The sequence below is a fragment of the Rhineura floridana genome, chromosome 3 (assembly GCF_030035675.1).
Source record: "Rhineura floridana isolate rRhiFlo1 chromosome 3, rRhiFlo1.hap2, whole genome shotgun sequence".
Classification (NCBI taxonomy): domain Eukaryota; kingdom Metazoa; phylum Chordata; class Lepidosauria; order Squamata; family Rhineuridae; genus Rhineura; species Rhineura floridana.
The window spans coordinates 63391987-63462772 of record NC_084482.1 but is presented as its reverse complement, the minus strand read 5'-3'; the positions used below and the strand labels follow the sequence as shown (position 1 = coordinate 63462772).

At 41.1% G+C, this 70786-nt stretch overlaps 4 protein-coding genes across 7 annotated transcripts in view; 2 read left to right on the top strand and 2 right to left on the bottom strand.

Moving 5' to 3' along the window:
* The window catches only part of MFSD11 (major facilitator superfamily domain containing 11), a 28791-nt gene extending 5020 nt beyond the window's left edge, over positions 1–23771 (bottom strand). Inside the window, exons 1-12 of one of the 2 annotated variants that reach the window (XM_061616330.1) lie at positions 23670–23771; positions 23205–23380; positions 21410–21465; positions 19094–19201; positions 17703–17782; positions 15081–15177; positions 12502–12560; positions 6411–6555; positions 5547–5587; positions 4469–4534; positions 2399–2524; positions 300–474 (exon numbers count right to left, since the gene is read on the bottom strand). In XM_061616330.1, the coding sequence (XP_061472314.1) occupies positions 300–474; positions 2399–2524; positions 4469–4534; positions 5547–5587; positions 6411–6555; positions 12502–12560; positions 15081–15177; positions 17703–17782; positions 19094–19201; positions 21410–21465; positions 23205–23300 (1049 nt within the window). In that variant the 5' untranslated portion in view covers positions 23301–23380; positions 23670–23771. Of the gene's footprint in view, positions 1–299; positions 475–2398; positions 2525–4468; positions 4535–5546; positions 5588–6410; positions 6556–12501; positions 12561–15080; positions 15178–17702; positions 17783–19093; positions 19202–21409; positions 21466–23204; positions 23381–23557 lie in introns of both variants that reach the window. The other variant, XM_061616329.1, reaches the window with a different exon arrangement.
* Positions 23772–30022: 6251 nt separating this feature from the next.
* SRSF2 (serine and arginine rich splicing factor 2) lies at positions 30023–33252 on the top strand. Of its 3 annotated transcripts, XR_009761318.1 has the most exons (4): positions 30024–30595; positions 30998–31308; positions 32276–32388; positions 32834–33252. XR_009761318.1 is itself a non-coding variant. In XM_061616338.1 (3 exons), the coding sequence occupies exons 1-2, from the start codon at positions 30234–30236 to the stop codon at positions 31299–31301; spliced, it is 666 nt and encodes a 221-aa protein (XP_061472322.1). In that variant the 5' UTR covers positions 30023–30233; the 3' UTR covers positions 31302–31308; positions 31606–31694. The 3 variants fall into 3 exon arrangements, 2 of the variants coding, with proteins under 2 accessions (XP_061472322.1, XP_061472321.1); XM_061616338.1 differs by lacking the exons at positions 32276–32388; positions 32834–33252 and adding an exon at positions 31606–31694 and having other exon boundaries at positions 30023–30595; XM_061616337.1 differs by having other exon boundaries at positions 32276–33252.
* Positions 33253–33406: 154 nt separating this feature from the next.
* METTL23 (methyltransferase 23, arginine) lies at positions 33407–43636 on the bottom strand. The gene is made up of 5 exons (XM_061616335.1): positions 43016–43636; positions 41659–41763; positions 38203–38440; positions 34230–34314; positions 33407–33981 (listed from the first exon to the last, which is right to left on the bottom strand). The coding sequence occupies exons 1-5, from the start codon at positions 43235–43237 to the stop codon at positions 33807–33809; spliced, it is 825 nt and encodes a 274-aa protein (XP_061472319.1). The 5' UTR covers positions 43238–43636; the 3' UTR covers positions 33407–33806.
* Positions 43637–43651: 15 nt separating this feature from the next.
* JMJD6 (jumonji domain containing 6, arginine demethylase and lysine hydroxylase) lies at positions 43652–64721 on the top strand. Its single transcript, XM_061616331.1, has 7 exons — positions 43652–43980; positions 51314–51702; positions 53429–53715; positions 59921–60056; positions 61057–61195; positions 62298–62425; positions 63819–64721. Exons 1-7 carry the CDS (start codon positions 43852–43854, stop codon positions 63853–63855), a joined length of 1245 nt encoding a protein of 414 aa, XP_061472315.1. The 5' UTR covers positions 43652–43851; the 3' UTR covers positions 63856–64721.
* The last annotated feature ends 6065 nt before the right edge of the window (positions 64722–70786 follow it).

Genomic DNA, 70786 nt, shown 5'->3' with positions numbered 1-70786 from the left:
TGCTACACAAGGCTACACATGGTTTGACTTATCTTTATGTCCAAACCGAGGCTTGTAGTTTGTCTGGGGAAGAACAAACCTTGGTTTACATCTTATGGCTTGTCTGGAGTGAGATAAACCATGATCCCAAGTTTGGACATAATGCTAAGCCAACCATGGCTTAGCCCCAGGTAACACAGCAGCAGCAGGACCTGAGGAAGAATGCCTCGGCCACAACCTTTGATCCTGGAACTCACATGTTTGCTTGTTCACATTAAGCCATCTATTTGATCGAGAGGAAAAGGAAAAGTAACTTGTACCTTGGTTCCATGAATGCTATATTGTCTGTCCCACGCATGGAGGCAATGGGGGCATCATTTGGCATGTTGTAGAAAATCAGATAGAAAGCTATGAAATGGACCACAATGCCTAACATCACCACTGGGTTCCTGCCAAATTGATTGCTTTTGCTTAGGAGGCCAAAGATTCCTCCACCTGTTACGGAGAATATATTGTTATTGCAAGTTAGAAAAGGAAAAAGTTTAAATCATTTCCAGTAAGTCAAATATTCATAGGGTAAACTAGGGAACAAGATTTTTAAGTTGTGACAGCAAACATAAAAGGAATAGTGTTCCCTTGTCTGTGCTACATCAAGGAGGAGGGAGCAGGCAAGCTAGCAGAGTGCAGTTCTGGCTTGAGGAGTGGGCACTTAGGATTACTGCCATTAAATAAGAACCTGTCATTTGGAACAGCTCAGTGGAAACATGTCCTGTGAGAACATATCTCACCAGTTTTAAAAGAATTCCACTGGATGCCAGTTCATTTCCAAACAAAATTCACAAAGAGGAGAGAGAGGGTGTTTTTAATTGGGGCATCCCACCTGTGGAACTCCTTCCCCAGAGAGACCCACCTGGTGCCTACTCTGCCATCCTTTATTTATTAAATGTCCCTCCTGAAGGCACACAGGGCAGCAAACACCAAAAGTTAAAACAATACAATTAAAAATAAAATAAATATATATATAAAACCAACTGAAAACATTAAGAACATCTAAAAACAGGCAAAATATTTAATTCTTGCAGGGCCTTTGAGGGATTTTAAATCTCTGTCTGCTGTTTTAATTAGCATTTCATTCTGCTTGCTTTTGTGTTGCTTGTATTTTATGGAATGGGCCCAGAGAAAAGTATGTGGAAGGGGGCTGGTGGAAATTGACTTACTCGCCCCTGCCTCCCCTCAGTAGCCCCACCACCACCCTGAAAAGTTTTGTTGGATCAAAAGTAAATTTGACATTTCATTCCCACTCTATAATGCTCAAGTTCTTCTGCGGGCTGTTATACTCTACAGCACTGGTGGCCAGCCTTTTTAGGAAAGTGTGTAATAAGGCCAAGGGATGACAGAGTGCCACTATAGTAAATTCTACAGCTCATATACAGCACCTATGCCTTGTAGTGGTGGTTTTGCCTCGAGTCCAGCAAGTTAGAAAGCAGGCACCATTGCAGCAAGGGAGAAGCAAACCTTCACCAAATGATTGACTATGGCACAGCATCAAGCTAACACTCCATCCTCTCTCTCCCACAGTGCACCTCTGCCTGTTCTGCAACTGGAAACTGTGGCCCAGCTCTCATAAGAGCAAATAAGGGGGTAAAATGTGTTGCCACTATACCACTTGAAACCTCAAGGCGGAGAGCTCACTTGACTGAATGCTCCTCCACATCTCCACCCTAATATAATAATAAAAAAAACTCTGTACATAAAACACTAGCATATCAGAGAAAGGGATACATTAGAATCCTTCCCTCTGAAATCTAGTTTTCAATGTGCAGGGTTGTTGTTAGTCCCCACCCCATCCCACCCTTAGAACAGCATTCATTCATGTGAATATCTACAGTCTAAAGTGGTACAGTTCAAGTACTAATTTACTGCTGTTTCTGAGAACTAGGGCAAATTATGTCACAAACGTTGCTATCTGCAGGGGCTCCAACAGACAGAAAGGTGATCTGCTTTTTATACTGAACAGCTGCTTGTCTTGACTGTCTGAAGTCGTATACTGCAGACTTTTCATGCTCTATAGTGGGCAAAACCCTGCTGCTTCTCTATTATCACTAAATATTACCTTGCTAGCCCATGTCTTAGTTACTTTCGAGGGTAAACAAACGGATGTAGCTGTTGATATTAAATGAATTTCATCACAATCTAAAACAGGTCCATCTTATTTCTTGGTTGTGTTATCTTAGTGGTAGAGCACATACTTTGCACGCAAAACACCCCTGGTTCAGTCCCCAGCAGCATCTCCAGGCAGGGCTGGAAAAAGACTCCTGCCTGAAACCCTGGACAGCCGCTGCCGGTCAGTGAACCACACTCCTAGATGGAACAGTGGTCTAATAAGGCATCAGGCAGCTTCCTTTGTTCAATGACTCACCTAATATTTCTCCAATGCCAATAAAAATTCCAGAAAGTCCAATGAGACTTTTTTCTTCGGTACCAAATTTATTTACAGCACCTATACAGGTCCCATACACTCCAGAGAAGAATGTTAATTCCAGACCTACAAAGGAACAACATTATTTCAGACATGGCTATGCAGCTGATTTATGCTTATGTACTGCTCTTTCAACGAGTAGCTTACAATAGGGGAGGCTGTAGAAATAATCAGATTAATCCTAGTACTACATGGAGATCCTCCAAAGTTCTAATTTCAGAGAACCAAAAAAATCATTTAACAGCAAACCACATAGTTCACAGATGAGTTAGGGTAGCAGCTTCCAAATAAGCTCTATGCATATAAAGCCCTTATGCTAGGTGACACCAATTGTGTTATAGCAGCTATCTATACATAAGGGGGTCAGATTGCCCCAGATTAGTGTATTGAGAATAAAATAGGCCCCACAAAAAGAGCTTGGTCATCTCTTGTAAATGATGTAGCATCCTGATAGTTGCTGAACAGCTGCTATGTACGAGGCCATAGGTAGTGGCATTTCCACTATATGCTATTGCCCAAAAAACACAGCTCTTAAAATAACTTTCCTCAATGTTCTTTCATAAATATACAACACTAGTGACATCAGCCCAACCAAGCTGAATAAAAACAAATAGTTTTTCAAATGAAGAGGTTAGGTTTCTCCCAATGAAGGAGAGAGTTCCTATTACAGCTGCATTACAGTCTGCAAATGAAATTGCAAAATGGACCTCCCAATTGATATCAGTAGACTGAACAATACCCATGTCTCTTTTAAGAAAACTTTTCATAAATGTACACTGCAATGCAAGCCACGTTGACCAGCAATGCCACTGTGCACTCTAATTATTTGGAGGAAGTAGCAAGAAGGCTAAGAATGTCTGTAGGATCCAAATAGATCAACGCTCAAGGTACTCAGGTACCATTGGCATTGATATCAAGTCTTAAGAACGATTGCACAAGGTTCAGGTATGAACAAGTTACCTCTGGTGTTAATATCAAGCCTAGGCCAAGTGGTAGCTTTAGAAACAGCTCCCAAGAAGTATACCTGAAACATTTTACCTCACAGCTATTTGGTTCTGTATACTGACACCTGAAAGGGCCATGTGTACCATATGCCTTGAATTCCTTTGAGGAAAAGTGGGATATAAACAGAATGAAACATCTTCAGGTGAGGCTAAATTAGACATTTAAGCACACAGCCACTTGGGAGCCTGGTATGGCCCCAAACTTCCACCCACCCATGGGACTGTAATTGCCTACAGACAAAAAAAAAGCAACAATACATCTTGATGCAGGAACTACAGACTGACCTCCATTTCAAAAGCAAAAATACTGAGATGTGGTGATGAAGCCAACTAGGGTCCACAAAAAAATACATTAATTTTTTTATATATCGACAAAAACAATTGTTAGAGTTCTGAAAATCTCCGTTCTTATTTTAAAGCCAAAACAAAAAACAAAAAACTATATCCTTTATATCTGAAGGGAAAATTTTAAAAAGCATGATTGCAGCCTAAGAAACTTCAGATAATTTCAGCTACAGCCACCAGATGGCAATCCACAACACAAGCACTCTGTTCCCAGTAAAGAGATATAGGAAGAGGACTGCCTAAAATGGCAAAAAAATGAAAATATGCAGAAAAAGACACCTAAAGATTCTGGGAAGGAATGTCTTAAAGCGGGGAGGAAGGATCACAATCCAAAAAGTGTCTACAAATGTGTACAAGGGAATCATCCAAGCAGCCAGGGCTTTTGCCCAAAACAGTTCCAGCTACCAAAATAAGCAGTCGTTCATTATCAAAAGCAGATTTCTTTTTGGCTGCTGAGAAATCCTCAACTCTATGCATGGTTCCCCCCAGGGCTATGGGATCACAATATGGAATGTTGAGTGCTGGAATGAGAGCAGAAACTCAAACCAATAAAAGCTTTGGGAGATATTTGTGTAGATGACAGGACAAATGAGCAAGGAGAAAGTCAGTCCGGACCAAAGAAAAGGTACTGCTCACACTGAGGCCAGTGTTTCAGTGTTACCTGTATAGGCTGTTGTGATGCTAAGCAGCAGAATCTCTTTTGTGCCACACAGCTTGACAGATCTTTCTGTAAAGAAGCCACAATTAACACACACACACACACAGAGAGAGAGAGAAAGAGAGAGAGAGAGAATCCTCACTGAATGCTGGATTGAAGCATGGGGGGGGATGGGCTGAGATACATTATCCTGGCACCCAGTCATAATGAGCTCTGTATTAGTATTCACAATTGCATAAGGAACACAGAATTGTAGTGCTTAAGAAGACAAAAGGGTGGTATATTCCATCCTTGTGAACCTAGGCAATAGTCCAGTGGTAGAGCATGAAGAAGGCGCCAGGTTCAATCTCTGGCATCTCCAGGTAGGGATGGGAGAAACTCCTGTCTGAATCCTGGAAAGCCAGTGCCACTCTGTGTAGACAATGCCGAGCTAACTGGATCAATGGTCTGCCTCAGGAAAAGGCAGCTTCTTAGGCAAGGCCCCTTAAAAAGCGTCTCTTCCCACCTACTTCATATCTGAAACATGCCATATCACAGAGAGCATAGCAATCCTGCTGCTAATATTAAAATGTAAATGTACTGCCTTCAAGTCAATTCCGACTTATGGCGACCCTATGAGTAGGGTTTTCATGAGGCTGAGAGGCAGTGACTGGCCCAAGGTCACCCAGTGAGCTTCATGGCTATGTGGGGATTCGAACCCTGGTCTCCCAAGTCGCAGTCCAACACCTTAACCACTACACCACACTGCTAATTTTAGGCAAATCTATATTTCAGTTCCCTGTACCCTATGGAGAACACAACCACTGCTCCCTTAATAAGGAACTAAATGCACTTTTGCCTTGTGCGAGTGTCTCAGACTATTATGCTTCACTATGGTCCTGGAAAATGCAAAGCACTGATGTCTAGATGGTAAGAAGAAGAGACAGTTTGTACAACATAAGCACATAGTTGGAAGAGGGAAATATATTGCCTGTCATTCTTAATAACACCTGAAGGCAAGTTCTTAATATGAAGCATTCACATATGACTATGGCTTAGCATGCCGGAAAATCCAATACTTTTTCCTTGGAATTTTACTTACTAAATGCATCAACAGCCCTTGTCATTTTGCTTTGTTCAGACCTGGTTAAAAAGAAAAAAATATTTAAAAAGAGAAAACAAATAATAAACAGAGAAAATAATTATAATTATTACGCTATAGATCTGAGTAACAACGTTCTTCTTTACACAACGTTGCCATTAGAAATGTTACAGTACCAATATGGGAAATAACATCTCACACAATAAATTGCTCATTTTTGAATATCGCTTATTACTTACTTACTTAATTAATTAATTAAATTTATATACCACCCATCAACAGACCGCAGGGTGGTTTACAGTATAAAAAAGAAACAATATCTTCCAATACTTAACATAATATCCATACCATACAAAAATTAAAGCAATTATAAAGTACAAAATTTTAGATACAACTGTAAAACATCGTGAACCGTATTTCCGAAGCGAATCACTGGGTGGGGAGGAACCACTATACTAGCTTCCCGCCAGGTGGGTCGCTGTTGCTTATTGGCAGAGGGGCAAGGCGGCAGGGAGGTCAGTGTGGTGCAAACGCAGGAGCACCAGATTGGCTCCACAGGTGCATCTGCAGTGCATTGGCTTCCCCGCCCCTCTTCTCCTTCCTGGCAAGCAAGAGCAACCTACATGCTGGAAGCTACCATACCTAGCAAGCCGCTTCTGAATTTGTTGTATTTTATTGATATTATGTTTTGTATGGACATAAATAAATTTATTATCAGAAAAGTACAATGTGACAGTGTCCCTGTGAGGACAGTAAAACCTTCTTTTGTAATACAAATTAGTCATCTTTCTCATACACTTAGGAACAGAAATGGCTTAACAAGCAAAAGACAGATGTAGGAGTAGGACAGCCATAATCACCTACATGTGCTCTACAAGGGTGTCGTCAGTGGCTTCAGCTTCTTCTTCCTCCGAGTGTGATTCTTCTGGAGTTCTAATGAGAAAAAACAGAACGGTGCCAACAAGACTAATCACTGTCAGAGCGATGAAGACAGTCCTACGGTCGTTCTCTGGGGAAGAAAAGAAGTATGTTACACCTTCACAAACAATCAATTACACATCCATTCAAACTACATTTAGGACATTTGAGCTGAAGCAAAACACAGCATCTAAAAGAAAGTTTACACTCACATATATGAGTCAAATTTGAATAACCTCTCCACCAACGAAACTCAAATTGTATAACCAAAGTTAACTATACAGCAGGGTTGGGAAACTTTTTTCAGTCCAAGGGCCACATGCCCTTCTGGGTAACCTTCTGGGGGCCACATGCTGGTGGTGGGAGGGGCCAGAGGCAAAAGTGCACAGAACAATTAATGTGAATTTTACCTTTATACTATAGGTTAGTTTCTACAAACCCACATCCCTCTCTATCCTCCATCAAGACAAGCAAGAGCATTATCAGAGTCCAAGAACTTATTCCAGCCAGGAAAAAAACACTCAAGGACAGGCCAAAGCAGGGCTAGTAAGGGGTGTGGCATGGGGAAAGGGGGTATAGCTGAGAAGGCAGTATGCCCTAAGGATAACAAAGGGCCCTGGAGGGCCGTATTGGGCCCCTGGGCCTGAAGTTCCTTATTCCTGCAATGCAATATTCACATGATAAATTTCCTACTTTGGTTACAAAATTTGTGTTCTGGAAGAAATCAGAATGGCTTTACTGAAACACACACAAAGAACAAAAAAACAAAACAAAAAAAAGGAGATTCAGAGCTGGATAAATATTTTGTGGTTACGGATCGTTCCTAAATGTGTACTTGGTTCTTGTACAAATGATGTGACATAATCAGACATTTTAATGGAGTATGCATAAACATAGTTGCAGACAATCCTAAAGGCACTATAAACCAGGGGTAGTGAATCCCAGTTTGGGGAGCTATTCTGGCTCCCTTACCTAACCTTTCTGGCCCCCAAGCACCACAAATGTTGACAGCAGGGGCAAAATACATAAAGCAGTGGTGAGGTGGGTGGGTAAAGTGTGCTGATGGGGATGCAAATCACTCTTCCCGGGTCAGCAGATTGATCATTTGGTGAGCAGAGGAGGTGATAACCGCCCTCTCATCTAAGTTGCATGTATCAGCTGATGAGGGGGCTGTAGGCCTGTGTGCATGTGTATGCAAGAGTATCCATGACAGAGTGGGGGGTAGGTACACCTGTAGCTGGCATGTGGCCCAGGAGGGTTGACCAAGCGTGAATGCAGCTCTTGGGCCAAAAAATTCAACCAACACAGCTCATAGTCACTTTTGTACTTTTGAAGCTTTCTGGTGCACACATTAAACAGACCTTCTATGATGTAGCTCGAGGGCAACCAGTGTGGTGCCCTGCAGATGTTGTTGGACTACAACTCCCATCCACCCCTAACCATTGGGCATGTTGGCAAGGATCTTGGGAGCTGGAATCCAACATCTGGAGGGAATCACACTGGCTACCCCTGATGTAGCTGAATCTGTGATCACTTACACTCCCCACACATTTTCATCAGTCTGCTCCTAATTTAAGCTGATTTAACCATCTTAAATAATAGCCACATACAGCATATCATTTAAATTATTCACCATCTACTTTTCTGTTTACTTTCTACAAATCTAAATAGAGTAACTGTTGAGCGATAAATCATATATCCAAATGGAGTAACCTCCTTGACATCTCAGAAGTACGCGTAATCCCTCCATGCACAATCCCTTCAGAACAAACCGTTTTGTTTTGCAGCTCATGCAAAATTCAATTTATTACAAAGGCTTCCCTTCCCATATCTAAATTAATTAGCCAGAAGAATATGCATAAAGAAGAGATTATGTTTCAGAGGGCAAGCAATAGCCTGCTGGACCTTTGGACTCCTAGAATTTTGCCCTAGAGATATCCAAAGAAGTTGTTTTATGTTTCTCCAGTGATAAACATAGGCCTATCAGAGGAGAAAAATCACTATTAAACACACACACACATTCAATTAACCCAAATATAAATTATTTTATGATACTGAATATCTACATAGCTGACAATATAGAAACTACCTCATGATTACTTCAGTGTATATTTGCCCTGGTCTGGCACTCTACACACTGGGTCTCATGGCCAAACTGGATGTGATGCTTGTCATGTGCGTTTGCTTTACACAGTTGGCTTTTTTAAAAGAAAGAGCTACTGTGAGGGGGGGGTTGAGCTGGGATTGTGGTGTGGGGAGAGAGGGCTTTAAGTTTTTGCCCCCACTGCAACGTTGTTCAGAATCTGAACCTGCCCTCCATCCTTGCTAATTGCAATTAGGGTAGCAATATGCCCTACTTTACAGAAAACAGTCCGCTACCTGAAGGGCTGTCCAAGTCTGGTTTAAAAGATAAAGAACCGTAAGAAGGAAGAACAAAGACCTTGAAATTGACCATCAGCACACAGTATCTGGACAGGAGATTTAGCAGACAAATAGATCACCTGGTCACAGTCTTCCCTGCTATAGAAATATTATGTATTTCTATTTAATACAGTGCTTATTTCTAAATTTGCATTTAAGCATATAAATTAGCATATGCAAAATTTATGCAAATCTTGCCTTTGTTTCTCCTCCTTTTTTCAGTGATGCATATTTGCAACCCTATAATCACAATACGAGGAAAGCTTCTACTGGCGCCAATAGACGCATTCTTCCCATTGCAAATACCAAGCAAAGGTAGGGGTGTCCAACTCTGATCATGTGTTGTCACTTTTTTATTTTTGTGAGCTGCTTTGGTTCTTTTTTTAATATAAAGTTTGTGTAGAAATGTTTTAAACAGATAATATGAAGTAAGGATAGAAGAAATGTTACACATTAAGAATAAACACAAAACCAGGCATATACACATGTGCCTGTTTTGAATCGTTCTTTTTATTCTGTGATTGCATTTATTTGTGTTTTAATCATGTGCTTTATTCTGAAACTTTGTGAACAACCCTGGGAACATGCATCAAGGTGGTGCAAAACTGCAAAAAAAAAAAAAGCAAATATGCATAACTAAAATGTCAGATGTTAAGAATATATTTCAATCTGGAATGTATCACTCATGTAGTGATGTGGATCATTAATGCAAAGAGAGAGATTTCAAAATCAAAAGGTGCATTCTAGGTAATAAAACTTTCACATCTGACGTCACAGACAAAAGGAATGTAAAACATTATTAAAGCCTCTGCTATAGAAATCAGCTTTAACTTAGTTGTGGAATCTGGGAGCCAGGGCAAGAGGGGGGTTAGGAAGACAGTACATTTTGAAGAGAGGTTTGAACAGGGCCGGCTCCAGGTTTCCTGGGGCCCTTGGGGGCAGGATACCAGTAGGCCCCTTGTCTCCTTCCTTTCCTCCTGAAACCATACTCCTCGTCACTCTTGGCCCCACCTTTTCCTATCCTATCTTTTCCTATCTGCTCATGCCTTCTTCCATGTCCTCAAATATTTGTATTCTTTCTTTTTTCTCACCTTATTCTACATCCTTTCATCTACTGGTATTGCCTTTTTTACTCCTTCTCACCTTCCTTTTCATTTTGCTCACTTTCTTCCACCTCGTGTCACTTCTCTGTCATTTAATTCACCTCTCTATGACTCTTGCCCCCTCCTAATGTCAACTTGCCTGAAATGAAAAAGGAACAGGCAAACTGGGGAAGATTCATCACCCTCAGAACAGTTGCTCTTTGCTGGATGAAGTCTGAAGAAACTCCCCAGATTTTCCCATGCTGAAGCAACTTATAGTTGTAGGTCCAAAACAAGAAATGTTTTCTCTTTCAGTTTTCAAAAACTTGCCAATTTACAATTCTTTTTTTTTTAAGCCATAAGCCATTTTCACTCCAAATCATGGAATGTTAAAGTTGCAGTCCTGTGCACACTTACATGAGAGTAAGTTCCACCAAAACAAACTGACCTTGTTTTTGAGGAGACATGCATAGGATTTGCTTATATTAAGGTTAACTGAAATTCTCCTTATGGGGAACTGACTCTCCTCTCCCTTTCCTGCAGTTTTGCTCTTTTTCTGTAACCTTCTATGGAAGCCTTTCTTTTCCTCTCTCACAACCACCTGTCTATCTGCCCTCTCCTTGTGTCAACTTGCCTGATATAATGTACAGAAAATAAATCTGAAAAAGTTTCAGTACCCTCAGAACATAACATAGACAACAGTTGTTTGCTGCTGTCCTAAACCCACTTTATTTGGAGTAAGTCCCATTTAATTGAATGTCTGTTCCTTCTAAGCAAGCATTATGGGCAGACAGTGGGAAGATAAGTGACCTAGGCTGCAATCCAATACATGGGAGGAAGGGCGGGATATAAATCAAATAATAAATAAATGTCCACTCAGAAGTAAGCTCCATTGGGTTCAATGGGACTTACTCCCAGGTAAGTGTGTATTGGACTGTAGCCATACTGAGTGCGTGAGCAGGCAGACAGGCTAGTCAGCGTGCAAGCAAGCATTACAATGCAACCCTAACTGCATCTACTTAGAAATCCTACAGAATTCAAGGGTATGTACTCCCAGGTAAATAGAATTAGGATTGCACTCTTACTCCTGAATAAACAAAGACTCTAGTTGAAAAGCTGCTATAAGCCTATGCTCTCAGTGAGACTACTCTTGAGTAAACCTAAGCACACATTTATCTACAAATAAAGCCCCTGGTTGAACCAGGAGACCTACTCCCAAAGAAAAACTACAAAGGTTCAGGCTGTGGAGTAGCCATGATTCTACCAGGGTACATTTAGGAGTAAGTATCATGACTGAATATTGGTGAGATTCACTTCCCAGTGAACTGCACAGAGAATTGGACTGTAAGGAACAAGAGTTCAACCCTTATACACCTGCTTTAAACAGGAAGTTTTTTAAAAAGAGGGAGAAGGAAAGCCCCATCACGGCAGAGCCCAAGAAGCTTTACTCTCTGAGTAAACCTGCTCAGGCTGTACAGCTGCAGCAATGGAAACCCAATTCATGCTGTTAACCTGGGCTGGGTAAAGAAAGAACAAATCCACTGGACTACGTTAGGGGAAGCGCACAAAAAATATGTATATGAGAGAAGAAAGAGAGGGGAGGAAATACTGTAAAGAAGAAAACATGTTCTACTATATGGGACAAAAGGAAAAGGAAAAAAGCCTCTCCCCTTAAGACATATGGAGGGGGGGGAGTAGAATACAAGTGTGTACACAAATCCCTGCGGAGCTGGAGTGTTGGGAAGGAGGGGAGATATGGAAACTGCCAGGGCCATGCCCTGATGGCAAGTATGCTGCTGAGAACAGTGAGAGCCCCTGGCCGCTGCCAGGCTGGGAACAGAACCCTGCCCCCCAAAGACCTGGGCCATCTATGCAGCAACACTGTCATAAGCTTTGTCAACCTGGGTGAGTGGGCAAGCAAGCGAATGAATGTGGGGGAGGCCCTGCTGAGCTGGGCATCAGGGCGTAGAAGGGGGAAGAGCTGAGCCAGCTCTGAGGGGAAAGAAGGAGGTGGCGGAGAAAGGAGGAGAAGCACCGGTGTGGCAGGGTTGGGCCCAGGCTGGTGATGGGCCTGTGTGCTCCTGGGCCCTTGGCCAGTGCCCCACCTGGCTGCTCGCTAGCGCTAGGCCTGGGTTTGAAAGATAAATATTGAGATTGTGGAGTGAGGTAAAAATCAAAAGATGGGTCAAGGCAAGATCAAGAAGACAAGAAGCTAAGCATCACCCAAATATTTTCAAACTGCCTTTTCCCCCCCAAAATGGTTTGAAGTTTGAAGGCATGCATGAGAATGAGAGGCAGATGTACACATGGAACAAAAGCCACAAATACAGTGAACAGAAGAAAATCTCTGTAGTGTGTACAATTATGCTACTACACACAAAATTAAAAATAGCATCTGAGGACTTTTAAAAAGCTATTTAAAATGAGCTGTGGGTATCTCCATTGTTTTTTTATTTCTGTTTGTCACCTCACCAACATAGCAATTTCCTCTTCTTATTCACAACCATGCAATCTTAAAAAAGGTAAAGACCAACCTGATATTTGTGTTTTTCCTTGCCAGGCAAAGTATATATAGAGATTTCCAAAAAACAAGCTGTGAATAGAAGAAAGCACATTATTGGTAAATAGAAAAATCAGAAAAAATTAAACAGCAATTTACTTGATGCTATTATAAGATAAAATTGCAAATCCTAGCAAATTGTAAATAAACCCAAGGATTTCCTTGTAAAGGTTAAATATGTTGGCTTTCCAGGAAAATTCCAATATATCCAGACAAAAGAAAAAATATAACAATGAGCTCATTCTCTGAAGGGCTACATGCCTTTCTCCCGTTACATCCATGGAAAAACGTAACATTAAGTTAAAGCATGGGTACATCTTGGCTGGGTAAGACCCCAACAAGTTGCTTTCAAGACTGATGATACCGGAAGAGTATATCTAAATCACACACAAAAAATGAGAACACGCTCTGCTCACATCATTGTTGCTCTTCTTCTTCTAGATCTCCAAGTTAGTTCCAGATGGCTGTTTGTTTCAACATTCAATTTAAAGTGCTGATATTGACCTATAAAGCCCTGAACAGCTTCAGACCAGGTTCCCTCAGAAACCACCTGCGCCCGTATGAACCTGCCTGACCTTTAAGATCAACCTCACAGGCCCTGCTGTCTGTGCTGCTCCTATGCAAGATCAGGCAGGGAGGGATGACAGACAGGACCTTCTCAGTGTTGACACCGTGATGCATAACCCCCTCCTGGTTGGGATTCACTGTGCTCCTTCTTTTTCCACTTTTAGGCACTTGGTAAAGATCTTTTTATTCCAGCATACTTTTAATCTGTGATCTGCAGTTTTATCATGTTTAAGTTGCTAACTGCTCAGTGCTTTAGCCCTTCTACCTTTTTGATGTTTGAACTGCTGCTATTTTACCGGGGGGGGGGGTATATGTATTGTTTTATCCTATCTCAGTGGATTTTTAAAATATCTTTATTATAAGCCACTTTATTAAAAGAAATAGACATCAGTACTAAACTAGATTAAGCCCCCACACTGGATCACTTTCAAGATATGTGAAGGAATGCAAACAGTGCAATCCAAACCACCTTTGGGCCAGGCTGGGATGGGGGTTGGATTGTGCAGAGTCCGTCTCTGTTCAAGGAGTAACGCCAGTGTCAGCTCCGCATTCCAATTTGGAGTTGATCGCTGCACCAGCTCCAGGCTGGCACAGCCATTTGCCTCCCCCCCGCCACTTCCATTCTAGCCAGCATGAGCAGCAGGGCTACGGATGTGGTGGGGCCCCCGCTACTCCACTAAGCCACCTTGCTGACCGGCCGGCGTCTGGATTGCAGCCTTACTTATGACATTTTTATACTGCTCTTCTTCCAAGGATCTCAGGATAGCGTACATGTTTCCCTACCCTCACAGCGTCCTCATGGCAATCACACCAGATACGCTTCTCCCTGCAAGAAATGCAGTGGTGAAGCAAACCCCTGCCAAGAGCAGGACTGAAGTCTCAGTTTTCAGCAGAGAGTTCAATCCTGCTGGGCGCTACTTTGCCAAATGTTCCTTGCAGGGAATGCACTGGCAAAGCAGACCCCTCCCCAACAGGCCCCACCCACCCGTCAAAGTTGGTCCACAATGGTGGGGGAGATAAAGGTCTGGCCCATGGGCCAAAAAGGTTCCCCACCCCTGCTCTAGCCACTACATCACAGTAGCATTAAACATTATCATTCTACAGGCTTGTTGACATTTTTGGACAGATTTAAATCTGGGGTCTGCTCATTAAAATAACAACAGCAGCAACAACCAGGAGGTGATGTCACAACCAAAGCAAAGCTGGCATGCCCTCCCAGAGGGAAGTATGAAGGGGGTGTCTAAAGATCCATTTGCCCTAAGATGAACAGGAAACTGCCTCCGCTCAGTAAGGCAGGGAAGCTTACATGAACCAGAAGGGAGATGGTTCTTTTCATCTTCCAGGGTGTCAGAAGCGATAACTAACTATGATATGTATGTGTAAGTGTGACGGCAGGTGAACCTTTTTGTGGGCTGGTGTCACAGAAGACTAACCTGGAAAGATGGAATAAAGTTTGTATAAAAAGACTGATCACAGAAGCCAAACAGCATACTTTGCAGCCTTCCCTGAATTTCTGACCACTTGCCTTAAGACACCAGGGCAGTTGTAAGTTCATGGGAAATTCTGAGTGCTTGCCCCCAGGAGCAAGGCAGATCATTTCCCATGACACTGAAGTGAAGCTGACTCAGGACAGCCTTACAGCAAAGCATTCCTCCAATATAAAAGACAGTTTGTATAAGAAACACTTTGGAGCATAGAACCCGTTTTTCCAGCCAGCACATAACCATTGTAAGCATCAAGGAAGACACTATCAACCCAAAACCCCCGTTTTGTTGGAAGAAAATAGGTGACCACAGGATTGCAACCTTACTACAAGTTTCTGTCTCAATTTACTATGGACATTTCAAAAGAGTCAGAATTCATAATGCAGACTATTTGGTGTTAAAACACAAGTGCAGCATTCTTTAAGACGAGTGTCATCCTTATGTCAAAAAAGCTAAGAAGTATTGGGTAGATATAAGCAAAGCAGATAATTTTGTTCCTCACCTGGATTGCAGTAATGCCCAGAAGATGCCACTGTTTCTCCCAATTGTGTGTTCGTTGGAATTTATTGTCAGACAGTTTCCTTGAGCAGTCCATAGGACTGAAATTTAAATCAGAACACAGGTGAAGAAGGAAAGAAAGTCATCTAGGATTTGCTCACATTTGATATGTATGTACGTTTGAGTACACAGGGATAGTTAATTCATATAAATACTTTTAAGACACATGTTAGTACCACTTCACAAATTTTTAGGTGTACACCTAATACATTTTTAAGTGTACTAATAAAAGTGTCAAGTGTAAATGTAACAAAGATGTGTATACATTTCATACATAAGTCACAAAGCTAGAATTAGCAGGAACTCCTTGTTTAGTTTGTTGCCAAGTGTGAATCAACATTTTATCCCCCAGCTTCAAAATGTGAAAATAATCACACATTCACAAGGACCAACAATTCATGAATATCGAATAACATAAAACAAATTAGTTTCATTACTAGAAGGTGTCCTAGGCATTGTTTCACATGCTACAGTTGCAGCCAACCTGTGCAGCACTAAGGTTCACTTTGCAATTTATTTCAGGCCACAGGCAACAAGAAATCTTGTTAATCATATATACTTTACAAGATGCATAAAATATGAATTTCAGAGTGGATGCTATTTCAGCTACAGTCATATTTGTGATCTGAACTCAATGCATCTCCAAATGATAAAGCAGAAAGACTAATGCTGCCTAGTTTGGGCAAGGTGGTCCTAAGTAAATCTCACTAAATTCAACAGGACTTATCAGGACTTTTCTGATAACGTGCTTAAGATTGCAACCTAAGGGAAAATAGAGTTATTATTACTATTAATTCCTGCAGGAGCTTTTCACATGAACCAGATCCATGCCTGATTGTATTTTGTGTAAATCTTGTTTGACAATTCCTAACTTGAGTTGTAAATGCAACAAATGTATCCTCACCTGTTTAAAGCCAAACCAGGCATGATGCTAAACATGTCACTAGCTCTTAGGCCTTTTGAACCTTAATTGCTAATAGCAGTCACGGGGGGGTCCCCAATTTTTGTTGAGAACATGGTGCACAAGGAGAAGGAGTTTAGCCCTTTCTTTCTCCATTGCAGTCGTAAAAATTTCCACACACACACTTGCTGTGAGCAATTCAAAAAGACAGACACAACTGACACATTTAGCATCACATCTCATTTGGCCTTTAGGCTTCCTGCTAAGTTGGAACACCAACTCAAAGAGTTTCAAAAGTAAATTTGTAATTTGGGAGGTGGGGCAGCTGAAAAAAACTAAAAATGTAGTAGGAAACTTACCTAAATTATTTGCTCTGGGCATCTTGGCCTCAATCTCAGGGTCCCACAAAGACCCTAAGTCCAATGTATACATTTCTAGAACTTTCTGATACAAAATGGAGAACAGCATACTGAATAGCCTCATTTGCCCATATTGTTAAACCATAGTTTAATGCTACATGGATGCACCTCCATGAGCCAAAGTGAAACACTGAACTCACATACTCCCCCCTCATCTCTCCTGCACAGTTCAGAGGAGGATTTCTGCCAAGTTTAGTTTCACTTTTAAGAACTCTGGCTTAATGTTACATATATAAACCCAGGACCCTGGTTTAGAAACAAACTCAAGTCAGTTTCAGAACAAGCCAACTTCAAACCATGTATTATGAAGCTGGCTTATTTAACTAATTATTGGCTGTTTTAAAGCAGAATCCTTGGTTCATATGCAACACTAAGCTGAGATTATTTGAAAGCAAAACTAAAGTCAGTTGCATGGAAAGGGGAAGAAGAAGCATGCAAGCCAAATGCTTCACTCAGGCTCATGAGGACTCATCCATTTACCACTAAATTATGATTGAACACAGGGGTGGGGAACCTTTTCTGGCCAGCAGTCAGATCTGAATCTCCACACCCCTGGTGAGCCAAATTTGACAGGTGGGTGGGCCATCCACCTGTCAATCACCTGATATCATAGTGACATCAGGTGATGCTGCACTTTGAAGCCCTGATTGTCTGGATGTCAAAGCACAGCATGGGGCTGCTTGAAAGCCCTTTGCAAGCAGCCCCACACTGCTCCTTAAACCACTGAAAAACAGATTTAAGGAGCAGTGTGGGGCTGTTTACAAGCCCTTTTCCTAACAGCCCCAGCTGCTTCTTAAACCTCTGAAAATCAGAGGTTTAAAGAGCAGTGCGGAGTTGTTTGGAAAGGGCCTTTCAAACAGCCCCGCATTGATCTTTGAAACCCACACCCTGCTTTTTGGTGGTTCAAAGAGCAGCACTAGGAGGCAGACACAGTTTCACTGAATGGAAATGGCTCCCCCATCCTTGAGCAAGGTGTGCTCCCACCACCCATCAGCAAATGGGCGGGTGGGAACGTGCCTTGCTCCAGCAAAGGAACCAGTGGGAGCTCACTTTAAGCTCCCAATTATCCCTCTGAAGCCTTGCCCTTACCCACCCCGTACCTGACATCATGTATAACACCAGGTGTAGGGTGGGTGTGCATGGCTTCCCCAAAAGGGCCAGTTTTTCTTCCTCTGCAGTATATCATATCCTCTGTTCCCCACCCCTGACTTAACATTACTTGAGACCATTGAGGGAAAAGGCTTACCAGCAGCTGCTATTCCAAGGAAAACAGAGGCTGTGTAGAAAGTCCAAGTAGAAGGCTCGATAAAAATGGCAATATATATGCTGAAAAGATGACAATTTTAATTTCAGTTTTAAAACGGATGATGCCATGACTGTGATGCATTATATTATATTAAAGTCAATTTCTTACTTCTAATCCAACTGCAAAAAATACTGTAAATCAATATATTTGAAAGTTTTCATATCACTAAAGCACATCATGACACGTTGTTTCAATCATTCAGTCTAACAATTGTTATTTTCCTACACTGTACCGCACTCATCCTCCAAAAAGCTCAGAGTAGAATGTTTAAGTTGCAAGCGGATGACCATGCCCTCCAGCGAGATTCATGGCAGTGCCGGGTGTGATGTTCCTATATTAATGTATATATGGTAAGTGTTGGTTGTTTAGAAGATACATGGTAAGTGGAGTGAAAGAGGAGGGGGAGTGAATGGGCAGTAGAATGCTAGATGATTGGCTGAGTGTTTAAAATGGCTGAACGTATAAAAGGAAGAGTGAGAGTGGAATCTGGGAGGTGATGAAAGTGAGTGGGTTGCTTTGGTGGGTTTTTGAGAGTTGTTTGTCAGGAGAGCATGGAGAAGGAGAGGGGTGGAGTTCGGATTAGTATTGAGTAAAACCATATGCTTATGTGCCTTAAGAAGAAATCTTGTTAATCTTGTTAGCTTTGTTATCTTTAATAAATACTTAATTTGGTTTACCAAAGGCCTGATCCTTGGCTGGGGTTTCACAGACCAGAAGGGAGGGTAAGGTAATGACCAAGGCTGAAGGGGAACTGTAACAAATGGTGGCAGTGGTGAAGAGAATAACAATACCAGTATTCAGAGTCTCTGGGAATACTAGTATTAGGATGTGACTGGTGGTTGCCTAGCAGGGGGATCTGTTGAGATCTGTGCTAGAGCGGGGAGAGAAACAATAAAAAAGGACAGTCCGGACTGGTGGAGTCCCTGGTGGTGCCTAGGGACAGGCAGTAGCCACGCGCAGGTAGGAACCTGACAGGGAGAGCCAGGGAAGGGCGTCACACCGGGGTTCAAAGTTTCCTGTGTCCAGAACCAACACTCTAATCACTATCTCATGTTGTCTCCCTCCTCATCACCACCACCTTCTCATATGACTGAAATCACTGGTTCTTAATCCAACATTAACTACTGACAAAGCATGCTATATTTTAGGGGATGAGGTGGTTTGTATTCTGCAGCAGAAAAGCAACAGCAACAGTTTTTTTTATTCCGCAGTACCTTATGTCCTCTGTTCCTCACCTGCTAATACTGCATATGAGGACAATAAGCCTTCTAAAGGTAGATACGTAAAAGGAAGTTATCAGGAAGGACATCTCAGTAAGTGTTTTTACTTACCTGTAAAATATACCACTGATAAACATGGACAACTGCGGTCCTATGATGGCAACCACTGAAGGTGAGATAAGATTTGATGCCGAAAACACCCCATAAATAACAGCCATGCTGCAGAAAGCAACACTAATGATTAATAAATATGTAATATATCATTTAGTGTTGATTTTAAAGTACATCATTTGTCATTTCACAATTTTTAAATGCATTAACTATTTAACAGGCTCTTAAGGTTAACCTAGATATGATGTGAAGCACATGACTGGCCATTGTGTGTGGCTTATTAAATATAAGCCACAGGAGTGGGAGGGGGTAATTCAAATCAGAACTGTGATGGCAACAAAGAGTTAAATAACCTCCTCACATGCCACACTCTATATATGTACTTACCCTGGCCCCCATGGCTGTCATTTAGTAAAATAAAAACATGGAAGAGCCAATCATATATATGACATTATGTCTAGTTTGGCCATTGGGCTCCTGCTGGGGGGACGGGCGGGAAATATATCAAATAATAAATAAATAAATAAATAGCCTTCCTCATTTGCACCTATTAATTAATATGCAGCACTGCATGCATTCATAGATTTGCAGTGTAAAAGGAAATCTGCTTTAAACCACAGAATTTGGCATGAATAGAACCTGGGCTTTCTTTTCATCATTTTTTGCTAGTTCCCCTGATTGCTGGGGGGGAAAACATGCTACAAGGAAAAGTTTCAGAAAACAGAGAGGGCATTCTGTTTGTAATGGAATGACTCGGGACCAGACTAGACATGACACCAGAGATGCCTGAAAGCATCTTCTTTGGTTTGCTTTTTAGCTAAAAGCAGCCATGGTAGTGGGGAGGAGTTGGACCCCACAGCACAAGAGGAGAGGAGGACATGTATATTTTCCCCTCCTTGGCTAACAGTGGGCCTTGAGGGCGATTTGCACTGGGAAATCAGATCCAAATCAGTTGTTAGGTGCCTTTCAAAAAAGAAAAAGAGAAAAAAGGGCACCCGAGGAGTAGCATTAACACATCTCCTGTGTCAAATCTAGTTTGGCCTTTAGTTGTCAAAGGGTGCCCTGTGAATATTATTCCTTTCCCTCTGGCCCTTCTAACCATCTCCATTGCCCTTCTTTTCCATTGCCACATGAGGTTTATCAAATTATTACAAATTCTTGGGAGAAACCCTCAAATACGCACATTTACATAATCTGGGGTTAGTGTATTTTAGCAGAGTTACCTCACATTGTGACATGAAAATAATAAGGAATGTTTCATTTTTTATCTTGTACTGAAATATAGTCAGCACGTAATAACTTCTTATCCCAGGTACTAATCCTTATTTTTCAGCATGTTTACAACACATCCTTTGGAAAGGACCTTCAGCTTTGGAACAGACAGCTTACTTCTGTGTGATAATGTCTGCGTTTGCTTCACAGGATGTCACAAATTTATTTAAACAACCCCTTAGGAGTCAAATGGTGAAAAGGAACTCAAATAGGAGAGAAGACTGATTTAGATTCCAGTTTGCTTTATCACCCCCATGAGGAAGGCATGCACATAAAGATAAATGGGGCAACTTGAAGGGCTTTCTATTCTTTGGCACTTGGGTGCAAGGCTAGATTTTCCAAGCACCAAAATGCTGCTGCATTGCTTTACACATGGGGACTGGCATTCCAGCGTGGCCTTGAAATACCTATATCTGAAACTGAGCTACTTGGGGCCTCCAAAACCGGAGGAGGAAACTAGTTTATGAACACATATTGAATGGATTTTTTTTTTAAATGCTCAACAGTCTCTTAAATATGGCTGGTTCATTTTGAAGATCCACAAAAGTACTGTATATGCATTCTTTGGCTACTGTGTTATCCCTGTCAAGAATTGCCTCATTCATTTTAGTGGGTAATTGTATATACTATACAGTCTGCAGCCTGGTTCACACACACATACAGCCTGTACTGCTAGGGACTTAACCATGTTTTAAAAGTGAATGTGTTAATGAACTGAACAAAAATTGTGGCTGCATTGCTCCTCCCCCGCTCTTCCTGCTTCCAGGAGCTAACAGTGGTTTCTGAATCTGGCTTATTCAAACCATAGTTTAAAGAAACCACAGTTCACCAAGTTTGGATGTCACAGGGAACTGTGGATAATTTATAACTGGAAATGGAAGCTTTCAGTCTCCTCCTCTGGTGCACAAAAGGGGAGGGAAGGGAGCTCGTGAGCTTGAGACCTGCTATCCCATAGGGACGAGTGATAGCTTTCCATAATGTATGAACTCAGCACAGACTGCAACTCAAAAGCAACAAAAAGAGAAGAATATCAGCATAAAGTACCTTGTATAGCCACTGCCATGGAAATCAGTATGATTTAAATTTGTGATAACAGTTTGCTGTATGGAAAGAAGTTTTTAAAAAATTATTGATATGGAATATTCTCTAGAGATTCTTTAGATTTTTTTGAAAGGTAAAAACTTGAGACACATAACAGAAGTGAAATCAAAATGAATACAGATTAACAATTAAAACAGGATAGTTCACACTAATTAAACTTTAAAGCAACCCCTTGAATTAGGCAGTTACTATTGTTATACTCCTTTCACAGAGGCATACACATTTTACATTTAAAGCACATGGCTTCCTCGTAGAACTGTAATTTGTTAAGGGTACTGAGAACAGTTTCCGGGATTATTTGGGGGAAACCATGTGTTTTAAATATATGGTGTATATTCAGTCTCATTCAGCATGTGAGCACAGGAGTTCATAATCATTAATGATACTACAGAGAGAGCAGCAATGCAGAGGAAAGTCCACAGCCTGAATAAATTAGACAGTTTTACATAATAGTTTTGTGACCTCCCTGTTTTACTCTCCCCATCTCCTGAAGGCAAAACAACACATTGCTTTAACAAAACCAATGTTCTCAGATCCACATTTGCAAAAGTAACACAAATGAGATGGCAGTAGAGCATCTATAGAGGGATCTTGTGGATGGGAAGTGTCCCTGATTCCATATCATCCATGGGGATCTAGGAAGACAATAGGAACCCTGTCTGTCCCTCTTGTGCTGATCAAATTGCCAGGAAATCCCATATTGGGTAGGTCGGGCGATAACAAATAATGGGACCTGGCACCATCCAAATGTTGGTGGACCCCAATTCCCATCAGCCCTAGTCAACATGGCCAGTGGTCAGGGATGATGAGAACTGTAGTCCAACAACTTCTAGAGGGTCACAGGTTACCCATCATGGCTGTACTGGAACTGATAGAAAAAAAGGTGAAAATATTGGCAGGTAAGGACACAATTCTATGGTGCCTGAAAAGGTATCCTAGAGCCATAGGATTTTGTAGGATGTCCCTCTCTTGAAGAGAGGGGGAGGGCCAGCCTCCAAGGGATGCATCTACTCACAGAACCCACCCCCTGGATGCCACTGAAAAATCCACAGCCATGGCTTCTCCCTGTTGGTGCTTAGGAAGGAGTGTTGGGGTAGATTCAAAGCCTTCCCATTCCCCTGAAACAGCCTTTGCAAAGGGATGGGGGGGTAATATATCAATGCTGTTTTCTCTCCCGGTGTCAGTAACCAAGGAGAGGGCAAATCATAATAAAAAACCTCTACAGAATTATTTTTAACAATGCCGCCAGCACAAGCTGGTGGTTTCTCCCTCTTGAATTCTTCCTCCTCCCCCATAAGGATTACTCTGCCTCAGCATTAAATTTTGAAAGATAATCAGAATGCAAAACAGGGAAATGATAAAATAAAAAAGTTTTCCAAAACTAAAACTGAAAACAAAATCAGTTATCTCTTTTCATGTTGTTCAGTACAATCTTTTTTTTTTACTTGAAATGACAGTGAGATTTACTACACTTGGAGCTTATTTCCCAGTACACATTTAGGAATCTACCCTTAACCACTTTCTGTGTTAGCATTTATGTCACTATCTGTAAAAGTAGTCGACTGCTTCAGAGACAGTTCTGAAACAAGAGAAAAAGTAAGAAATAAAATAACAGTACCAATTTACATGTGCTTGCAGCCCCAAAGCAATACAACCACTGAGACTGAAGCACCATGAAGAAAGAAAACAAATGCATGCAGGGGAAAGAAGAGAGGGGTATGCTCATATTTGCACTTACCGCAATATTTCCACATGTTTGGAAAGCAGTGAACATAAACATAAAGGCCGTTCCTAAAACAACTATGTTCAATTGCCGTTTTGTTTCAGAATTCATTTTGTGTTTTCTCAGGTTGCTGTCAGACTGAATCTGAGAGGTGGGGGAGTCTACCCTTTATGCTTCCTTTTTTAAAGTTTCTGTCAAGACAACACAAAGATCACAATAAACATACCGTTAAAACTGATTATGGCACTAACAGCTGTTTTCTGACAAATCAATGGAAGTTGTGTGCAACTGAAACCCCAAACACAATAATAGCAAGGGGGAAAAAACACCAAGCAATAGGAGTGAAAAATCAGAGAGATTCTCTCTACCTTTTTACACACAGAATAACAGCAGACTCTCCCAAAAGATGAAACATTCTGCCCCAGTTGATCTTCTCAGCTGATCACTGAGTCAGTTTTTGACCAAAAGACATAAAATCACCTGATGACAAAAGGAACTTCTGCACAGAGAGCATTTCCATTCTCGCTAGACAGGAAGTAAAGATCAGTACAGACGTCAGGTCAGCTGATCAAAGGGAAGAAAGCCCTTAAGAATTCTGGGAGATGTAGTTCTAAAATTCCCCTACTAAAACCAGGAAGGAAAAGCATACTGCCAGTACTACTAGGGACTTGTTTCAGTTGTCGAAATGATACCTTTAAAAATAAAGTATTTACTCCCCTTATAAACATACATTTCTGCTTCACAGATCTATATAATCTCAATAATGGTAAAAAGATGTTTTAAGAAAACAGGATTGCAAGTACATCCAATAGCTAAGTAGTATTTATAGATGGGCGATTTGGCATACACATTATGTGTCATGTTACTTTCCCCATAATGGAACATGAAGTATTCACACATAAGAACCTGTATTTATTCCCTTCTACAACGGCATTTTTTCATCACACACTTCTTAACACTTTCCCACACAGTTTTTGGTCGGAAAGCAGCACAACAGGCTGGGTGATGACAATGAATTCTGGTTCAGTGGTAGCTTCAGAATGGTGGCAAGATATTGCTGGTGCATAAGGGAGGCATCTTAAAATAATGCTATTTTTAATTCATTGCCACTATTAGAGACCATCACTATTTCATAGTGCAAAATGACCACCCCCTTATATTTCATAGTTTCGTCTTTCAAGCTGAACATTATTTTCATTCAGAGTGCACTACTATTGTACAGAAGACAGATATGGTGCAGCCCATGCTCAGAGGACTTCCAGTATAGATTAGGTTGTATTAATGACAATAACTTCTGTAGAACAAATTTACAAAGGTTTACACTCCATAATATCACTTATTTCTGAAATGGTGAGCTTGCAGTTCTATTCACTGTTCATGCTCGCTGACACACCAGTTGTAATCTCCAGTCCCCTTAGTTCAGGGTAGTCCTACTGACTATAGTGCAAATTGGCTACTCCAGAGTAAGTTGTATCTGCTGTGTGGTCAACTTTGTGAAATCGTGACACAGCTAAAATCCACAGAAAACTTTAATATTAGGTTCAACTAAGACAAGTATGCAGCCACACTTGTATTATTTCAGAATATATAACTTAAATACTTTGCAAGAGGAGGAGATTGAGATGGTAAATTTCCTTTTAGGGACATAGCCACGCATGCCATTTGAGGCAGGTAATCTCTAGGGTATGTTTCTGTTGCTCATGGGTTCATGGGAAGTAAGGTAGTAATAGTAGTAAAAACCAGCCACCTGTATAGAAGAAAGCAAGTTTCTACTCCCACCTATCACATGAAAGAGTTGCCAGGTTTCTCATTAATGAGACTCTTCAAGCCAGCTTCACAATTTGCCAGAGATGGGATGAAGTAGAACCAGCATGGCTTCTGCAAGGGTAAGTCCTGTCTCACTAATCTAGTTCTTTGAGAGTGTTAACAGGCATATTGATAGAGCTGGTCCGGTTGACATAGTGTACTTCCACTTTCAAAAAGCTTTTGACAAGATACCTCACCAGACTCCTGAGTAAGCTTAGCAGTCATGGAAAAAGAGGAGAGTGGTTAAGTAGCAGGAACCAGAGAGTAGAAATAAATGGGCAATTCTCCCAATTGGAGGACTGCAGAAAGTGGAGTCCCACAAGGATTGGTATTGGGACCTGTGCGTTTTAACTTGTTGATAAATGATCTGGCATTAGAGATGAGCAGTGAGGTGGCCAAGTTTGCTGATGATACTAAATTGTTTAGGGTTGTTAAAAAAAGGGGGGGGGGTTGCAAAGAGCTCCAAAAGAGCTAAACTGACAAATAGGCAGTAAAACAGCAAATGCAATTCAGTGTAAACAAGTGTAAAGTTATGCATATTGGACAAAAAAATCTTAATTTCATATATACGCTGATGGGGTCTGAACTGGTGACCGACCAGGAACAAGACCTTGGGGTCATAGTGGATAGCTCAAGGAAGATGTCAACCCAGTGTGTGGCAACTATGAAAAAGGCTAATTCCATCCGAGGGATCATTAAGAAAGTGTTAGAACCAATTAAACCAGAACTATCACTAGAACAGCCTTTCCCAACCAGTGTGCCTCCAGATGTTGTTGGACCACAACTCCCATCAGCCTCAGCCAGCATTGCCAATGGCTGAGGCTGATGGGAGTTGTGGTTCAACATCTGGAGGCACACTGGTTGGGAAAGGCTGCACTAGAAGCTGAAATGATGCAACTGAGGTTATCATACGTTGGACACATAATGAGAAGATATGATTCACTAGAAAAGACAGTTATGGCCACCAACCTGGATGGATTTAAAAGAATATTCATGGAGGAAAAGGCTATCAGTGGCTACTAGCTGTGATGACTATGCTCTGCCTCCATAGGCAGAGGCAGTATGCTTCCAAATACCAGTTGCTGGAAATTGCAGGTGGGGAGAATGCTCTTTGCATTCAGGTCCTGCTTGCGGGCTTCCCATAGAGGCAATGGTTGGCCACTGCGAGAACAGGATGCTGGACTAAATGGGCGATTGCCCTGATCCAGTAGGCTCTTATGTTCTTTTGTTACAGAATTTTCCTGACCCTCCCCTCCCCACCCCACCCCACCCCACCCTACCCCACCCGGCCCCCCGCCAGGCTCCAATACTTCTTAGGCCATCAAATTACTGCTCCTGGCTTACAAAAAGGTTCTGATTTAATTTCAAAGGCAACTGAGGCATTTGTTTTAACTAGGGAAGCAGGGAAGAAAAGAGATATAGGAGATATTGTAGTTATTTGCCCACACCCGAGGCTGAGGAATTATTTTATTTATTTTATTTACATTATTTATAGCCCATTCTGTATTGAATAGTTTCAGTTCCAGAGCAGGGAACAAAATGAATTACAGCGCAATCCTAATCATGGGCAGCAGCAGAGCATGACAGAGTGGAGTAGCTACAACCGCATCCTCAGCCCTGCTGCTTGTGGCAAATGCACCTCCATGCTATGCTAGCCTGAAGCTTACCTGGGAGCAAGCCCCACTGAAAACAGTAAGACTTACATCTGAATAAACATGCACAAGATTGCACTTTAAGGCAACAGTCCTATCCATTTGCTGCTGAATAAATTCCACAACTCAAGAACTTAGTAAATCCTTAATAAATATATAATTAATGTAAATCAATAAATAAACATGCATGTAATTGGACAATAAATTTAGTCAATTCTTCACATCTTTCCAAATTGTTTGTGCAGCTGTTAAAGAAATGGGATAGGTCCCTCTGTGACTAAGTGCTCCCCACTTACCCAAGCAGCGAGATGTCCAGGGGTAGTGCTATAGGGAGGAAGCAAATAAAAACAGGCCAGCAACATAATTGTCCATCAGTCCTGTGCACCGCTTCTGCTTCTAAACTCCCAGCTTGAAAATCTCAGCTCTTTCAATTAAAACTTTCTACAAACTACCCCTCTCACTAGTTCTGATCAGTGGCACCTTCCTAAGGCAAAGAGAGATTTACAACACAATGCTATGCATGTCTATGCAGAAATAAGTCTCCTTGAATCCAGTGAACTTACTCCCATTTAAGTGTGTACAACCTGCAGTCTTAAAGAACTTTAAGAAACGTAAACTCTCAGCAAAATGATAGCAAAACATTTAATAGAGACAAGCAAAAATCATACCAATATAACCTTGACAATATGGAGCTGGGCAGATGCCAGTTCCATGAGATCACAGGATACATGTGGCAGATTGGATGCTCTAGGTCAGACTATGAAGAGTGGAGTATGTAACACTGTCAGGTATTACAGCAGCCCGGTTCTATGCATGTTTATTCAAAAGTAAGCTCCACTGTGTAGGGAATCTCCTCCCAGAAAAGCGTGCATAAAAATTACTTTTCAAAACATACAGTGTTCCTTATTGTAGAATACCAGCTTCCCATAGACAGCTTTTCCCAACCTTGTGCTCTCCACACTTTCACTACAACTCCCTTCATCCCCAACTATTGCCCATGATGGGAATTGTAGTTCAAAACCTATGGAGGGAGGAAGCTGGGTTGAGGGAAGAGTACTGTGATGTTCCTATATTAATGTATATATGGTAAGTGTTGTTGTTTTAGAAGATACATGGTAAGTGGAGTGAAAGAGGAGGGGGAGTGAATGGGCAGTAGAATGCAAGATGATTGGCTGAGTGTTTAAAATGGCTGAATGTATAAAAGGAGGAATGAGAGTGGAATCAGGGGGGAGAAGAGAACGGAGTGGATTGCTTGGTGGGGTTTAGAGAGTTGTTTACCAGGAGCTAGGTGGAGTTCGGATTAGTATTGAGTAAAACCATATGCTTATGTGCCTTAAGAAGAAATCTTGTTAATCTTGTTAGCTTTGTTATCTGTAATAAATACTTAATTTGGTTTACCAAAGGCCTGATCCTTGGCTGGGGTTTCACAGACCAGAAGGGAGGGTAAGGTAATGACCAAGGCTGAAGGGGAACTGTAACAAATGGTGGCAGCGGTGAAGAGAATAACAATACCAGTATTCAGAGTCTCTGGGAATACTAGTATTGGGACGTTACTGGTGGTTGCCTAGCAGGGGGATCTGTTGAGATCTGTGCTAGAGCAGATAGGTAAACCATAAGAGAGTGCGGTCCGGACTGGTGGAGTCCCTGGTGGTGCCTAGAGACAGGCAGTAACCACGAGCAGGTAGGAACCTGACAGGGAGAGCCAGGGAAGGACGCATCACAAGTACCATAGAACATTGCAAATCTGCATCAGTTCAGAAGCTCCATACATCAGACATCTTGGTTCCAGCATGTCCAAATACCTGTGGATTTGCCAGGAGGAGGATAAAAGTATGATGGGGTCATATGTACTATAGCAATATATCAAGCTGGTAAGCTGCTGGGGGCACAGAGAGGCTGCATGCCTTCTACTTAATATCCTTGAATTCAGACTCCAACTTCCCAAACACACTACTGTATCCTTAATCCATAGTTAAGCAATACTTTTATGGGGACCCACCAAAATGTTACAATATAGTGGCAATCTTTAGAGTTCTCCAGAGCTCTTCATCAACGGATGATGTTACACAAAGCAGTAAGGGTGAGGAACAAGTACAAAAATCAGTCTGGTTGTTGTAGCTGTGAGGTCAGGCAGAGTCAGTTCCAAGATTTCCAGAGGAATAGGCATGTAAACTTCTTGCAGAAGAGGGGGGAAAGCCCGAGTTGTGTAACAGCTCAGAGACTAACAATTTATTATGCCTTTAAGGTTTTGTGGACTATAGTCCACTTGAGGAAACCTCTGCTAGGTGTTACAAGTATAAGGTTACAAACCTAGATTCCAAGACAAGGAAGCAATGGCTGCTCCCCATTTTTGAAAACTCACAAGGCAGATCATCCTTGGTGTAGTTACTCAGACGAACATCCCATAGAGTTCAACAGACCTTACTTGCAAGTTAAACCTGCAGAGATGCTTTGTTCTCAAAGCAAGTAAGCCAATCCTCATACTCCCTTCTCTTGTCTTTTACTTAACATCCAGTCTGTTGAAGGGTGCTATTGGAGATCACTGATTCATAGGATCGCCATAAGTCGCAATCGACTTGAAGGCACATAACAACAACTGTTGAAGGGGTCTGAAAAACATAAAAGCTTGCTTTATGACTTCAAGTTGGTCCTGAATAATGTATAGCCGTACTTGTAGGTTTCAGATTCCCCATCCTTCCGGACGAACACTACTACTATTAGAGTTTTTTTCCTTTCAGTACCTAGGATCTCTTGGTAATCAAGAAAGACTTTCATTAAAAGAGATCGACTACAGCATTCAAGATCTAACTCATCTCGAGAAGCAATGGGCGGAGCAGAAGCTAACCACGCCCCCACGCACTGATTCGCGCCTCTTCGTTGCGGCAGCGGGAAGGAAATCATCACTGCGCCTCACGTCCCTAAACCGTCCTAGGCTCTCGTGCACGCACGTTTTTTCATCTTCCTTCGCCGCCATTTTGAATCCAACTAGTTCCCCTTTTCTAACACACATTCACGTCAGTCACACCATTTAACGCGCTAAAAACACGCCATCTGATCTATACTTTGCTAAATAGAATCTAGTATTTATTTTCACATTTCCTGAAATTGTAAATAACATTACATATCCTCTCTTGGGAACATTTATAATTTCTTCCGGGGTTTCATACTAACGGCCAAGCGTTCAAAGCCTATAATTAATTTATATTCTTTTACTTGCCAGCCGCTGTTAAAAGCTCATTTCTATTACTTCTTTTTTTGGGTTAGGAAACGAAAACAGTTTAATTTGAATCTGCTCAGAGTGGATCGTGGTTGGTCGCTCCAGTTACTTCCGGGTCAACGGCAGCCATTTTGTGGAGCTTAAGTTCCTGGGGAAGGGCGGCGCCTCGCTCATTTGCTCGTGGTTGTGCTTAGAGATGGCGGTGCGCGAGTAAGATCCCGTCCGCGTGCTCAAGCCTTGCACGGCCACAGGTCCGTGATACCTGCAGGCCTAACTAGAAAGTTCTCCCATTGTTCTTTGCGTCTTATTTCATCTCTAGCCGCCGTTCCGCTTCTCCCGCGTCATTCCCTCCTTCCCCCGCCCGCTGCTATGAGTTACGGGCGGCCGCCGCCGGACGTAGAAGGTATGACTTCGCTAAAGGTAGACAACCTGACTTACCGCACCTCCCCAGATACCCTCCGCCGCGTCTTCGAGAAGTACGGCCGCGTGGGGGACGTGTACATCCCCCGAGACCGCTACACCAAAGAGAGCCGCGGCTTTGCCTTCGTGCGTTTCCACGATAAACGCGATGCGGAAGACGCCATGGATGCCATGGACGGAGCCGTGCTCGACGGGCGGGAGTTGCGTGTCCAGATGGCCCGCTACGGCCGACCTCCAGATTCCCACCACAGCCGACGCGGGCCTCCTCCCCGCCGATACGGCAGCGGTGGCTACGGACGTCGTAGTAGAAGGTGAGACTCGCCCAGGATGTGGAAGGAAATAAAACAACACCCCGTGGGTTTGTGATAGGAACCGCCTGATAGCAAATAACGACTTGAGAGTTATTGGTTATCTGCATTTAAAGGAAAGCAACGATAAATGTAGGATGAAAGTCGATCGTGACCAACTTGAGAGAGAAAATGAAAGGCCTTTTTTGGGGGGGGGGACTTAGCATGTATTTCTTTGGGTACGGTCGGCGGGAAAATAACTGACCCACGTGATATTGGAGGGGAAGGGATCGAATGGGCGGCACAGTTTTCCTTTTGGCGTCACAAACGAGATCTCTGGCGGGGAAATAGTATTTGAGTTTTTAGCTATTATTCGACCATCCAATGCCGTTTCTCTCATCTTCTCGACCCTTTTCTCCCGGGCAGCCCTAGAAGAAGGCGTCGCAGCCGATCCCGAAGCAGGAGCCGATCCAGGTCCCGAAGCAGATCGCGCTACAGTCGCTCCAAGTCCAGATCCCGTACACGATCCCGGTCTCGTTCCACCTCCAAGTCCAGGTCTGCCAGGAGATCGAAGTCCAAGTCCTCCTCTCCCTCCAGATCTCGTTCCCGATCGAGATCCCGGTCCAGATCAAGAAGCCCCCCACCTGTTTCAAAGAGGGAATCGAAGTCGAGATCCCGTTCTAAGAGTCCTCCTAAGTCTCCTGAAGAGGAAGGAGCTGTGTCATCTTAAGAAAATGGTAACGTGTCTGGTTATCTACTGTATTTGCATGCTGTATGGTAGCACTTTAGTGGGTATTGGGTCATTCATACAGGATTGTAGAGTAAGTAAATCCTAATGGGGCATGTTCATTTCTCAGGAGGGTATTTTAGTTTATGGCTAATAAAATAAATTGCAAATTTTTACAGAGGATATCTTCGTGTTTTGTTGCAATTAATAGCTTGCTTTTTAATATCTATTGTTTGAGACACAACCTATTTCTGAAATGACTATTTCTTACTGTTCTTATCCAACATCTGCATTTTCCCCTTTAAAGCTGCGGTCTCCTGTTTGCTTAAAGAATATTGGCCAGTATTGCAGATTTTAACTGATTTGGCTGATCCTCCAGGGACCAGTTTCTGTGGGCGTGTATTGGAGCAGGTTTGTCTTTAAATGTTAAAGATACACTATCCTGTTAATGACCAATCAGTCCTGTGTTCACAATGCTCAACAGCATCAAATACTTGCAAAAGTGGAAGATGAAATGTAAGAGTTTATAGAAATCAGTTTCTTCTCTGGTGCGATTGTGGGCTTTTAAGGATATGCTGGGTGGGGAAAATGGATAGTGTGTCTTTAACCTCCCTCAAATTGTTTGGTCCTGTTTTTTCAAAGGAAGTGGGCCTAGAACTGTTAAGTTACAGAACTATTTAAGAATTCTTCAAGGTTTTGAATAAGAACTAATTCCTAATGTGAATCGGGCAGGATTCAAGTTAAGGGTGGTTTGATTATAGCCTGACACTACATAACATGATTAGTGGACATTCAACAGTATCTCCAAAAATCTCCTGATGTCTGTTAATAGCATCCAATGTGATGGTGGGAGGTGGGCATTGCACTTCTCTAAAGCTCTGAGACAAGGCCAGTACTACTAGGAATCTGAGAGCATCCATAAAATATGGAGATATACAAGGGGTATGTTTGCTGAACTATACCTTTTTCAAACCTAGATACATCAAATACATGAGAAACCTACATAAAGGATGCCTTTGGAGAAAAAAGGATCATTTGAATCGCCAGTCCATTGGAGAGACCCCAGCACAACCAACCAGCTGTTGAAAAGGTTATTTTGTAACACTTTGTCTAATTTTTACTTTACTTTTGAGCCTAAAATGGCAGACTTTTACATTTATGTGCCATTTTGTTGCTATTATTCAAATTTCTTGTAATTTAGTGAAGTGAACGACTACAGATTTCATTATTGGCTTGGATATTTGAGGTAAAGATTTCACTTTTGTTCATATAGTGCTGACTTTGCAAATAAAATTGATAACTAACTTGCTTCCTCAAGTTTATCAGCTATAATATGCTGAATAGCTTAATGCTGGCCATGTGCTCAATTTTTGCCTTTATTCTGAAATTTTAAATTCAAATGCATTTGCAAATACTTCAGTTGAAATACTATTTACAAGTCGAACATTAAACTTTACAGCTGACAATTATTTTGAAAGCTTTGTTTTTATCAGACAAAATTCTAATCTCTTCTCTTATGTATTTTTGTGCACTAGGCGCAGTTGTGTAGCAGTTGAGTAATGCTGGTTAGCTGTTAAGGTGGCGTGTTGCAGTGCAGAGTGCTTGGCTGTTTCCTGTTTTCTCCTGATTGCTCCTGTAATGATGCCTTGTCGTGCAGAAACAAATGGCTGTCCAGTTAATTATAATTGCCTGACAACTGCACTTCCAGTCACCCGGGCCTTGCATAAAAATAATGGAGCATACAGTGAGCACATCTAGCTGGTGATATACACACCTTATTTTTTTCCAGAATGGTAAATTAGACCATCTACATATGTGAACTTGCATATAAAAAAAGTAATGTTAAAAGCATTTGATTCATTCCTCTGTAAGTACTGATCTGGAGTATCTCTTAAAACTTTCTGTACTATAACCACTGTGTCTGTAGTTTAATAAAACACTTACTTGGTGTTCAGTTTTTTTTTTTTTTTGAACTCTTATGTCTTGCCTCAAGCTTTATGTGTTAGAGCAGCGGGGACAGATTCCAGAATAAAACTCTATAATTAGAACAATAGCTAATGTGAATTCATCATTTTTATATTTAAAAAGTGCTGTTCCTGTGAAATTGATGAGTTGTTTCCAGAATATTTTCAGGATAAAAGGAACATACACCTCTATGGTACAGATAGATACAGAAGGGGAAATTACCAAAGTCATGGGGAGAGGTGACTTGCGCAGTAGTGGATATATACAGTCAATGTGGGAATGACTGCATTAAAACAATAATAAACATGCTATGTGCATGGACAACTATGCTGGGGGCAATTGCTGTTCAGCTGTTTACTATCTGGGGAAGACAAATACCCTTGGAATTTAAGAGAAACCACCTTGGTGCTACAGGACTATGTTCAACATCTGTTGAATCTAGACTGGCTAATTATACAACTTGCTTGTATATCAAAACAAAACATGTTAGAGGTAAAAACTTTTATTGTAAAACACATTAAAGCATATCTTTTCTCAAAACAGTTAGAAGATTTGAGTTGATTGCTTTTTTGTAGTAATGATCATCATTTCAATAGTGTGTCTGCCTGGCAGAGAGGAGTCTGCCAATTGTTCTTTGTTCGCCTCAAATGATTGTAAGGGTACACAGATGCTTTCCATCTCCCACTTGTGAAGCAATCCTTCAATAGTCCAGTCAGCACTGAAAAGAGACACCAATCAGCACCTGAATCTTTTATCATTCGAGGCTTGTAATTGTCAAAATCCTTTTCTCAGTAACACTTCAAGGTGACAAATTAGAGAAAGCCTTTTATCAAAAATACAAAAGCTGTGAAGTTGTAAAAAGCAACTACATTTTAGGCCAGGATGCATCTGTTGAAGCAGTTTAGTCTATGAAAGTGCTTGAAGCATCAAAGATCAAAATTGGAAATGAATTTGGCATAAGCATACCTTCTAATTTGATAAGTAGTCCAGAACTGAGCATGGGGACTCTTCTCCATTAAATAATGCACTGTACTTAAAACATCTTCAAAATCTATAAAGTAATGCAAACTTTTAGTACGGTACAGTACTACTTTAAAGCACCAGCTTTGCTCTAATGCCAGTCTTCTATAAATTAGCACTAGATAAATCAGCACATGAGACTACCTAAACCTAACCACATCTGGGTTTGATAAGGGCCTGGATAAATGGTATTCTCAGAACCACATGTAAGCTGTCTTGTGTTCCATGATGGAAGAGAGATGGGATATAAATGTAATAAGCTTTTAGAAGGTTTTGGCTTCTATATACTGTATTTCGCTATGGAAATGGACTGCCTTCAAGTTGATCCTGACAGCAATCCTATGAATAGGGATTTCACGGTAAGCAGTATTCAGAGGGGGTTTACCATTGCCTCCCTCTGAAGCTAGTCCTCCCCAGCTGGCTAGGGCCTGCTCAGCTTGCCACAGCTGCACAAGCCAGCCCCTCCCTTGTTCACAACTGCCAGGTAGGGGGCAACTGGGTCCTTGGGAGTATACAGTGGCATAAATGCTGTTATCAGAAATGTATTTAAATAATGATGGTGTCAACTATCCCAAGGCTTATTTATAGTGCTTTGCGCTTCTAAAGCATACAGGGCCTTTTCCCAGTTTTGGGGCTACTTGTATACAAGTTTTGTTGCTTGTGGTCAATTTATTTCAGCCTAGATTATGACAAAAATGTACCAATATAAGGTTAAAAAATAAGCCGAAGGATGTAGCCTGAAAGTTCAGAGCTTGAAACTTTAATAGAAGAGGTGGGGAATGGATAGCCTTCCAGGTGTTGCTGGACTCCCATCATCCCTGATTAGTGGCTGTGCTAGCTGGGGCTGATGAGAATTGGGAGTACAACAAGTTCTGGAGCACCACAGGTAAAGTACAATAATTGAGCTATCCTGTCCCCAGTGACAGGCTGCAGATGTTACACTCCTCTCCATTCAAACACCATTTCACCTTAGAAAAATAAGCAGCTACCTGTGGCATTGGCAATGCAAGAGTTACAGTGTTAGATTTCATTTTTTGAAGAAAACAGGATATTTTTCTGCACATCTTATCACTAGAAGGATGCAATGAATGTACCTGGACTGGCACTGTACAGCAGCAGGTATATGCAGCTCCTAAGATTGTTTTATTTTTACAAAAAATGCAGGGTGAGGAAATTGTGTTGCTTCCTACTATTCGTAGCTGGCACCATCCCCTTATCCTGTGCAATTCTGCAACTTTAACACCAGTAGATGCCCACTTCCTTGTTTGCTCTGAATAGCTCAACTGAATCAACAATTACTACATAGTTTTATAGCCCACTTCACATTCAGAGGTTCTGGAATCACTCCTTGGTTTGGCCTCTTCAGTAAAAAGCTTGACTGGCAAAACTGGAAAGGTTCACTAATAGATAGCCATTCCTAATGAGGGTAAGGAACCTACGGTCTTCTGCGTGATGCTACACTACAACTCTGCATCACAACCATACTGGCTGGGGCTAATGGGATTAGAGTCCAACAACATAAGAGCTTGCTGGATCAGGCCAATGACCCATCTAGTCCAGCATCCTGTTCTCTAAAGTGGCCAGCCAAATGCCCACGGCAACCCACAAGTCGGACCTGAATGCAAAGAACACTCTCCCTTCCTGGGGTTTCCAGCAACACGTATTTGGAAGCATAATGCCTCCACTTACGGATTATGACCTGGGAGACCAGGGTTCGAATCCCCACATAGCCATGAAGCTCACTGGGTGACCTTGGGTCAGTCACTGCTCCTCAGCCTCATGAAAACCCTATTCATAGGGTCACCAAAACTGAATCAACTTGAAGGCATTACATTTACATTTTTTTATGGAAGCAGAGAATTGTCAGCATGGCTGGCAGCCATTAATAGCATTTGCCGTAGTGAATTTGTCTAATCCTAACATGTGAAGGACTAGTTTCTCCAACCCTGTTGACAGACAAGCGGTTCTCAAACATTTTTTATAACTATTTTGCTGACTGGTGTTGGACTTTTTCGTTGTACAAATCAAAGCACACTCAAAACATTTTTGTAACCAGTTTAATTTTCTAGTGTGCTAGGTTAAAGAAAAAATAAGGTTTTTTGCTCAATACCTACATTATCAAAACCAGCATAACATGCAAATAGCAGGTCCAAGGCCACGGCCTTATTAGCCTGCTGAATAATCTGGCCCTGATGAAAACTACCTTGATCTCCCTTAGAAAAAAGTATGTATATTTCACATGGACCTCTAGCAACATAATAAGGCCTAGACAAGTAATGGTCCAGGGCAGCTTCATATATTTGGTTATCCACCACATTGTGTAGATCATGAAAAACTATGGAATGCTTTAAAAGAAATGGGAGTGCCACAGAACGTCAAAAAGACTAAAGTAATGACAACAGAAGATTTATGTAACTTCAATGAGGATATTGAACTTGTCAAGGATTATCAATACCTCTGGCACAGTCATTCACCAAAATGGAGACAATAGTCAAGAAATCAGAAGAAGGCTAGGACTGGGGAGGGCAGCTATGAGAGATCTAGAAAAGGTCCTCAAATGCAAAGATGTATCACAGAACACTAAAGTCAGGATCATTCAGACCGTGATATTCCCGATCTCTATGTATGGATGTGAAAGATGGACAGTGAAAAAAGTGGATAAGAGAAAAATCGACTCATTTAATATGTGGTATTGGAGGAGAGCTTTGCGGATACCATGGACAGCCAAAAAGACAAATAATTGGGTGTTAGAACAAATTAAACCAGAACTGTCACTAGAAGCTAAAATGATGAAAATGAGGTTATCATATTTTGGGCATATCATGAGAAGACATGATTCATTAGAAAAGACAATAATGCTGGGAAAAACAGAAGGGAGTAGAAAAAGTAGAAGGCCAAACAAGAGATGGATTGATTCCATAAAGGAAGCCACAGACCTGAACTTACAAGATCTGAACAGGGTGGCTCATGACAGATGCTTTTGGAGGTCGCTGATTCATAGGGTCGCCATAAGTTGTAATAGACTTGAAGGTACATAACAAAACCCCAGATTTTGGAATGTACCTTCTGGTTGACACTTCCACTTTATGCTATTAGGATTTTATTTTTTATTGTGCCATACTGTTAGCTGTTCTGTGCTCACATTGGGAGGAAGGGTGGGATATAAGCAGAAGGAAATTTTAAAAAACATTCACATAATTTGCCAGTGATATTTAGTCCATTGTGTATTAATGAAAAGCAAATAAATTGAAATTTGCTACATTCCTGAGTCTCAGTAATTCAGGAATAACTCCCATTTAGTTTTAAAGTTATTCAACCCTAGTTTGCTCTTGCAGAGTCTCTAATTCATACGTTTTACCATTTCTGACAAACTGCAGAGCTGCCACAGTATTTGTTTTTAAGGCTGATAATACCCTAAGAGCACTCACAAAATTTTGCAAGTTCCAATATATTAGAGAACAATTCTAAGTTCAATTCAAATACTTAATTTTGCAAGTATTCTAATATGTGGATTTTTAGCAGGAAGGAATATCTTTTTTATGCTTTCTAATTTCAATTGTATTTCCACATCACTTGTATTTTACTACATGATCACTATCGGTGCACTTAATTTGCATGGAGAGCCACATTTCCAAGATATGTTTGTCTTGTAAAATCAGCCACAGCCTCTATGTAAAAGAAAAAAGAGATAAATGATTAAGAGGAAATAAGAGTTTTCTTACAATTTTGAAAAATACAGCAAATGAGTGGCCTTGTGACCTGCAGGGCAAGGGACAACTGAGGGACTTCTCAGGTTGTAGCTATTTACAAGAATTCAATGTTGTGTCAATTTCTGTTTTACGCTGTATTCACATGAGTACTCAGAATATGCACAGCAACAGATATAAAGAAACACAATGAATTTCAGTGAAACATTTACCTTCTGGTTCAAAAAATACATCAGATCCCAAAATAACGTCCACTGGAGGCAAGGCCAACAGACTGGGTGAGATATGACCCCAGGTGAGTCCTGTAACATGCACGCTTGAGAGGTTATTCATCTGGCAGCTTCTTCGACAGTTCTTCAAACACTGAGGGGACTCGGCATTATCTGACAGTATTAGTTCTGCTCCACATTTTGCTGCAACTATCCCAGGAAGACTTACACCTGCTCCAATCTAAACAGAGTAAAAACTAGTTTGTAGTACACCATATGCAACACTAAATGCAAGCATAACTTACTGCACTCAAGTTTTTTTTTCTCCCTCTGGTATGATCATCTAAAACTGCTAAATGACTCAGATGAAAACATACTAGCAGTTTTACTTACTAGAAGCCTCTCTTGCACTGCACTATCCAATTCTTAAGGTATTTTCTACTTAAAAGCTTTACGATCATTCAACCTAAGATTAAGTGTTTGATTCAGAAATTAACTGGGTTAACAACTGTGGTCTGGTCTACATTTGGTTCATGTAGCTATCTAACAGGAAAACTTGAATGGGGAAGCAGGTACAATATTTGCATGGTTCACCCTATTACAATGGTCCATTCCCCCAGAGATTTATGGAATCAGGGATTCCTGAATACTTCAGGGGATTTTTCAGTGAATATTGCTGGTGATCCTACTGAAGCCCTGGTCTCCCTCGTGAACATGAGATGGGACAGGACACTGATCATTCTCAAGCGCTTTCTCCAGTGTCATAAAGCCAATATGGCTCCCTGGTATTCTGGGGTGCTTTGTGCAATGAAACAATCCTGGAACTTGACTAGAGTGCAAATAGCTCAAGACATGTTCTAAAGCCTACCAAACATAACATAGGGCACATAATCATGCCTACTGTGTGGCAGCAAGGAAAGCACAAAAGGTCTATTTTGCTTCATTGCATCCTGAAGTAGTCATCCAGCAATGCTTTGGGAGTTGCCAGTGCACTATTATCATCTGCCCCATGAGTGGAGCTATAGAGTCCTCTTACGCTGCTGTGAATTGTTCGCAAGGCACTGAGGATAAAGTCGCTCATCTCCATAATAACCTTGACATTGTTATTGCGGAATCAGTTGAGGTGTCCATGCACCATCTGAATGAATATTGTGGGATCAGTTTCAGTTACTGTGACCTGACACCATACACAAAATGCTTGTAGCAATGTGTCTGACAACTTGCCCTCTTGGCTGATTAAAACTAGCAGGCAGGTTTGATTGGGTGGGTCTGGTGAATGTATTGTTATGGAAGGGGGTGGTGCCCACTGCCTTGAAGGGTGCAGTGATATGCCCACTCCTGAAAAAGCCCACCCAGTATTCAATTGGTGTATGACAATTTTTGCCCTGTTGTGGCTCGACTACAGGTGCTCTTGGATGACAATGATTGTCTTAGCCCTCACCAATCTGAGTTCCACCCTGGCTTTGGGACCCAATCAGCTTTAATTGTCCTGACAGATTACCTTTATTGGGAGAGGAATAAAGAGAGTGTGATCTTGTAACCCTTGCTTGATCTCTCAGCAGCTTTTGATACCATTGTCTATTGTATCTTCCTGGATCAGTTGTGTGGGTTGGGAGGAACTGTTCTTTAGTAGTTCTGCTCTTACCTGCAGGTCCAATTCCAGAGGTATGTGTCAGCCCCATGCAGTTATGCTGTGGGGTGCCACACTGTACTATTTTGTCCTTAACAAATAAATGGGGACATCTATAGATTACCATATATATGAAGCTGTTGGAAGCAGCCATTACGAGATTTGGAGCACCATGTTTTCAGCATGCTGATGTCTATTTCTCTGTAATATATGAATCAGGAGTGGACATGCAAGTCCTAAGCCAGTGTCTGGATGCAGTGGTGGGCTGAATTTTGGCAAAACAGAAGCCCCATAGGTGGGTGATTTCTGGATCCAGGAAATTGGCCATTTTCCTTTTTGGGACAGGTCCATAGTTATTTGTTTTTTATTTATTAGATTTATATCTCACCTTTTCTTCTGGTAGGAGCCCAGGGTGGCAGACCCATTGATTCATCTTTGTCACTAGAGGCTCATGTGCCTTCTATCAGCTTTGGGTGGTACCTCCGCTATGGCTATTCCTGGATAGGGATAATCTGGCCACAATGGCCCATGTATTGGTAATTTGATTACTCTATGTTGGGTTGCCCTTGCAGTTGGTCTGGAAGCTGCAGTTAGTGCAAACCACTGCTATGGGAATGCTGCTAACCATCATCAGCATATTAAACCTTTGTGGAAGCAGCTACACTGGCTGCACATATGCTACTGGGCTAGGGTCAAGATTTTGTTACATGTTTACAATGTGGGACCACAATAGCTGAAAAAACGCCTCTTCCCTTATGCTCCTGTCTGGCCACTAAACTCTTTGGTAGAGAACTTCCTTGTACCAAGAGCTCCTACTATTCATCTCAAGTCCACATGTAGTAAGGCTTTCAGTATTGTGTCCTTTTTAATGTGGAATTCATTACAATTTGAAATAAGGCACATTCCAACAATCTCCTCTTTTAGATACATGCTCAAGACTATTTGTTTTAAATTTATCCAAGCCTTTCCTCAAGGAAATTTTAACTGTATTAGTTTTGGTGTATAATTTACACTTATTTTTGGTTCTCGGTATACTGCTCTAACATATTATATTATGAGCAATTTATATTTTTTTAAAAAATAAATAATAAATACGTCTCCAATTTCACAATTGATATCTATATTTACCTGATTTGGAAGTCACACCTTGGAAACATCACACCTACGTAGTATAGTATGATATATACAGCCTATCCATTTTCTATTCTAAAGGAGATGAGATGGGCAATGGTGAGTTTATGTTCATGCCATGGGGCTGGGCTGCATGAAATGACTTATGGCTACTTCCACTTCTTGACTCTCTGCTGAGTTTGACAGAATCCTAAGTGTTAGTGATGCAAAAATCAAAGTCTTAATTATGTAGCCCACTATCACCATGAAACATCCTAGAGCAAAACATTTTATATTGTAATTTTATATTGTTATTTTATATTTTAAAAAATTATTTTTTTAAAAAAAATCTTATCCATTGAACTTCAAAATACTGCTGCTTTTTCAGCTTTCCAGCAATTACTGATCAAAAGAGTAGCCAGTTCTAAATTAAACACATGAGATCCACCTACAGTTGATCTAAGTTTGAAGCCTAAGCTAGCACTTATACCAAAGAGAAATTCTAAAAAATAAAAACTTGATAAAATAAAACATGGAGGCTTTAAATTGGAATAGACAACCTATGGCTCCTCAGAAGCTGCTGAACTACAATTCCCACCATTCCTCACTACTGGTATGCTGAAGAGTCAGAGGTCCCCCCTCCTGCCATTTTAAACACGTTACTTTTTTAAAATTTTAATTTCATACTATATGGTTGGAATCCAAGGTGTTGCATTTACCTCCAAAATTCTCTTGCCGCAGACTAGTCTTCTATGAAACCAGACATACTGGGCCAGAACCACCGCACAGGGCCAAACATACATGCCATATTGGGGATCAAGGACCTGAAACAGGAGGCACTTGCTGTAAAACATGGTTGTATCAGAATCATTTTTTTAAAAAACCATGATCCGAGTGCATTTACGTTTTTACCAGTTTTGACTTTTTTTGTAATGGTCTTATTCATTAGAAACCAGAAGATTCACTTCGCTCAAATCGTCCAGCTTAAGTAGTAAAAGACCCCAAAATCAACACTTTTCCACAGAGTGCTGCAATTGTGTAGTAGGACAAGGGCAAAGGTGAAAACATGTTTATTTTGCAGTTTTTTTCCTGCTGGGTCTCTATAAAAAGGAATTGCTGTCATTGATCAGCTATACACTGCCAGTGAAATTCAGTTAAGCAAAATAATGGCTAATAAAGAGACCCCACATGCATAATCAATTTTATGCCAGTTATTTATTTAAACTTGAAGTAACATGACCACTGAGACAATCAAATCTTATTTACATGATCAAGCAACACTACTTAAACAAAAGGGATCAGCTACAGTGTTGAACATTTACACCGTTAAAAGAATTTCACTGGGGGGGGAGAATTTCACTGTTGCCACTATCATTGCACCCGTAGCATTAACACCTGTAGCTTTGTCATAGTTATAGGCAAACACAGAAAAGATTTATTATGGAAGCATGTGTCTACCACATACTGTATTTACTAAATTAACCTGTACAGATAGGAAGTCAATTACCCATAAAACACTTAGGCACAGAGGACAAATTCATGCAGAGGTAATATTTTATTTCTGTATGCAACTTGACTCACATTTTCTATTTTTTTTAAAAAAGAGAAACTTTCAACTTTTGTAAATGCAAATTGTACTGAAGGTTCAACGAATTTTACAATATCACTGAGACGGGCACTATATGCACATAGTTTTGAGCCAGTGCATACATGATATAAGTAGTTTTATTTCGTTGTTGTCAAAGGGTAGTAGAGTAGTAGTGTCAGACACCTGAAGAACAATTTAAGATTGAGATAGTTGAGACTGTAGAACCTCGTCCTGATTTCACTTATTTGTTCTACAGAATAATTATTTGTTCTACAGAATGATTACTTGTCCCTTACTTCAATGATTCAAAAATAATGGAACAATGTCCCTAAGTTGAAAGTATCGCCAAACGATTTGTGTGCAATTTACAAATTAATATAGATTCATTCGCTTTAAACATAAAGCTAATTTCTCCCTCTTTACATTTCATGGTTTCAAATTCTACTTCCTACAAATACGTATTTTTTTTAAAAAAAATGGATCGGTACCTCAGGAATAACTACCACCAGTTCTTGTTTCAGCTGATCTCTCTCTTCCTCCTTTTGCTCTCCTGCAAACCTGTATTCCCTCACACTTAATTTGTATACCGGTTCGCACATGGGAAGCCTTTTCTCCAAACGGAGAGACGCTCCTGGTACATTCAACCACGCAGCGCTTCCTGAGCTTTGAGCACAGTTTAATGTGGTTCGATTGATGTTTAAGTGGACCATTCGCAGCCAAGAAAGTTCAACGCGTCTTTCGGCAAAGCACCCAATCGCTAAGCGTCTGTAGAACCTCGAGTCCTCGAAACCTTATGCTATTATAAAAGAGGTTGGCCGCAATCCATGTCTACTCATACGTAAGCGTCATTGGGTTAAATGGGTCTTATTCCCAGGTAAGTGTGATCGCAGCCTCAGTCTCTAAGGTGGACTCCCTGCTTTCTAACCCGCCCCGCCCTGGTCATATCATTGCTCCCTAAACAGCAGGATAGTTCCGGGCGTGGGTAAGAGCCTGTCATACTTTTCCACATTTCGCTGCGAGGACGCAGCCCACTCGAGACTGCCTTCTCAAGATGGCGGCTGATAAGGCGCTTCCTCCGCCTTCTCCAATCCTTTCCTCTCCACCCCTCTTTCCGCTTCCACAACGGCCAATGAGCGTTGCCTGTACCAGGGAGGATGGAAAGTGCCGGGCCAATGGGAAGGAGCGAGGATTGAAGCCAGGCTTCGCGGAGGTGAGGTAGCGGTGTGGTGGCCGAGGCGGCGTGGACGTGAAATTTCTGGAAGTTGCGGGACGCTGTTCCTTCGGGCGGGGTGTCTACGGTGAATTCGTAGCTGGGAGCGGGAGCATGAACCACAAGAGCAAGAAGCGCATCCGCGAGGCTAAGCGGAGCGCCCGCCCGGAGCTCAAGGACTCCCTCGACTGGACCCGGCATAACTATTGCGAGAGCTTCCCGCTTAACCCGGCAGTCTGCAAGGTGGCGATGACGATGATGATGATGATGATGATGATGATGGGGGGGGGCGGGGGGTGAGGGGACTGCTAAAAAGGATAGAAAAATGGTGGGTGGAAGAAGAGCTGTTAGGCGCATACAGGTGAGAAAAGGTTAGGGGGGCGGGGAAGCAGCATTCAAGGCCAAGATCCTGCTTGAAATTGTCTTAGGTTCTATAACTGTCTCGCGCTAGAAGGAACAAGATGGCTTAACCCACAGCAGTTACCCGTAATGTGTTTCATTCTCCCTCTTGAACGCTCTCCATGGTTCATAGTAAACTACATAAGGAGTATTTTTTTAAAAAAGTTTGTGGGGAGAAATCAGATTCTTGTGGCCTCTTGAAGATTAAGGTGTATTATGATCTGAACTTAAATAAACTAGAACCCATGTTCATCAGTAACAACCTGTGCTCATATTGTTTTTAGCTTGGGGTTAAATTAATCCATAGTGCAATCGTATATATGTTTGCTTTGTTGTTGTTATGTACCTTCAAGTGGATTACGACTTATGGCGACCCTATGAATCAGCGACCTCCAAGAGCATCTGTCATGAACCACCCTGTTCAGATCTTGTAAGTTCAGGTCTGTGGCTTCCTTTATGGAATCAATCCATCTCTTGTTTGGCCTTCCTCTTTTTCTACTCCCTTCTGTTTTTCCCAGCATTATTCCCTTTTCTAGTGAATCAGGTCTTCTCATGATGTGTCCAAACTATGATGATATCAGTTTCATCATTTTAGCTTCTAGTGACAGTTCTGGTTTAATTTGTTGTAACACCCAATTATTTGTCTTTTTCACAGTCCATGGTATGCGCAAAGCTCTCCTCCAGCACCACATTTCAGAGCAGTTGATTTTTCTCTTATCCACCTTTTTCACTGTCCAACTTTCACATCCATACATAGAGATTGGGAATACCATGGTCTGAATGATCCTGACTTTAGTGTTCAGTAATACATCTTTGCATTTGAGGACCTTTTTTAGTTCTCTCATAGCTGCCCTCCCCAGTCCTAGCCGCCTTCTGATTTCTTGACTATTGTCTCCATTTTGGTGAATGACTGTGCCGAGGTATTGATAATCCTTGACAAGTTCAATGTCCTCATTGTCAACATTGAAGTTACATAAATCTTCTGTTGTCATTACTTTAGTCTTTTTGATGTTCAGCTGTAGTCCTGCTTTTGTGCTTTCCTCTTTAACGTTCATCAGCGTTCATTTCAGATCATTACTGGTTTCTGCTAAGAGTAAGGTATCATCTGCGTATCTTAAATTATTGATGTTTCTCCCTCCAATTTTCACACTTCCTTCATCTTGGTCCAATCTTGCTTTCCGTATGATATGTTCTGCGTACAGATTAAACAAATAGGGTGATAAAATACACCCCTGTCTCATACCCTTTCCGATGGGGAACTAATCAGTTTGTCCATATTCTGTCCTTACAGTAGCCTCTTGTGCAGAGTAGAGGTTGCGCATCGGGACAATCAGATGCTGTGGCACCCCCATTTCTTTTAAAGCATTCCATAGTTTTTCATGATCTACACAGTCAAAGGCTTTGCTGTAGTCTATAAAGCACAGGGTGAATTTTTTTCTGAAATTCCTTGCTCCGTTCCATTATCCAACGTATGTTTGTGATATGATCTCTGGTGCCTCTTCCCTTTCTAAATCCAGCTTGGTCATCTGCCATTTCTCACTCCATATATGGTAAGAGCCTTTGTTGTAGAATCTTGAGCATTACTTTACTTGCATGGGATATTAAGGCAATAGTTCAATAACTGCATTCTCTGGGATCCCCTTTCTTTGGAAGTGGGATATATATTGAACGCTTCCAGTCTGTGGGCCATTGTTTAGTTTTCCATATTGACAATTTTTTGTCAAAATTTGGACAGTCTCAGTAGTTTGTAGCAACTCTATTGGTATGCCATCTATTCCTGGTGATTTGTTTCTTCCAAGAATTTTAAGAGCAGCTTTCACCTCACATTCTACAATTTCTGGTTCTTTATCATATGGTTCCTCCGTGAATAAATCTGTCATCCTGTCATCTCTTTTACAGAGTTCTTCAGTGTATTGCTTCCATCTTCCTTTTATTTCATCTCAGTCAGTCAGTGTGTTCCCCTGTTGATTATTCAACATCCCTACTCTTGGTTTAAATTTCCCATTCATTTCTCTAATCTTTTGGAATAGGGCTCTTGTTCTTCCCATTTTGTTGTCCTTTTCTATTTCTGTACAATAACTATTGTAATAGTTTTCTTTGTCCCTAAGTACTAGTCGTTGTATAGTTGCATTCAGGGTTCTGACCGTGTTTCTTTTTGCTTTTGCTTTCCTTCTCTCTTTAACCATTTTAAGAGTTTCTTCAGTCATCCATTGAGGTATTTCTCTCTTTTTAACAAGAGGTATTGTCATTTTGCATTCTTCCCTGATAATGTCCCTGTCTTCAGTCCATAGTTCTTCTGGTTCTCTGTCAACTAAGTTTAAAGCCTCAAACCTGTTCCTTATTTGATCTTTATATTCTTCTGGGATGTTATTTAAATTGTGTTTTGGCATTTTGAGTGCTTTGGTCTTCTTCTTTAGCTTTACTCTGATTTTCGATATGATCAGTTCATGATCTGTACCGCAGTCTGCTCCTGGTCTTGTTTTTGCAGAAAGTATGGAACTTCTCCATCTTCTGTTTCCAATTATATAATCAATTTGATTCCTATATTGACCATCTGGTGATGTCCACATGTACAGTCGTCTTTTTGGGTGTTCAAAAAATGTGTTGGCAAGAAACAAATCATTGGCTTCACAGAATTTAATAATTCTTTCTCCTGCTTCATTTCTATCTCCTAAGCCCCATTTCCCCACAATTCCTAGTTCTTCTCTGTTCCCTACTTTTGCATTCCAGTCCCCCATGATTATCATCATATCTTGTTTTGGTGTGTGATCAATTTCCTCCTGTACTTCTGCCTAAAATCTCTCCAATTCTTCTTCTTCTGCGTTTGACATTGGAGCGTAGACTTGGATGATGGTTATGTTAATAGGTTTCCCATTTAATCTCATTGATATAACTCGCTCAGACCTTGCGTTGTAGCTCCTAATTGCTTTTGCTACATCACTTCTCACTACTAAAGGAACCCCGTTTCATCTTAATTTCTCATTTCCTGCATAAAATATTTTGTAGTTGCCTGATTGAAAATGTCCCATTCCAGTCCATTTTAATTCACTCACACCAAGTATTGTAATGTTGATACGCTCCATTTCTTGCTTGACAATTTCTAACTTTCCCTGGTTCATGCTTCTCACATTCCATGTTCCTATTGTGTGCGTCATACAACTCTGCACTCTCCTTTTGCATCTGTGCACATCAGCTTCTGGGCTTCCTTTTGGCTTTGACCCAGCTGCGTCATTAGTCACAGCGCTACTCGTACTTGTCCTTTGTTCTTCCCCAGTAGCTCGGTGAGTGCCTTCTGACCTAGGGGTCTCATCTTCCAGCACTATCTCGTGTTGCATTTGGGATACTCTGTTCATAGGGTTTTCGTGGTAAGAGGTATTCAGAGGTGGTTTACCATTGCCTTCCTCTGAGTTTGGATGCATCTTAGTCTGGTGTCTCAGCTGGTGTCTCAGCTTTGACCATTCTGCCTTGGGTGCCCCTGCTAGGAGTGTAGCCTCTTGGTCTAGACTCCTGACGGCATTGCTCTCAGCTTCTTCAACACACTCAACCCCCCTCACCATGTTAAGGTGTGCATCCTAAAGGGGGATATATGTTTGCTAGGAAGTAATATATATTGAGTTCAGTGGGATTTGCTCTCATGTAAATGGGGATGGACTTATGGTCTTAGTGTGTCATTACAGTTGTTGATGTAGATTTGAAGTTTTTCCATTGACATTTTTAAAAAGTATTTTGGGAGAACAGGAGTTTGGTGCTGTTTGTTTATTATTTTCTTACCTTTTTGTCCTGCTTTCTTCTGTCATGGAATCTAAGCTCCCATCCAAGCACTGATTAGACTGGTATCTCCTTAGCTTCAGCAAGGTGGTGATGGCATTGTGTGCCTTCAGACCATATCCTGGGAGCAGAAAGAAAATGTATGGGGTGGATTCTCACTTTAAAGCTGTTTGGGAGTTCTGTAAGGTTGGCATACTAGTATTTCTACTACAGAGCAGATTTGGTAGGGAAATAAAATGGGTATAGAGAGAAGGCTGTTGTGACGGTTCCAAAGGGTTGAGAAGGAGGACACTGGAGTAGAGAGTGGGCGAACAGGTGAAAACAAGATGTGACATACTAGGAATAGTGTTCATTCCTCTCAGTCTATGTGGCAAGAAAATGGGCTCAGAATAGATACAAGTCAGTAACTGTATTATCTTGGTTGATAATCTTGTTTCACCTCTACTGGTTGGAACATAGCATTATTTATGTGTCCCCTTTCACATGTCTCCAGGGAATTTGCAGTCATACAATAAAAAGAACTACAAAATAGCTTTAAAACAATTTTTAAAAACTAAAGATAGTTTAAAAATACAAATAAACACTCATAGTAGAGCTCTAAAGGGGAAACATTTCATCCAGCTAGAAAAGCTTGCCAGAAAAAAAATACCTTCAATTGTTTCTAGAAACTACAAGTAGTGAATGCCTGTTGTGTATCAACAGGAATGCTGTTCTGCAAACCAGGGGTAGGTGCGCTGAAAGCTCTGGTCTGAGCTGGAACCTGCCCAGTACCTTTAAAATCCCCAGTGCAGCAGGAGACTTGGACAACCACAGGTTCTCCTACCCCTTTCTTTTTGTCTGTCCTGTCTGCTGTAACAAGCAGAATTTATGGACTTTAAGTGATCATCTTCAGATTGCAGCCCTACTAGAGTAGGAAGTACAGAGGATTTGTGATAGTCTATGTTCTAGTACAACTTTTTCTGTAGTTCTCCCTTTAAATATGTTGTATTTGGCCACTTCTGGAGACAGGGTATTGGGCTTCATTAATTGTTAGTGTAATACAAGTTACAAGTAATTCCACTTTATTATCAGATGATTCCAGTCATTCAAAGTAAGGAAGCACAACTTCTTACATTATCTATACAAGTTGATAAAAAAGTAATTGCAAGGAAGCTCTCATTAGGTGTGCTGAAGAATATGTAGATTTAATTCATAATAATAATATTTCTTACTTGCCCTTCACCATAAGGTCCTGGTGTGGGTTAAAGCAATGTAAAAATACAATATTAAAATCAGTTTTAAAAAAATGAAACGCAATTTTACTGACTCTCCTGCCATCCATGATTCTTTATTTTATAGCAAGATACAAGGGTCCAGAGAGAGAGTTCTGAGGATATGTTGTAAAAAGTGACCAAACACTTATTGCAGGAGATTTTGGAAATGACTCTGACCTTGTACTACTCTGCATTGATTGAATCTAGTAATATTTATGCTCTCATGAAATTCTATAAATCTCATCCTCAGTAGTCTTGGAAGTGAAGTGACTCAAAGTAGAACTTAAGCTTGCTCTGTAAGGGGAAATAATGGGCAAAGGCTCATTGTGAGAAGTTTCCTTATGTGACATAGAATCCTGTGTCTCCTTTGCAATGGGTAGCATCAAGGAAACACGAATCTAAGCCGCCTTGTCTCATTCTGTTTCTTTGTATCTGTAGCTCTACTCTCAGAGTGGAAAGCATCGATTTAAAACTCACAAAGTAAGCATTCCAAGAATATAATGGACCATAATCCTATGTGCACTTACTTAGGGGAAAGCCCTATGAACTTGGTGGGACTTCCTGCATAGGATCAGGCTTCACATGTTGCAGGTGTTCACAGATCTGACTGTTTGACTTTACTAGACTATTTTGAAACTTTGGAATGTCTATGGTGTGACACAAATATGGGGAAAAACTGTTGATGTGAGCTGAGACACGAGTATCCTACTGCAGAGCAATTTAGACTTGAATGGAAATTTCAATTCAAGTCCTTTACTGTTTGTGGAGGTTTTTAACTGTAGTAAAAATCTTGGATGCTTTTAGATTGTTGCAAAGTTTTCTGTATTCTCTAATTTACCCGTTTCTTTATGGTGATGATTCAGGTATTCTTTTCAACAATTAAAAACACAATTAGCGCTGTGGCTCACTTTGGTGAGCAATAAGAATAGGCTCCTTTTCAATGTATTTTGTTCACACTTTGGCTCAAGCAGTGTAATCAGCTTTGCAGATATTTGGAACTCCATGTTTTCAGTGTGAAGCAGAAATGTGTGCTTTTTCAACCTTTCATCAGTAAAGGGGGACTCGGTAATGATCAGCTTCATTGCTATTATTTTAATTAACCTGCAATCCTATACTTGTTTACCTGGGAGGAAGTCCTACTGAACTTATAGTTGGGCTTACTTCTGAGTAGATATAGGGTTGCACTGTTAAAGTGATGCAAAAAATTATTATTATTATTATTATTTATTACATTTGTATACCGCCCCATAGCCAAAGCTCTCTGGATGGTTTACAACAATTAAAAACAAATACACAAATTTAAAAACACATTTTTAAAAAAACAATTTAAAAATGCATGCTAAGATTCCTGGGAGCAGAGGAAAGTCTTGACTTGGCAGCAAAAAGATAAGTGTTGGCGCCAGGCATACCTCGTCAAAAAAATCATTCCATAATTTGGGGGCCACCACTGAGAAGGCCCTCTCCCTTGTTGCCAGACTCCCAGCTTCCCTCAGAGTAGGCACCCGCAGGAGGGCCCTGGATGTTGAGCGTAGTGTACAAGTGGGTTCATGTCGGGAGAGGTGTTCCATCAGGTATTGTGGTCCTAAGCCGTGTAAGGCTTTATAGGTTAAAACCAGCAGTTTGAATCGAGCTCGGAAACATACAGGCAGCCAATGCAAGCGGGCCAGAGTCGGTTTTATATGTTCGAACTGTCTGGTCCCTGTTACCAATCTGGCTGCTGCATTTTGCACAAGCTGCAGTTTCTGAACCATCTTCAGAGGCAGCCCCACGTAGAATGTATTGTAGTAATCTAACTTGGAGGTTAAAATGACCTTATTCAACACAAGATTTTTCCTTGAGGGTGCCAATTAAGGATTAGAACCTAGTCATTTTAAAAGCTTAGATACACAGTGCTATTCCTCACTTAGAGGTATTTAGAGCAAAAATAAAATCCACTGTCTGTTAGTTGCCTAGATGAGTCTGTAATCTTGGAGAACTAAGGAAAATCTGGTTGGGGGGGAATCCAAAGGTTACTTAATTTTTTTTTTAATGACTGGTTGATTCAGTAAAATAATTACTCTGTGCTCTTGTTCTGTGTGACTTAACATGGTTGTCATTCTTCTGCAGTATTACATAATGCATTACCTTGCATTGAGAAGTCTTCATCCATCTTGCAGGACAATGTGGAAAGAGCAGATGCACTCCATTTGTCAGTGGAAGAATTCATTGAACGTTTTGAGAAGCCGTACAAGCCTGTGGTCCTTTTAAATGCTCAGGTGGGGTGGCCAGCCCAAGAGAAATGGACTCTGGAGCGCTTGAAACGCAAATACAGGAACCAGAAATTCAAATGTGGGGAGGACAATGATGGTTACTCTGTGAAGATGAAGATGAAATATTATATTGAATATATGGAAACCACACGGGATGACAGTCCCCTCTATATATTTGACAGCAGCTATGGGGAGCATCCTAAGCGTAGGAAACTCTTGGAGGACTACAGGGTGCCCAAGTTCTTCACAGATGACCTGTTCCAGTATGCAGGAGAGAAAAGAAGGCCACCTTACAGGTAAAAGCAGACTATTCCCTGCCTCAGGATAGAAAAGGGAAAGGGCAATAATTTTTAAACTGGTGTACAAACCACCAGGAGCCCAACCATTTCCTTTCCCCCTGCATATTAAAAAAAAACAGAACTTTCAAGAAAAGTTTCCAAAAAGAACTTAAAGCGCAGCTAAAGTAAGCATTCTAATAGGAAAGAACTAATGTGAAATGGGAAGCTTTGAGAAAGATATATTAAAGGCCCATATTTCTGTACACAAGGTCAAGGTAAGGGGAAAATGACCTGTGCTTCCTGTGCCGATGACAACTGTTTCTCCTCACTCCTACTCTCACCCTTTTGGTGTATCTTTTATGCAGTTTTGGCTTACATTGTTTACACTACATTTTACAATGCTTATCTATGCTTTCCTTAGTGATATTCTAGTTAATTGGCTCCCACATTAAAACCTTCAATAACAAAATTATGGTATAGATTTTTGTAATTACTCAAATAATTTTTAAAAAACTAATGATGAGGTGACTTTTTTAATAATAATAATAATAATAATAATAATATGACCTATTTTCTGGTTGTGTCCAGTGTCATTAGTAGTGTCCAGCTAATGGATTCTCACAGAGTTAGTGTGCACATAGGGAGATGAGTCAATTTTATTTATGGCTTATGGAGCAACATAAGGACTTTCTAATATATCAGAGCAAAGATCCATTTAGTGCAGTATTCTGTCTTCAACAGTGGACAGCCTGTGCGATCTTGCAAACTAAGAAGAATGGACATCCTAAGTATGTGTTCTCAGGATCTGATAATATGGGTATTTTGCCTTTGAATTAAGGGGTTCGTATATTTAGTTGTCATAGCTAATAGTCTGGTCTATCAGTTAAAATGATTTTCCATTAATTTCCATAACTGTATTTTTAAAACATCTAAGCTACTCATTCTACTAATTATATTTTGTATGAAGTAATATTTTCTTCTGTTTGTCTTTGAACTTCCTGCCAATAAGTATCATTGGATCATCACGTTAAAGTATTGGAATGTTGTCTTATAATAGAATGTTTTCTATTTTCTGTCCATTTTACTATGCATAGCATTCTACACCTTTGTCTTCCCTTTTTTTTCCTCCCCCCCCCTATTAAAATGTCCCAATCTGTTGTGCCTTTCTTCTTAGAAAGTTGTTCTAGCCTCTATTCTTCATCTGGGCAAGATTCACACTGTCTTGTCTTCTGTATGTACCTTGACTAAATTATGCTGGCATTATTTTAAAATTAAATATAATTTTTATATGTTGGCATCCTTTTGCTTGGCTTTTTAACTTTTCTATGGAGTGGCAGAGGACATTCCTTGCAAGTAGTAGGCCACAGGTTCTGTGATAACTCAGCCAGATGGGTTGAGGAAGGGTTAGTTTTGGATGAGGGGGCAGAATCATGTAATTTAGCTAGAACCCCTCAGAATTTCCAGGTAAGCAGATAACAGGACTGGGAGATGCCTCCCGAGGCCTTAGAGAGCAGTTGCCAGTCAACATAGACAGTACTGGGCCAAATGGTCTGATTTGTATAGAACAGCTCCTTTTGTTTTGCTTGTTGGTGCTTTTGTTGCATCTCTTCTGAATACAAACAAAAATTAAGAAAAAGTGTTTTGGAATTCTTTAAAAACAGAAAGGAAATACTTGCTTTTGAGGAACATGTTAAGGAAAATATCTGAGACGTATGTAACACTGCTGGATTTTCCCCTTGCGCAGATGGTTTGTGATGGGTCCACCTCGATCAGGAACAGGCATCCACATTGACCCTCTGGGAACCAGTGCCTGGAATGCCTTAGTCCAAGGACACAAGCGCTGGTGCCTCTTTCCTACCAGCACTCCCAGAGAATTGATCAAAGTAACTCGTGAAGAAGGAGGGAACCAGCAAGATGAAGCCATCACTTGGTTCAGAGTAATATATCCAAGGACTCAGCTTCCCACTTGGCCTTCTGAGTTTAAGCCCTTAGAAATTGTGCAAAAACCGGGAGAGACTGTTTTTGTACCAGGTATGTGCACTTATTAAATCCTGTGCTGAAGTGTGGCCTGAAGTTCTGAAATAATATACTTTTAGTGCAGTACCCTTTTTGAGAGGATCTCCAAGCCCATAAACACAGACACAAAACAAAGTGGTGTCTTAGAAGTTCTTTGTAGGATTCCCTTACATTATTTTACTGCGTGTGTCAAACAATAAGGATGTGTAGCATATGTGATGGGGAATTATCCTGAAATAAATTATACATTTAGGAAGGCAGCTGAGGTAGAGATGAGTTAAACCTTCTGAAGATTAGGGGGCAGGAGGAATCCCATGAATAACATTTTTTCAATGCCAGGCAGCTTAATTAGCACAATGGGGGGAGAACTTGTCAGCTTTGAGTCTCCCACCAAAGTGGAAGCAGAAAATGAAGGTTGACAAGCAGACGCTGTATGATCTTGCTTCTTAAAATATGCTTGTGTTGTGTATCTGATGAAAGGTCCAGCACCTCTTGTGACATCTGTACAAACTTGCAACTGAAGGTTGCAACTGAAAAGTAAGCACTTGGACCCTCATTTCAATTTCTTCCTTATTTATTATATTTATTTATTTGATTTATATCCTGCCCTTTCTCCCAGTAGGAGCCCAGGGCAGCAAACAAAAGCACTAAAAACACTTTGAAACATCATAAGAACAACTTTAAAATACAGTAAAACACAACAAACATTAAAAACATATTAAAACAAAACATCTTTTAAAACATATTTTTAAAAGCTTTAAAACATTAAAAAAAGAAAGTTTAAAAATATTTCAAAAAGCAATTCCAAGACACATGCAGACTGGGATAAGGTCTCTACTTAAAAGGCTTGTTGAATGATGAAGGTCTTCAGTAGGCGCTGAAAAGATAACAGAGATTGTCTGTCATTTAAGGGGAGGGAATTCCAAAGGGTAGGTGCCACCACACTGAGCGGAATGGACCGCCTGATAAGATGGTATCTGCAGGAGGCCTTCACCTGCAGAGCGCAGAGATCGACTGGGTATATAAGGGATAAGACAGTCTTTCAGGTAGCTTGGTCCCAAACTGTATAGGGCTTTGTACACCAAAACTGGAACATGAACTTAGGCTGGTAGCTAATAGATAGCCAGTGCAATTCTTTCAGTAGCGGAGTGGCATGTTGGCGATAACCTGCCCCAGTGAGCAGTCTCACTGCCACATTTTGCATCAGCTGCAGCTTCTCAACCAACCTCAGTGGTAACCCCATATAGAGCACATTACAGTAATCCAACCTGGAGGTTACCAGAGCATACACAACAGTGGTCAGGCAATCCCTTTCCAGAAACGGCCGCAGCTGTCTTGCCATCCACAGCTGGTAAGTAAAAGGCACTCCTAGCCACTGAGGTCACCTGGGTCTCTAGCGACAAAGATGGATTCAGGAGCACCCACAGACTACGGACCTGTTCTTTCAGAGGGAGTACAACCCCATCCAAAACAGGCAACTGACCAATTATCCGAACTCAGGAACCACCAACCCACAGCATCTCCATCTTGCTAGGATTGAGAATCAGTTTATTGGCCCTCAACCAGCCCACCACCAAGTCCAGGCAGCAGTTCACGGCTTGCACGGCCTCTCCTGATTCAGATGTTACGGAGAAATAGAGCTGGGTATCATCAGAGTACTGCTGACATCTTACCCCAAATCTCCTGATGACCGCTCTCAAGGGCTTCATATAGATGTTAAACAGCATGAGGGACAAGATGGTACCCCAAAGCGCAACTGCTAGGGGGTCGAAATACAATCGCCCAATGCTATTCTCTGAAAATGATGCTGGAGATAGGATCGGAGGCACTGTTTCACATCTCACCAAATCGGCCCAGAAGGATACCATGGTCGATGGTGTCAAAAGCCGCCAAGAGATCTTCTGATGACCGCTCCCAAGGGCTTCATATAAAAGTTAAACAGCATCAGAAACAAGATGGTACCCTGCAGCATCTCACAGCAAACTGCCAGGGGGCTGAAAGAAAATAGCCCAATGCTATTCTCTGAAAATGATGCTGGAGATAGGATCGGAATCACTGTGAAACAGTGCCTCCAGTACCCATCTCACCAAGTCGGCCCAAAAGATACCATGGCCAATGGTATCAAAAGCCTCAAGAGATCAAGTAAGAATAACAGGGCCGCACTCCCTCTGTCTTTCTCCCAATAAAGATCATTCATCAAGGCAACCAAGGCCGATTCAGTCCCATAACCAGGCCTGAACCCAGATTGGAATGGGTCAAGATAATTTGTTTCATCCAAGAGTACTTGCAATTGCTGCACCACAACCCTCTCAATCACCTTCCCTAAGAAGGGGGTATTTGCGACTGGTCAGTAGTTGTCACAAACCAATAGGCCAGGGTGGGCTTTTTCAGGAGCGGTCGGATCACCACCTCTTTCAGGGCACCTGGAACCACTCCCTCCCACAAGGATGCTTTGACCACACCCTGGATCCAGCCGGTCAACCCCCCTCAGCAAGATTTAATAAGAAGAGCAAGGGTCGAGAGGACACATTGCTGGCCGCATTGTTGCAAGCACCTTGTCCACGTCATCAGGCCGCATCAACTGAAACCGTTCCCAAGAAGTTGCAGCAGGCATTGCACTGGACACCTCACTGGGGACTACAATAGATGTGAATGGGGCATCAAGATTGCTATGGAGGCGAGTAACTTTACCCTCAAAGTGTCTTGCAAACAATTTACAGTGGGCCTTCAAAGGATCTAAACCTCCATTTCCTGGAGTTGATGTCAACAGACCCCTGACAATACGGAAAAGTTCCACTGGACAGCTACTTGAGAATGTGATGATGTCATAGAAGTGGGCCTTCTTCACCGCCCTCACCACCGCACAGTAGGCACAGTTAAGATATTTTATTCATGCCCAGTCAGCCTCACAGCACGTCTTTCACCACATGCGCTGTAGCTGTCATCCAGCCTGTTTCATTGCCCTTGGCACACTGGTGTACCAAGGCACAAACTGGGCTCCACAATGCCGGAGAGGGCGCTTGGGGGTAACCATGTCAAGAGCCTGACGCACCTTGCTGTTCCACAGCGTGACAAGAGCTTCAACAGGGTCACCTGCTCTATCTACTGGGAACTCCCCCAGGGCATTTAGGAATCCTGTGGATTCCATTAGTTTCCAGGGAGGACCATCTTAATCTGTCCATCACTCTTGCAGGGGAGGATCGGAGCCATAAGTCTAAACTTCATCAGGAAGTGGTCTGACCATGACAGTGGGGTGACATCCACCCACCCATCCCCAATCTCCAGACCACCCCTTCTTCCATCTGGAGCAAAAACCTAGTTGAGGGTGGACCCTGCCCTGCTCTATGCGTTGGGCCAGTGACATGGTCATCATAGAGGCCATGAAGTCCCAAGCCGGAACACTAGAGAAATAATTTCTCTCCTTTTCTCTCCAGTGTTCTGTGAAATGGAAACAGTACTTGCAGAACTTACAAATAGAGTTGCCATCTAATTTCAAAAATTCAAATATATGGGTAGTAGAGACCAAAGGTCTTTGGCAGGTTAGGACAGACCTAATAGCAAACACCGATCCTGTGCTTGGATTTAGTGTGGGATAGGGGAGACAAGCACGGAACTGGGTTTAAGAACAATTTCCATAGTAGTCACTGCAACAGCTGCTTTTCCTTTCTGGTAGAAGAACTGTGGACATCCTGAGATTAAGCTTAATGACCTGGGGGCTTAATGTACATATTTGGGCTTCACTGTTGAAGCATATGCACTAAGTGAAAATGATGATGCTGTCTCAACAAATTCTGAACCAGATCAGGTTTTGGCTCTTAAATGCACACTTCTAGGAACAGGCCTCTCTCTCTTGTGTCTGAAGGGCTGTAGGTTTTTGATCAGTTGACAATTCTGTTTGTAGGGTGCCAACTTCATATCTGGAATATATTTGTGGTGCTCTTATTCTCTTACAATCTTCAGTTAACGTGTGTTGTTGCCTTGTCAGTTTCCCTTATAAACTGTTTTTGTCTTGGGTGATTTTAACTTTATCATAAGAAATGTGTGTACTTATCATTTAATAGCTTAATATTCTGGCTGTAAAAATTCTGTTTAGAAATAGGTTGCTGGTATTTGACATAGAGTCTCTGTGCATCTTAGATTACAGATTAAGCATGCCACCAGCAACAGAAGAATCAGAGATGCCATTCTTATGTGGATCCTACGTTCATCTTTAAAACTGTACTGAACCAAAATACAATAGTTTTGTGTTAGGGGGCTGAAGCAACAAGGTCTGAAATAAAATTCATTGTCTCTTCTCTCCTGCTTAATACATTGATTAAATGCTAATCTACTTAAGTTAAAAAGCAAGGAGATGCTTTTAAGAAATAACTACAGCTGGGTTGTAAAATACCATTGCCAAAAAAGAGAAACAATCATATAGCTAATTCTTAAATGACTAACAGCACAATCTTATGTAAGTCTATTTGGAATCAAGTCTCACTGTGTTGGGTAGGACTTATTCCTAAGTAAGTGTACTCTCTCTCTCTCTAAAGTAAATTCTTTTGAACTCGGTGGGGCTTGCATCCAGGTAAGCATGCATGGGACTGACCTGCATAGCATGCTATCTCTGTGTGAGCATATGGACTAAGCCTAGAGCAGCGTTCCCCAACCTGGTGTCTTCCAGATGGTTTGGATTCCAACTCCCATCAGTCCTGACCATTAATCATCAAGATTGGGGCTGATTGGAGTTGTCATTCATAACATCTGCAGAACATTAGGTTGGAGAAGGTTATCCTAGAGGATGGTTAATCATGTGAACAATGATCTGCTACTTGAGACATCCTCAAAGTTAAACAGGCACAAGCAGAAACACTATTATTTCATCCATTACTTGTTAAAACATTCCCATTTCCTCTTCTTATCTAGTGCCTTCCTCTGCTGCTCTGAATTCTTCTTCATTTTGAAGAACATTGATTTGAGTACAAAAGTTAATTAATTTTCATTGTGTCTGTCCCATATATGGGTTCTGCGTCTGCATGTAGCTAGCTTCAGAACACTGTAGCTGAGGGACATTTTCTGTTCCCTTGGGGAGACTTTTGTGTACATATTCTTGCCTGGAAAATGAACATATGCCTGCTCAGTTCTAACCATTGCGTTAGCAGCAGATAGGGCAGTGGTGTGGAACTCCCATCAGCCCCAGCAAGCATGGCCAGTTGTCAGGGGTGGTTGGAATTGTGGCCTTCCAGATATTGTTGGGACTACAAGTTCCCCATCCCTGAATTACAGGAACCCCTACATGGTCTTTCCACAGCTGTAGCAAAATATTTTCCCTTTAGGCATGGAGCTTGCTTTTTCCTTACTCAGTTTTCTTGTTATGTAGCAGAATATTGTTCCTCACTATTATTTTTTAGGGTCATTTATTGTAAGCATGAGCCAGAAGGAGCTGCTGTAAGTCTTGAAACTGAATGCTTCTCCCTTGTGACTGGGAAGAGGACTTTAGCAGTGTTTATTCTCACTTTCCTTAAATCTTTGCTTATATTATTGTCCCGCTGAGGGATTGCAGATTATACAAACTCTAGTTGGTTTCAAAACAAGCCAACTTCAAAGCATGGTTTCTGAAACTGAATTGTTAAGCCAGTCAGGGTTTAAAAAACATGATCCCTGGTCCAGACAAGCCAAGATTCAGGGAAAGTGAAACAAAATGCTGCTGCTGTCACCCTCCCAGGTGTGAGCGGATGGGAGATTACATGAACCTGAGAAGCACTCTAGCTCATTCTCATCATGCTGAACCATGGTTTAGCATGATGTGTGAAGACAACCACTGTGTAAGAACTGAGGTTATCTGCAAAAGCAGCGAAAGGCTCGACTTGTTTTTGTTTTCTGCTGAAGCTTGGCATAAAGTAATAAAAAAAGACCTCACCCCTGAATTTCTTGCACATTCCAGAGGAAGTGGGGAGGGGCTGTTGCAGAAGGCATTGCAAGTCTTTTACAAAAGTGAAAAAATTCTCTTCCTCTACTTCCAGGACAGAGGTGGTTGACACTTGTGACCACATTTGTAGACCACTGTGTTTATCCCCTTAAGACATTATTAGAAAGAGATATTGGTTTAGATGGTGTTTCCCATACATGGCTGTTTCCAAATATGCTCTTCAGTATTTACAGGCCTACATTTTAAAACAGCATGATTAATGTGCTTTCTTCTATTGGCTGTTTATAACCTCATGCGGTGTTGCATTTGTAGGTGGCTGGTGGCATGTAGTCCTCAATCTTGACACAACTATTGCTGTCACTCAGAACTTTGCCAGCTGTACAAATTTCCCTGTGGTTTGGCACAAGACAGTAAGGGGAAGGCCAAAATTATCAAGAAAATGGTACAGGTGAGAGATGTGATCATTATTTCAGTGAATTCCCAGATGCTTCCTGAACGAGAAGCATGCCTGGAATGATCCTTGACAGGATATATAAAAGGCAAACCTGGTGAAGGGTTTTGTTGTTGTTGTTGTTTGCATTTTGGAAAGACTGTTTCTGAACTGCAACATCCTGCATGAGTGCCTGGAGTGCAGAAGGAGAATTAGGCTTCTGGATTTCAAGATTCACTAAAGTGACTCAACTTTAGTCAACTTTTAAAGTGACTCGTAGCTTAAGACTAGGCATGCATTTGGACATTTTGTTTAAAGATAAATTTACCAACTATCACATAAGATGCTAGTTCAGTAGTTAAAGTGTATCAACATGGTGAACATAGTGCTTGTAACAGCAATTGAAACGGTTCTGGAATTAGAAGCTTTCTCACCCCACATTTTTCAGCTGACCCATCTGAACAGCCTGATCTGGCTCTCCATTGAGTCTTACATAAGAGAGCCCTGCTGAATCAAACCAAAGGCCCATCTAGTCCATCATCCTGTTTCCCATGATGGCCTAGCAGATGCCTTTAATAAGCATATAAGCAGGACATTGTTGGAAACAGGCTACTTATCACATGTAAATAGCATGTTGGAAATTGAGAATGCCTGAATCCCAGAGTATCTGAATCCCACTGCTGACTTCACTTAGGTGCATGAAAACCCCAATCAGTATTTTAAAATTGCTTTTAATAAATGCTCTGAGTTGTGTGTAAGCTCAGACTGCAAATTATTTCTTCAGGGTTAATGCTAGTTTAACTCTCCTCATTAAAATTATGGTGGGAAATCATGAAAATGGCATATACGAGATATAGATGATCCAGTAGCTGTAGCTGCTGCGTTTAGCCAGTGAAATACTTTGTGATGAGACTTACCTATCTGCATCTCTTCAAAATGCATAATAGTTTTACCCTCTGCATTTATATCCATTAGTTTGTTCAATGCCAACCATTATTTCTTGAAAATTATCCCCAAGGGTCCTAAAACAGGAACATCCTGAACTGGCTGCACTAGCAGATTCTGTTGACTTACAGGAATCAACAGGCATTGCTTCTGATAGTTCGAGTGATTCATCTAGCTCTTCCAGCTCCAGTTCTTCAGATTCTGATTCAGAGGTAAGGTGCTACATCAGACATGGGTGGGGTAATGTGACAACTATTCTGGAGGGGTGTTGTCCTCCAGTGGGTGTGCTCCAGCAGAAATAATTGCATCACTGGTCCTGGGCCTGTTTTTAAATATTTTCTATATTTCCCCAACCTCTGCAGAAGGATTTGATAGCCAATAGTATCAACAAGTGGGACCTTCATTTTGTTGCAGTGTCCAGCATTCCTGTCCAGGGTGCCAGCCAGCCATGTGCTTTTCCATTATCCTTCTCCAGTAGACTTGTTCTGTGGGCACTGAGCATGCTCAGTCACCACTGAGCTGTGCTTGGGTTTTTTTTCTGAAGGATTGATTTTGTATGTATGATATGATGCCACAGAGAGATCTAGGAGAGTTTAAAAGGTCACAGTCTCCAGGCACAGTTTGTCCACCAAGGCACTAAAACAGCTTCAGTTCAAAGTCTTGAGCCAAAGCCCAACTGATATGGGAATACTTAGATTCTAGAAGTATAGCCACCAATGTTTATGTTCATAAATGAGACTAACTGCATACTACCCAGCATTAGCAACCTAAATAGTGTTTCTTTAGTGGTGGTCTACCCATTACCTCCCTTTTAAGTAGGCCTGTGTTACTCCCACATGTAACACATAATCTTTCTAAGAACCCATTTAGTCTCTTAACAGCCCAGCAAGACTTCATTAGCCAAGACGGGGAAAGACTAAACAGAAAAGTGATAGGCTAGACTTCTTTAGAGGCCTTGGGTGGCAAAAATTGAAATTGATGCTAACAACCATGAAAAGAGATCTTGGTTTCTTCTGGTATTGGCTCTGTTACAATTTGGCATACTGGTTGAATCAGATATGATTATCAACTACTTTATAAAATGCCTGGTAAACATGTCCTAATGGCCACCCCAAAGAATTCAAAGTGTAAAAAAAAAATGGGAAGGCTATAATCGCATTTTAACAGCTCACATTCTATATTCCTCTTTTGAACACTTTAGATGTTTCTATAAAATCATCTTCCTCCGATGCTGTAGCCGCTGTTATTAGTCAATTGTCAGAATTGCTGTTTCAGTATTCAGGATTTATTACTCTGTCATTTCTGTTTGTCTAGTGTGATTCTAGCTCAGAGACGGAAGGAATGATGCATCGAAGGAAAAAGCGAAGGATGTGCAGCATGATTGGGAATGGTGATACAACTTCCCACGATGACTGTGTGAGCAAAGAGCGCAGCTCTTCCAGGTGACCAAACAAATTATGGAAGTTAAGTCAGATCTGTTGGGCTGGGCTGCTAATTACAGACAACAGGAGAGTAAGGGAGCTGCCCATAAAGGGGGAGAGCTTCTGTCTGCTCATGTAACTGCATTGCCCCACATATATATCTCCTTGCTCATTTAGTATTCTAAAAAAATGGAAATGGACTGCCTTCAAGTCGATCCCGATTTATGGCTACCCTATGAATAGGGTTTTCATGGTAAGCAGTATTCAGAGGAGGTTTACCATTGCCTCCCTCTGAGGCTAGTCCTCCCCAGCTGGCTAGGGCCTGCTCAGCTTGCCACAGCTGAACAAACCAGCCCCTTCCTTGTCCGCAACTGCCAGCTGGGGGGCAACTGGGCTCCTTGGGACTATGCAGCTTGCCCACGGCTGCACAGGTGGCAGGGCACGTAACCCCTGAGCCACTCACTGTGGGGGTGATCTTTAGCTGGCCCTTGACACCCAGGAGACACGAGTGGGGATTTGAACTCACAGACTCTGGACTCCCAGCCAGGCTGTCCTCCCCACTGTGCTATACCAGCTGTGTTTAGTATTCTAAACTGGAACTTATATCAAAAGTGCCAAGGAAGGATTTCATCACTTATTAAATTCATTTTAATTTGTTGCCCAATTTTTATTTAATGTAGGCAGAGTTCATTAAATTGAAAATGGAAATGTTACTGAGGGATAGAAGTTCTACTTCTGAGAGAAAGGATGAGATATGCTTACAGAGGCGTTGAATGCTAGAGTTGGCAATTGAGGGATAAGGATTGAATGCCTAACTATATCTTGGAAGATATTTGACTCAAGTTAATTTTTTTGTAATTTTTGTAAAGCCTTGACTTCTTGTATCTCCAGTGTTGTAGATGTTAATGTTCAAATAGGTCAAAGCTTGTGCCTGGTAAGCTTCCAGCAGTGGGTGATAGATAACACAGGAAAGGGAATGGTGTCTCTTGATCTTCTGGGTCATTCTTTGGTAATCCAGACCACACAATCTATTGGTAGGAGTCAGAGCTTTAAGACAAAAAAGTGGATTGCTGATTGTCCTGCTCTTAGTTGGCTGGGGCAAACATCTTAAGATGGCATAACATCTCTTTGGCTTGTGTGGTCTGAAGCCTAGCAGTATGAAAATTGTTGGGTAATTAAAGGCTCTTTTCCAGCTATGTATATCAGTACCTTCCTCAAACAGCCGTGTGATTAGCTAGGTACTTCTTAATCTGCTGCAGTTAATGTTGTATTGAAAAACTTAAAACTACTTCCAAGAAGCTTGGGATGCATCAGATTTTCTATGGAAAGTTCTTTACTGCCACCTTGTATATGCTAAAATAATCTTGCCTTGACAGGCAGTTGTATTTTTATTTTTTATTATTATTTTTGACAGGATTAGGGAATCTTGTGGAAGCCGTGCTCATCCCTGAAAGATAACAAGACCCATCTAAAGGCAGTTGCAGCCAGCCAGCCGTCTTCTATTCCTCCCATCAGCTGTATGATTGGAGCTTTCTCAAATCTTCGCCACTCCTTTTCATTATTTTTAAAATCCAAACTTCTACCTGCCATTACCTGCTGTCTGACTCCTTGCTAACTAAAGGAGAAAACTAGATAGTTCTATACTATCAAAACTTTTTCTGCACTCCATCAAACAAATATACTGTACATTAGAAGACAATGCTGCCGACTCCAAGGCTGTGCTGTGGCTCACAACTCTGGGCAGTCAGCAGCAGGAAATGGAGAATATCTGTTTTAAAGTCCTCTTAAAAATAAGCAGGTAGATCCTGAAAGCCTGTGTCCTGTTCCAACATTGTCATATGTTTACAAATTGAGTTCTCACGCACTACAACTGGAGGCCAGAACTTCAACTTCTACTGTATTCAATTAGCCATCAGATCCTTGACTAGAGCACAAGAAAAGAGACTAGGCTAGTTATATCCATCTAAGGACTCTTGTATTGTGTAAATGATCACCCTGTAAGAAGCATCTTTTTTGTAGTTCTTAATTTGTTGATAACACCAAATCAACCATGGACTAATGAGACTCATGTAAACTGTATTATCGGAACCAGCAGTCCATTACAACAATTACATGCGCTTTCTATTTTAAGGAAAAGCTGCTAGTATTTTGCAGTAAGTCTGTGAACTTGTCTCAGAAAAAGTAGGTATGGAAGAAGCTGTAGGTGCCTCATTTACCTCTCCCTGTGGGAGTTTACGGAAACATATGAAGGTAAAGCTTTTTATTAGGAGTGTGTGGAGTCTGAATAAATACAATAAAAATCCCATTTTATGAAGAACTGCTTCTCTGCAACCCAGAAACTTCCTATTCTGCTGTTGTAGTGTGGCAGGTATTTTGAGGCGTGTGTATTTTGTCCAGAAATAAGGTGTGGTTGTGTGTATCTCACAGTAGCTGTATTCTTTCAGAATATGTTGCTGCTCCAGGGGTATATTTTTTGTTAATGGAGATTGGTACTATGTGTTAAGATGGGTCTTACACATCTATACACAACTGTCCCTACCCTGGAGATCTGCAACATGGTGAAAAGGTCTGATACTCCAATAACACTTAAAAGCAAGTTGAGTAGTTATCTGGACCCGATTGCATTTTGAAATGTGGCGTAGAGTATATGCTTCTCAGTTCTCTTCTTGTTGTACTTATCATATTTTCAGGAACCCAGGGAGAATCCACATCTACTGGCTGATGCAATGTGAAGTTGGGCAGTTTGGGGCTGTATTCTGGCCATGTAAGAAACATGCATAGGGAACAAGACCATGGCACACAATTTTCTTACATGGTTCCAGTATGTGCCAAAATACCATATCACACATGCAGGGATCCACATATCATGTGCCAGCCTTAACTCGAAACATTCAAGAAACAGTTGTTATAGGCTAAATGCTAACAGTATATGTTAAATGGCTGACCTTCTTTTGTACTCCATAACTATATTTTTCCCAGGTCCAGTTATGTTAAATTAACAGCCTCATACCTGGTATTGCTCAGGAGTTCTAAGAAACCAGCTTTGAAATCAGTGCAGTTTTGAAAGGTTCAGTCCACCATCTTGATTCAAAATTACATCCAGTTGTATCCAAACGTAGATGAAAACCTGCATCTTGATCTCAGTAACTATCATGCTAAATTTGGTTACATTATCTTAATAAGTGTCCAAATGTATAGGGAGCAGACAAACAACTCTCAAAAATATATAGTACTGTAATGCAAATAATCTTCAAGTTAAGTAATTTTGTGTGAATTTACTGCTGGACTGTTTGGAAGCTGTTTCTGTATAACTTTGTCTTTCAATTTATTTTGTTGCCTGATACCCAGGAACTCAAAACTCTCTGGAGGCAGATGAAGAGCAACAGGAAAGGAATTAGGATTATTGTAGATACCATAACAATTTTAGAACATACAAAGCTACCCGAGTTAGATCACTGGTATATCCAGCCCAGTTTTTCTCACTGGCAGCAGCATTTGCAAGATCTCAGGAAAAGGTCTTTGATGTATTGGATGCCATGGTATGCGTTCTGTGGGGCCTTTGTGCACTAGGATTGCAAGGAATGTCATTACCTAAAAGTATAATGGGTGTGATACTGGGATGCAGGTGAATTAGTTCAGCTACATGCATTTATTTAAGCTAGGATTGCAAATCTTCACTGAGTTAATCAGTAAAATTCATCTGGGAGAGGTGGGGGCTAAGTATGCTTTGTGAGACTGAAGCCAAAGGGCTCACCACTTGGGTAGGATGTGCTGGCTTTCTCCTCCTTGTATCAAATCTGGCTTTAAAAAACAAACTTGGATGACGTTTTTCTTTATATCAAAAGTTGCTGGATATTTGGTATTTTAGGGTAAACCAATTGTGTTTTTTAGCAGTAGTAACCGCAGGCGACTGAAACTGTAAGTGCTCAGCTACAATCAGTGTCATCATTTCTTTTTAAGCTTCTGTCTTCCACAAATGACATTTGTTCATTTATAGATGCCATTTGCCTTTGTTGCTATACTAGGGAACATTTTTATTCCAGATCCCAAACTGATTAAAAACACACACACTAAACTTGGGCTTTCTTTCTTTAAAAAGAACTTACAGGTTTTATTTATAGATTTGTACATCTTGCACTTAAGTCCTAACTCCATTATTCTTAAAATGTAGGGCTCTGAGTACTTGGCCAGCTCCTTTCAACTGTGCTCTTTTGTTTTTGCCATTTTCATAACTTTACCAGATGCCAAATATATTCCTGTTCTCTGGAGGTGGAGCCAGCCATCTGTCATGCTGGAGGAAAGCATATTGGTTCTTTTAGTACCAAGCTTGCAGATAGCTGCAGATTGAGAATAAGGATTGTGAATTCTCTACTTGCCCAGCGTTGCAAGAAGGAGTAAATAATTCAAAGCCTATGGTTTAGTGTTTCCTTTCTGATAGATGTAACATTGTTTCCCTCACAACAGTGTGAAGGCTGCAGTATCACTTCTAAAGAATTCTTGCAGAGAAAATGTACAATAGATCATTGTTTAAATCACAGCTTTACTGAAGTATGGCAAGCCATTTTTAAGGCAATATCGGCTTCACAAAACTGCTTTTTTTTGTTATTGTGCCTCTTTGAAGACCAATCCTGCGTCCGTACTTTGCCAACTATGGTTAAACCTGAAGTCTGTCAGTTGCTGCCTAAACAACTTGTGGCTATTACTTGCCTTTTCTATAACCATAAGAGCTAGAAGCTTACATTTTGAGATAATGGCTGGATTAAGACTCCTTTTGACTAGCCAGGATCATTACTAAGCATTAATATTCTGCAAAATGTGATACAAATAGGGTTATGCAGATCCATATATCCCTAGCTTAAATTTTGTTTTCAGGTTAAAGGCTAAGGTATGGGGTGCTGTAATACTCTAGAACGTTAGATTTTGTTAACAGGATCCCTTTCATTATGTTAAGACTGCATGTTTTGCAGGTATGCTACTTACAAAAAATCTCACTGAGTGCTTGTGATTGCTAAAAATTTTTTTAAAAGGCCTGGATTTCTTAATTCTTGCAGACTTCAGCAAACTTGATCCACCTTGTTTTATAATCAGCTTTAAGAACAGCCACTATTGGAGGAATGTGCTAAAACCTTTCCTTTCTCAAATTCCTAATGACTATGTCATTGTGTTTGGAGAATACCTTTTGCTTGACAGGTCCTTAGAGCTCCATTCTTCCATTTTGTGAGGGTGCGAAGTCTCTCTGTACTCTTTCAGCAACATTTAAAGTGCCAGCTCCACTAACTACTTATTACATCAAATCCATCCATTTAATGGAACTAGGGTGGGATACTCTGAATTGTAATTTAGATTATTATCATGTTTTTTTTAATTTAAAATAAAACCTTATTTTCCATTACTTACTTGTACTTTGCTTTCATCTAAACATTGGGAGATACATCTTTTACTTATGTGTGGTAACAACATGCTGTGTCAAAATTTGTAGGATTCTACTATGGTATGCAGCATACATATTTGTAGATTCCTTCCCTTACTAGTATGGGTCTTCTACTGTCAGTTCAGCGTTCAACTTCTTGTTGAATTTATGTCCTATCAATTGCCTTGAATTTTCTAGGTAATGACTGATATTTTAAAATGTGTAGATTGCCCATTTATTTATTTATTTATTTATTTATTGTATTTGTATTTTTATTTGTATTTGTATTTGTATACTGCCCCATAGCTGAAGCTCTCTGGGCGGTTTACAGTCCCCTTCTGCATGTTTTCTTTAAATACAGGAGGTCAGAAGCCCAAAGTGACTTTGTGCTTCTACAATTCTTACATTTTAAACTGATAATGTATTGCCATTTAGTCTTATATGGTACCTTTTAATCAAACCGTATAATCTAGATAAGGTAGAAGCAGAGTGGGATGCCCTTCATGGTTAATTTGCTTCAGGTGGCTTAACTGGAAGTTGTAGCATCCTTTCCTTAGACAGGCCACAAACATAGATTTGAAAATAAGTCATACTTATTCACGTTAGGTGGTGTGCTGCTCACTCCAGTGCTAGTCTGTATTTATGTGGCTGAGAGGAATTAGTTGTGTTTTCCCAGGAAGCTTATTAATAGTGGGTTGCTCAGGTCAGGATATCACAGGCTAAAAAGGGAATGCTGTATTGGAATATGATAGGCTAAAAAGGGGAATGCTGAGTGTTGTATCCTCACGTGGAAACCTCTGAAGTTGATATCCTAGTCTACATGCTTACCTTGAAGTAAGCCCCATTGGACTATGTAGAATTTACTTTGAAGTAGACATGCATAGAATTGAGCTTTTGAGAATTAAAAGAAATATTTCTTCATGGCTTATGTGGGATTCTCTAGGTAGGAGTTGTTGACAATAACGAATCTGATGTGTTGTACACTCAGTTGGAATAGTGACCAGTGAGGTCTAAAAGGTAAAGGTCACGGGAATACAGTTTTTCACCTGTATCTGGCTCCTTTTCTGTAAGGTGCATATACACTTTGCAGGAGGACTTAGCTGTCTATACCCCATACCCTTGCAGCTAATGCTGTAGAGCTAGTGTCTTTTAGCATTACATAGACAAATGATTATAGGAGACCAGTTTGTCCTGCATAGCCTGGAGGAAGAATACTGGCAAAGAGTTTTCTTTGGATGTAACTCCCTTTTGAGGGGCACTCAGTTCCTTCCTGCTACAGTAGTAAGGTCCTGTATGCATATACCCAGAGGTTACTTCTGGTTTTTCAATCTCATTTCCAGGTAGGTTTCCAGGTGTGGATGCTGTCAATTCCCTGCTTGGAAATCTGTTGCAAGACCGCCCTTTTCCAGTGGAGGGCAGCAAACTGCTAAAATTAGAAAGCCCAGTATTCAATGGAAGAGGTTGGTCTGTTGAAAATGACACGATTAATTGATTGAGTTTATTTATATGCTACCTTTCCACAGTGAGCTGTGCCCAAAGCGGCTTACAACAAACATTCAAAATATCAAAATACAAAACATTGAGGTAGGCGAAGGAAGTCATTGTACAAAACAACCAATGCATTCAAAAAGGACAAAAACAAACAATTTAGCAAACATTCAGTATTACAAAAGAAATAATTGTCACACCATTGCTCTTTGTATCTCTAGCCCCTAAATGCATTCCTGCTCTTTAGGAAGTCATCTTGGAACAAGATCTTTCTAGCGCCTTAGTATTGAGCATGCTCAGTCCTCATCAGAAAACAGGACAGAAAATCTCAAGAGTTCACCTGAAGATGCCAATAGCTTCCTCTTGTTTCTCAGTAGTCCTATTTTGTCTTCATTTCTGTTGGCACTCATAATCTGAGTTCCCTGTTAGAGAGATGCTGATGATGGAACGGGTGGATAAAAGTGGAAGTTTAGGTGGTGGGTTCTGGGAGCTTATCTTGTACTAGGAGATCATCTCTCTAAAGAGGGAGCAGTACCAGACTTGGTTAGCTTCTGGGCTTTCTCTCCCAAGAATGTTGTGGCCTAAGTTAAGTAGAGGAGACCACAACAACCTGATAATACAAGGGGAGGGGGAGAGAGAACGCTTGGCACTCTGCAATGACACTTCCATAAAATCAGGGGTGGTGAACCTGTGGCCCTCCAGATGTTGTTGAAATCTAACTCCCACAGTCCCAATCAGCATGGCCAGTGTTCAGGGATTATATGAGTTATATGCCAGCAACATTTGGAGGGCACCAGGTTCCCTACTCCTGCTTAAAATGGATTGCCTCAATCCCTTTGTGCAGCTCTATTGAAGATTCGTCCTTGCAGATCCAAAGGATTCTGAGTTAAAGGTTCCGAGAACAAAACTGATCAGTTGCATGATATTATATATTCAGATCCTGCTTGCATTATTCCTATAGGAATTTGTGAGAACATGATGCTGGACTAGATGGGCCATTGGCCTGTTCCAGCACGCTCTTTTTATGTTCTTGTACTCCCTCTTAAAAAATCAAGTTTTGGGTGTTTCTTAACTGGATATTCAAAAACCAGAAATATCTGTATCAAGTCTGTTAGTGAACCACCTGAGTCGTCAAGCACTTCTGTAAAATGGAAAATTAAGCAACCAACAAAATAGAGGCCATGATCTATGACGGATATGTTATTTGACTCATACCATGGCTCCTTCTGCTGCATCAAGGCCGCCAGAAGCAAGGAAGAAGTCACACAGTTGGGGCTAATTTGATCACTTTTTCATCCATTCAGTGAACTGAAAAACTAACAGATGCCAGTTCTATATTCTTTTTTATCTGCCCAAATGAAACTGGAAGGTCAAGCATTCCTAAAGTTTTGAGTCAAGCACAGAGAAAGGGAGATATGTTCTAACATTAAAGGTCCCTAGGTTTAGAGAGAATTCACATCCCTTTAGTGTGTGTCATGTTTTCT

What these genes read in the sequence shown, in the direction of transcription:
- SRSF2 (XM_061616337.1), top strand. Translation starts at nt 30,234, where the DNA reads ATGAGTTACGGGCGGCCGCCGCCGGACGTAGAAGGTATGACTTCGCTA. An exon ending in TACGGACGTCGTAGTAGAAG is followed by an intron (nt 30,596 to 30,997) that starts GTGAGACTCGCC and finishes TCTCCCGGGCAG; the next exon opens with CCCTAGAAGAAGGCGTCGCA.
- METTL23 (XM_061616335.1), bottom strand. Translation starts at nt 43,237, where the DNA reads ATGGTCCACTTAAACATCAATCGAACCACATTAAACTGTGCTCAAAGC. An exon ending in TGGTGGTAGTTATTCCTGAG is followed by an intron (nt 41,764 to 43,015) that starts GTACCGATCCAT and finishes CTCCTGTTTCAG; the next exon opens with GTCCTTGATCCCCAATATGG. An exon ending in TGTATTTTTTGAACCAGAAG is followed by an intron (nt 34,315 to 38,202) that starts GTAAATGTTTCA and finishes ATTACTTTATAG; the next exon opens with ATTTTGAAGATGTTTTAAGT.
- JMJD6 (XM_061616331.1), top strand. Translation starts at nt 43,852, where the DNA reads ATGAACCACAAGAGCAAGAAGCGCATCCGCGAGGCTAAGCGGAGCGCC. An exon ending in TTAACCCGGCAGTCTGCAAG is followed by an intron (nt 43,981 to 51,313) that starts GTGGCGATGACG and finishes TCCATCTTGCAG; the next exon opens with GACAATGTGGAAAGAGCAGA. An exon ending in CTTCAGATTCTGATTCAGAG is followed by an intron (nt 61,196 to 62,297) that starts GTAAGGTGCTAC and finishes CTGTTTGTCTAG; the next exon opens with TGTGATTCTAGCTCAGAGAC.